Source organism: Chiloscyllium punctatum, chromosome 29 (genome assembly GCF_047496795.1).
Source record: "Chiloscyllium punctatum isolate Juve2018m chromosome 29, sChiPun1.3, whole genome shotgun sequence".
NCBI lineage: Eukaryota > Metazoa > Chordata > Chondrichthyes > Orectolobiformes > Hemiscylliidae > Chiloscyllium > Chiloscyllium punctatum.
In genome coordinates, this window is record NC_092767.1 from 77,359,881 (window position 1) to 77,431,969 (window position 72,089).

General features: G+C 46.0%; 2 protein-coding genes across 2 annotated transcripts in view; both read right to left on the reverse strand.

Moving 5' to 3' along the window:
- The window catches only part of sae1 (SUMO1 activating enzyme subunit 1), a 118,869-nt gene extending 109,165 nt beyond the window's left edge, over positions 1 to 9,704 (reverse strand). Inside the window, exons 1-3 of the mRNA XM_072549536.1 lie at positions 9,538 to 9,704; positions 3,961 to 4,072; positions 2,369 to 2,542 (exon numbers count right to left, since the gene is read on the reverse strand). Coding sequence (XP_072405637.1) covers positions 2,369 to 2,542; positions 3,961 to 4,072; positions 9,538 to 9,629 — 378 coding nt within the window. The 5' untranslated portion in view covers positions 9,630 to 9,704. The remainder of the gene's footprint in view (positions 1 to 2,368; positions 2,543 to 3,960; positions 4,073 to 9,537) is intronic.
- Positions 9,705 to 34,574: 24,870 nt separating this feature from the next.
- LOC140454631 (interleukin-15-like) lies at positions 34,575 to 59,848 on the reverse strand. The gene is made up of 7 exons (XM_072549537.1): positions 59,585 to 59,848; positions 54,979 to 55,207; positions 53,742 to 53,792; positions 50,993 to 51,133; positions 48,406 to 48,719; positions 39,090 to 39,158; positions 34,575 to 38,174 (listed from the first exon to the last, which is right to left on the reverse strand). The coding sequence occupies exons 2-5, from the start codon at positions 55,096 to 55,098 to the stop codon at positions 48,597 to 48,599; spliced, it is 435 nt and encodes a 144-aa protein (XP_072405638.1). The 5' UTR covers positions 55,099 to 55,207; positions 59,585 to 59,848; the 3' UTR covers positions 34,575 to 38,174; positions 39,090 to 39,158; positions 48,406 to 48,596.
- Positions 59,849 to 72,089: the final 12,241 nt, after the last annotated feature.

The following is a 72,089-nucleotide window of genomic DNA, read 5'->3' on the forward strand; positions in this document are numbered from 1 at the left end:
ACAAATACTTGTGCAAATCACAAAATACCGCAAAACACAAGTTAACAAATGGTAAACTCATTTTCATCAGAACTAAGGTGAATTCTGCATGAAAGTTTCACAAAAATGGCCAGGGCAACATTTAACATTCATCAAGAATCACTTCATACAAGAGAAAGTAAAAATAAAACAAATTTATACATGATCATGCACATAAGACTGCCACTGGAACCAGCTACAAGAGTATGCCCTTCAAACATGCTCCATCATTCAATATGATCACAGCCTCTGTCTATCTTTATGCCATATTGTCACTTTAGCCCATACCTCTCAATGGTCTTTAAAATCTAAAAAAAATGTATCCCTCTCTCACAGCCACACAGTATGGAAACAGACTCTTTGGTCCAACCAGTCCATGCTAACCTCAATCCCAAACTAAATTACTCCCACCTGCCTGCCCCTGGTCCATATCCCTCCAAACTTTTCCTGTTCGTGTACTTATAGAAATAATTTTTAAATGTTGAAATTATGTCCACATCCACCACTTCCTCAGGAAGGTCACTCCTCTGTGTAAAAAGATTCCCCCAATGTCTTTTTAAAATTTCTTTCCTCTCACCTTAAAAAGTGTGCCCCCTAGTCTTGAAATCCCTCATCCTAGAGAAAAGACAACCACCATTAACTCTATCTATAATCCCTCATTATTTTATAAACTTCTATGAGGTCACCTCTCAACCTTCTACGCTCCAGTGACAACAAGTCCCAGCCTTTCCTTATAATTCGAACTTTCCATACCAGGCAACATCCTGGCAAATCTCTTCTGAACCCTCTCCTGCTAGATAATATCCTTCCTATAACTGGGCAACCAGAATTGGACACATCTTGAGTATATTAATTTCCTAATTTTTTGGGCAACAGCTCCAAGTCCTACTAATTTATCGACATCTACCTTGTAAATTCTCATCTTGCAAATTTTGATCCAAACAACTTTTAACTCTTGATTTTGTAGACTATTCAACTCATGATCTCAATGAAGGACAGAATAGAGTTGGTTTGAGGGGCTGAATGACTGGCATGGCCAGCAAACGCATGAAGCAGGTGGTTAGAAAGATGTTGAATTCATAGATTCTTGGTGGGACAGCACTACAGTGTCATTTTGCTCTCAGTTACTAAACCATCTGACAGTACGACAAGTACCTCAAGCACTCTGGGTGCGTGATACCACTGGGACCCTCAGGCTGCCCATAAGCTCCAACCACTGGGATCAAACATTTAATATTTTGCATTCACAGCACTTAAGCAACATTGCTTGCTTTATGAAAAAAAAAACAAAGGGCAACTAAAGAGAAACAGGTTCATATTGTTCTTCTCACATTCAATCCAAATAATTATTTTGTTTTACACAAACTGATTACTGAGCTGACTGATAAGTTTGAATATTTTTGAATCCAAAGCCTATCATCCTCAAATACGCTGGTTTAACACACCAGTAGTAAAGCTTTACAATGGGTCTCAGATTTCCCCAGTACAGCCCAAAAAGAAACCATTTGCCCTATAGCGCCTGTACCGGTGCTTTGAAAGGGTAAACTATTTAGTCCAACACCCTCTCTGCCAAGTCTCAATTTTTATACAATGATCCTCAGGGGGGAACACAGTTTGTTGTGAGGGTTGGGTCAGATGTAGGTGCAACGCTTCTGTAGATGAATTAGACAGCACCGGTCATGAGGAGGTTTGTGAATTAAGAAATGGTCGCTTGTGGTAAGACACAAGGGCGGGATTTGCAGCTCTGTTCAAACAAGATTTTAATGAGGTCAGGGAAAGAGTGGCAAAGAATAAGATCAATAAAAGATAAGGTGGGGGGAGAAAATTATATGTCTTGACGGCTAAGAAATACAATGCCAAAATGGCAACCAAATGTGGGATACCTGCTAGATTCTCATCACGGATCTAAATAGGCACAGTAGCTCAGTGGTTAGCACTGTTGCCTCATAGTGCCAGGGACCCAGGTTTGATTCTACCCTCGGGTGCTTGGAGTTTGCACATTCTCCCAGTATCTGCGTGGGTTTCTTCCAGGTGCTCCAGTTTCCTCCCACAGTCGAAATATATTCAGGTTAGGGTGCACTGGCCATGCTAAATTGCCCATTGTGTCCAGGAGTGTGCAGGTCTAGGTGGATCATACATGGGAAATGCAGGGTTACGGGGAGAGGGTAAGGGTGTGGGTCTGGCTGGGAAGTTCTTCAGAAATTCAGTATGGACTCAATGGATCGAACGATTGCTTCCTCACTGTAGGGATTGTATTCTATTCTTAAATAAAATGAAGAGTTAAAAAATTCTGCAAGAGCGTTGGCTGAAGAATAATGCTGCTACACACAAAGGGGTGTGGAATACTCACTGCATCAAATTGGGCGAGGAACTCCTGTGACTTGTTTGAAATGTTCTCAGTATCGACTTTCACTTCCACCATGGGGTTCAGGTTCTGTGCACGCTCCAGAGATGCCTCTGCTCGATTTTTTCCCAAAGAGCTGGTAGGAATGAGGAACTGAGATCTCGAATCCTCTGGTGTTGCCTAACATTGCATCCAGGAGTAGTAGAGAAAGAGAGAAATTTAAAAAAAGATCACAGCTAAAATTGCAGAAATTCATTAAAACTTGTTCAAATCCTATGAAACGATGTTTGCCAAAATAAAAACAGAAAATGCTGGAAATACTGATTTTGTGTTTGAATGTTTGGGATACCATGAGTACAGTACTGTTTCAGAGTCCAAACAAAACTATTGGGAAACTTGTACTTAATGTAGGGAAGAGGATACAAGATTGGACACTTAAAATCTAAAATGAAAACAGAAAAATACCAGAAATACTCAGCAGGTCTGACTGCATCTGTGGAGAGAGAGAGAGCAGTGTTAATGATCATTCATGAGATGAAGACCATCAATATGAAACATCAACTGTTTCGCTTTCCACAAGATGCTGCCAGCTCAACTTTCTGATTATTTTTTTTTATCTAGGAGCAGGAATAGATTGCTCAACTCAAGCCTGTTCTGCCATTCAACATGATCGAGGTTATACTAACCTTGTATGGGTAGCACGGATCAGCAGTTAGCACTGCTGCCTCACAGCACCAGGGAACACAGGTTCAATTCCACCCTTGGGTTTGCACATTCTTTCCGTGTCTGCATGGGTTTCCTCCCACAATCCAAAGATGTGCAGATCAGGTGAACTGGCCATGCTAAATTGCCCATAATGTTAGGTGCATTAGGAATCACCAGCAATGCTTTGCCTGAGGCCCACTGAAGATGTTACCTTGTAGGGCAACGAAACATCTGGAAATGAACCTGCTAGCTCAGCGAGCAAACCTACATCAAAAACCTCAAGCTGAGCTACAAATCTTCTCAAAACTTGCTAAAATCTAATCAATAAATCCGGCTTTGCCCATTATTCCTTAACTTTAACTTTGGTCAACATAAAAGAAAAGGATTAAAATTAACAATTGACTGAGCATCAACTGCCCTTTGATCTGCAGCAAAATACCCTCTTCTTACTCTCAATTATAAAGGCTGTCAGCCCATTAACACTTTTGTACACAGCACAGATGTCACATTCTGACTGCTGAAATTTAATATAGTGGGTCACAAAGCAAGCTTCGCTATATTAAAAGAGGCTGCATAAATGCCATTTGCTGTTGTTACTATGACTGTACTGCCCAAACAAACACTGGAACCAAAGCTACATGTTATAATACATATTAAATCAAATGGTTGCAAGAGACTTGCGCATTTATGGTAGATTTCCACAAAGGAAAAGTCCAAGACAGCCAGAATTATTAAATTAATTGTTGAATACTTCTCAGAATTAATTTGAGAATTTTGGAAAATCAACAGGTACAGTCAAAAACTAAAAATGTTTTGAGATCAGCATCCACTATACAGAAAATCTAAAACCAAAAGCACCACCGTTATTGTGCTTCAGAAGGTCACTGGAATACCTGCTGATGGTCCAGTAGAGTCAGTGCCTTGACACCAGCCAGAATAAGGTTTTTCGCCACTTCAGCTCCCAGTCCCTTCATTCCCACTAACAGCACTCGGGAGCCACGTAACCTGCAAACATCAGTAATTCATTCACTACTTGTAGCAGCAACAGCAGTCAAACAAGAGCATCTCAACATAGCAACACCTAAATGAAGCCAATTGCTTTTTTTCAGACCTCTGACCTAGTTTAAACAATTCCATCAAAATGCTTAGACCATGCCATGAAAACTGCATACAGCAAGTGTTCATTTAACGTCACCCCACTTGATATTTCTATTTAGTGTTGTGGGGTTAATTGAGGCTGGAATCTCATTTGGGTGCAGTGAGAATCACGAAAGCCATTTCCCCATCATCTCCTCTGCTCTCTAACTCTACCAAACACAGCCCTTCTGTGCACCTGCCCTGCAAGTTAAGCCTCTCCCAACCTTTGCCAGGAAGTTGGATGTGAGCGGCGCTGGTAAGAGACAGAAGCAGATTCAGAATGGTACTGGGGAAAAAAGGGGTCATGGCAAAGTCTGTGCAAACAGAAAGTTAGATTTTTGTTTTACACGTTAAAAGTTATTTTGTTAATTTTTAAAATTACAATGTAGTGTTTCAATTTACAAGGTATTATACTTTAATGTTTTCTTTACAAGAAGTAGGGTCTTACACATAGGAATCAATGTTAAAACCAGAGTTACAATCAGATTTGCTACCGTACATCACCCTCCGCAGGTTATGCTCCCAGACACAGACATTGTGTACTTTTTCATTTGAAGAATACACAAGGACAGGTAGAGTTTCAACGCTACTGAAGTGGATAAGTGGGACTGAACACTGGTGTACCCCAGCCTGGGTTTGAATGTTAGCTCATAGCTTGATGTGAATGTCACAGTCAACCTCCTAGTTATTTATGTTTTGCAGGTAAATCTTTCTCTCGCTCAGTGCTGAAAACCAGCTAAAAAAAAGGAAAGAAAACAACAAATTCTCACCCCAAATGCTGGATTTCAGTCATGGTCGAAAGGAATCAAAACTACTGAATCTCAGCCAATCTGAAAAACTAAGGATTGTGAAAATGACAGTTCAACTACCAATATCAATGCTATCAACAACCTCCACTCCAACAACCACAGGAATTCAGAGACTGAGCCACAGTTTTTAAAAACGTTCTCTTTGGACTCACCTCTCATTTCATGTATTGCGTTACTAATTCATCTTGCATTTAGCAATTTAAAAACTTACTCTTAATTATTTCTACAAACCCAACTTACCTGGACTACTCTTAAAAGTTAATTTGGATATGGGACAAAGGCAGCTGCAAGGAAGGGATCATTTTTAATTCACATTGTTGCAACCAAGAGGGTAGGTGAAGGAGAGCTTAGATTATTCATTCCTCGCTCAGGAGCTGAATGCTAACAACTATAAACAAATTGGGGAACCTTACCAGCATCGGGGCACAACAATGTTGAGAAGATGTTGCCAATTTCAGACCAAATGAAAACTAGGGACGATAAAAAAAATTCACTCACTAACAAGACTAGCATGGAATTCAGGAAAAACATTTCTACCCAAAACATGGTGACAAAGTGGAACTTGCTACTACAGGAACTGAAGGGATTAATATTGATGCATTTAAGGGGAAGATGAATAATGAGTGAAAGGAATAAAAAGCTCAGTGTATAGGAGATATGGGAGGAAATTTATGTGGAGCCTAAGTAACATCTAGATGAAATAGATTGAAGTGGCTAAGGGGCAATCTTTTCATGCAGTGCATGCATTTGGAAAGAGCTGCCGGAGGTAGTGGGGGTGGGTACAATTACAACATTTAAGAAGGTAAATGAATAGAGTCATACAGATGTACAGCATGGGAACAGACCCTTCAGTCCTACCCAATCTAGTCCCACCTGCCAGCACCCAGCCCATATCCCTCCAAACCCTTCCTATGCATATACCCATCCAGATGCCATTATGAATATTGCAATTATACCAGCCTCCACCACTTCCTCTGGCAGCTCATTCCATACACGTACCACCCTGTGTGAAAAAGTTGCCCCGCAGGTCTCTTTTATGTATTTCCCCTCTTACTCTAAACCTATACGCTCCAGTCCTGGATTCCCCAACCCCAGGGAAAAGATTTTGTCTATTTATCCTATCCACACGCCTCATAATTTTGTAAACCTCTATAAGATATGGGCCAAGTGCTGGCAAATGGGAATAGATTAATTTAGGATATCTGGCTGACATGGATGAGTTGGACTAAAGGGTCAGCTTCTGTGCTGTACATCTCTATGACTATGACTGAGGGGCCAATTTCCATGTTCTAAATACTGCATGAAAAGCAATGTGAAAACATTTTCCCTCGCCTTAGGGATCTGCTGGTCTCCATTACCTACTTGGTGCATACTTTAAAAACTAGCTATCCCTGTAGTTCTCCCTATACTCCATGCAATCTAACATTGCTACCCACTCCACCATGAGGAACCTCATTGAACACCTAACTGAATCCATATAGATCACATCCACTGCTCTGCCCTCATCAATCCTCTTTGTTACTTCTTCAAAACTCTCAATCAAGTTAGTGAAACTCAATTTCCCACGCACACAGCCATGTTGACTATCCCTAATCAGTCCTTGCCTTTCCAATAAAATTTTCTCCTCCTAAATTTAATTTCTCAATCTTAAGCAATACACAAAAAGACTACTGTAGATCCTGTAAAAATCAAGAAGATTGATCTGCACAAATATTTAAAACCAAAAGAAAGAACAAATCATAGAATTAACTTCACTGGACTAAGTATGCTCGAAAATAATTAACCTGGATGAAAGTTGCAATTTTACACAACAACACATCAGACTATTCAGCCCATTATGCATGTGCCAGCTCAATCAAAAACCATTTATCAAGTCCCACTCTACCCCCAGCCTTTCATGCAAACATTCTGCTTTCAACACATTTAAAATTTTGGCTGAAGGTTTTCTGCTTCCATCACCCTTTCAAGAAATACATTCTTTATCTCAACTTTTGATTTAAAAAAATTTCCATCTTGTTTATATTTTGCAATAGACTGACCTAAATTAACAGACCCACCATTTTAAATCACACTCAAAGAAACCAGAACAAAAGATCAAGCATGGCTGCACTATTAGAGGAGACTTCTTTCACACAACAAAGTCAAGGCCTTATCCTCCTCTGCTGGCTCATGAAAAGATCCCACACCAATACTTCAAAGATGACGAGTTAGGTTTATAAACTGGAATATTTATAATGGGACAAGGTTAATGGGCAGTCTATATGTGCACGTGCAAATGCTTCAAGATCAACAAAGACTTGCATCTCAAAGTACATTTGAAGTGGAAGGAATCAAGAGTCATTTTGTGATCAGCAATATCCCAAAATATGGGATAAAACAAAACCCCAATAAATTCTAATGGACAGATGCATGGCAGATGCAATTTAACGTGGATAAATGTATGGTCATCCACTTTGGTGGCAAGAACAGGAAGGCAGATTACTACCTAAATGGAGTCAAGTTAGGTAAAGGGGCAGTACAGAGAGATCTGGGTGTTCTTGTACACCAGTCAATGAAGGCAAGCATGCAGGTACAGCAGGTAGTGAAGGCGGCTAATAGCATGCTGGCCTTCATAAGAGGGATTGAGTATAGAAGCAAAGAGGTTCTTCTGCAGCTGTTTAGAGCCCTGGTGAGACTGCGCCTGGAATATTCTGTGCGGTTCTGGTCTCCAAATTTGAGGAAAGACATTCTGGCTATTGAGGGAGTGCAGTGTAGATTCACGTGGTCAATTCCTGGAATGGTGGGACTATCTTATGTTGAAAGATCGAAGTGACTGGGCTTATGTACCCTTGAGTTTAGAAGACTGAGAGGGGAACTGATTGAGAGGTATAAGATTATTAAAGGATTGGACACTCTGGAGGCAGGAAACATGTTTCCGCTGATGGGCGAGTGCCGAACCAGAGGACACAGCTTCAAAATAAGGGGTAGGCCATTTAGGAGAGAGATGAGGAGAAACTTCTTCACCCAGAGAGTGGTGGCTGTGTGGAATGCTCTGCCCCAGAGGGCAGTGGAGGCCCAGTCTCTGGAGTCGTTTAAGAAAGAGTTGGATAGAGCTCTCAAGGATAGTGGAATCAAGGATTATGGAGATAAGGCAGCAACAGGATACTGATTAAGGATGATCAGCCATGATCATATTGAATGGTGGTGCAGGCTCGAAGGGCAGAGTGGCCTACTCCTGCACCTATTGTCTAATGTCCTTAAAACAAAACTTTCTTGATCATAAAGCAGAAAGGACAACTATCAAGGCATATATCAGCAACTTGAGAGGCCCCTGCAATGGCCTCTAATTTCAAAATATAAATGTTCAGACAAGGTTCCTTTGCCTGTCCCTTAATTCCCTATAAACCAAAGTGTCCTGCAATGGTCAATAAATAAAATAATAAAAAGAGGAAGGGTCCCAGTGCCTGTCCCTTTAATTTCCAATATAAAGTCTAACAACAGAGATTGCTGGAAAAACTCAGCAGGTCAGGGAGCATTTGTGAAGAGAAAGCAGATTTAACCATAGAATCCCTACAGTGTGGCCATTTGACCCAACAAGCCCACACTGACCCTGCATACAGCATTCCACCCAGACCCATTAATCCTATCCTATCGCTGTAACCCTGCATTTCCCATGGTAATGCACCTAACCTACACGTCCCTGGACAGAATGGACAACTTAGTCTGGCCAATCTACCTAACTCGCACATCCCGGAGGAAACCACAGACACGGGGAGAATGTGCAAACTCCACACAGACAGTCACCCAAGTGTGGGATCGAACCAGGTCCCTGGCACTTGGAAGCAGCAGTGCTAACCACTGACCCACTAATGGTTCAAGTCCAGTGACCCTTCTGAAAAGTTTGGCTGTGTTTCTGATATCCAGCAACCACAAGTTTTTTAAAAATAAAGTCAGGCACACTTCCCCCAAGGTCCTGCCCCTTTAATATCCAATATAAAGTCAGGCACACTTCCCCCAAGGTGCCTGCCCCTTTAATATCCAAATAAAGTCAGGCACACTTCCCCTTTAATTTCCAATATAAAGTCAGGCACACTTCCCCCAAGGTGCCTGCCCCTTTAATGTCCAATATAAAGTCAGGCACACTTCCCCTTTAATTTCCAATATGAAATCAGGCAAATCCCCAAGGTCCCTGCCCCTTTAATTTCCAATATAAAGTCAGGCACACTTCCCCTTTAATTTCCAATATAAAGTCAGGCACACTTCCCCTTTAATTTCCAATATAAAGTCAGGCACACTTCCCCCAAGGTGCCTGCCCCTTTAATTTCCAATATAAAGTCAGGCACACTTCCCCCAAGGTCCCTGCCCCTTTAATATCCAATATAAAGTCAGGCACACTTCCCCTTTAATTTCCAATATAAATCTGGCAAATCCCCAAGGTGCCTGCCCCTTTAATTGCCCTGTCTGTTGATAGCTAATACCCGGGGACACTGATCCTCTGCCCGGCCTCCCTGCGGAGTGGAGGGTGGGGATGGCCTCAGCGGTTACCGTTTCTGGGCGTCGAGGCCCCAGAGGCGGATCTGGCGGTCATACTGAGCAGCCTCCTCCTCACTGATCACCGCTTCTTCCTTCTCCACCATGGCGCTCACTCCGGCTTTGAACGCGCGCACTCCACCGAACACGTCGCCGGAACCTGTGCACCTTGCGAGCTGACGTTTGGGAACATGCGCTCCCTGCGCGGTGACGTCATCACGACGCGCGCTCCCTGCGCGGTGAGGACCAAGCATCGAGATCACGTGCCTCTCCCTGGCAGGCAGGGCTCCCTGATGACTCACACACAGGCCACTCAGCCCATCTGAGTGGGCACACTCTTCATGGATGCTCACTGACCTGCTGCGATCTCCAGCATTTTTTGCTATCAGTTCGCATTCCAGCATCTGCAAAATTGCCCTAAGAACCTGTCAGATTCACAAAAATGTTTTAGAGGGAAGGAAATTCTTACCTGGTCCGACTTACATGTGACTCCAGACCCACAGCAATGTGATTGGCTCTTAACTGCCTCCTGGGTCATTAGGGATGAGCAATAAGTTTGAAGTAGCTAGCAATGCCCACATCTCATTGATTAATTTTAAAATTCTTATAAACCTTCTGCTGCGCTACCTCCAATAAGTTTGCTTTGTTCCTAAAATGTGGTGCCTACAACTATAAGCAGTATTCCAATTGAGGTCTATTTAAGTGTCTTAAATAAAAGAAAATTACTGCAGATGTTGCAGAGCTGAGATAAAAACAAAGTGCTAGAAAATCTCAGGAGATCTGGTAACATCTGTGACAAGAGAAACAGAGTTAACGCTTCAAGTCCACTAACCCTTATTGGTTAAAAATCACACAACACCAGGTTATAGTCCAAAAGGTTATTTGGAAGCACTAGCTTTCAGAGCGCTGCTGCTTCATCAGGTGGTTGTGGAGTATGAGATCGTAAGACACAGTTCATGGCAAAATATTACAGTGTGATGCAACTGAAATTATATATTGAAAAAGATCTGGATTATTTGTTAAGCCTCTCATCTTGTAGAATGACGATTTTGGTTTCAGTTCTTTCATATGTAAACTTCATATGTACCGCCTTCCAAAGATACACAAAACCAACACACCAGGGTTCTCACCTGTGTGAGAACCTTTCTGGCTATGTCAAGGGGATCTTGAAACCCACTGTACAAGGGACCCCCAGCTTCTGTCGTGACGCTACAGATTTCTTTCAGAAACTCAGCACCCACAGACCAGTTGAACCGGGAACATTCCTTGTCACAATGGACGTTTCAGTACTTTATGCCAGCATCCCCCACAATGGCAGTATTGTGGCAACAGCCTCAGTACTCAATACCAACTACTGCCAATTTCCGAGCACCATTGTACAATTCATCTGTTTCATCCTCGACCACAACATTTTCACCTTTGCCAACCAGTTCTTCATTCAGACACACGGAACAGCCATGGGGACAAAATCTGCACCACAATATGCCAACATTTTCATGCACAGGTTCGAATAAGACTTCTTCTCTACACAGGACCTCCAAACAACACTATAGACCAGGTATATTGACGAAATTTTCTTCGTCTGGACCCATGGCAAGGAGTCACTGAAAGACCTGCACAGTGATAGCAGCGAGTTTCATCCCACCATGGACTACTCTCTAGTATCATTCTTGGACACGTGCATCTCCATCAAGGAGGCACACCTCAGCACCTCACTGTTCAGATGAGGAGGAACACGACAGGCACTTGGGAATACTCAAGGATGTCCTCATAAGAACGGGGTACGATGCTTAACTCATCAACTGCCAGTTCCGATGTGCCACAGCGAGAAACCGTAATGACGTCCTGAAGGGACAGACAGGAGATGTAATCGACAGGGTACCCTTCATTGTCCAGTCCTTCCCAGGAGCTGAGAAACTACACTATGTTCTTCGTGACCTGTAACACATTATCGATAAGGATGAGCACCTCGCCAAGACCTTCCCCACACCTCCACTTCCCGCCTTTAAACAACCACCAAACCTCAAACAGGTCATTGTTCGCAGCAAACTGCCCAGCCTTCAGGACAACACCAACTGACCTGTCATGGTGGATGTTACAAGACCTGTCAGAGTGTCAACATAGATACCACCATTACACGTGGGGACACCACCCACCATGTATGCGGCAGGTATTCATGTGACTCAGCTAATGTTGTCTATCTCATACGCTGCAGGCAAGGATGCGCTGAGGCGAGACCAAGCAGAGGCTATGGCAACAGATGAATAGACACTGCACAACAATCACCAAACAGGAGTGTTCCCTCCCAGTCGGGGAACACTTCAGCGGTCCGGGACACTTGACCTCTGACCTTTGGTGTCCATCCTCTAAGGTGGACTGTGGGACAGGCAACAACCAAAGTGGCCAAGCAGAGGCTCATGAGGATGGCCTCATCTGGGACATTGAGTTCATGTCACACTACAGCTGACCCCACTGTGTGATACACTCTCTCTCACTCTCTCTCTCTCTTTCTCACACACACACAAATGCACATGCGTGCACACAGACTCCTACAGACCTATACACTCATGCAGACCCTCTCTCATACACAAGCTCTCTCTCATACGCTCACACCTACACCCAACCCCACACTCATACCCACACATACACCCTCTCACAGACTTATATCCCTTGACACTCACACTCACATATAAACACATACACAAACTATCTCACAGATACTCATACCCCCCATCACCCCCACACACAAACAGACAAGTTTGTGGGGTGATTTTGAAGACCTCCATTTTTATTTTGCTCAAAAGCTGCTTAAATCCATGTAAGATTCTGTAAATCCCTATTTTAGAAATAGAATCACTCTGAACATTGGGGACAGACAGCCTCACACAGGACACCTCACACCTTCAATTTGGGCTGACATGGCACCTACTGTTAAAGTTCATTTGAGAATGTAACTTCTAAAAAAAGTTCTAGGGATTTACATATGAAAAAACTGAAACCAACATGGTCATTCTAAAAGATGAGAGACTTAACTATCAATCCAGGTCTTTTTCAGTATATAACTTCACACATAAGTTTCGGGCATAAGCCCTTCGTCAGGAATGAGGAAAGTGTGTCCAGCAGGCTAAGATAAAAGGTAGGGAGGAGGGACTTGCGGGAGGGGCGTTGGAAATGCGATAAGTGGAAGGAGGTTAAGATGAGGGTGATAGATCGGAGTGGGGTGGGGGTGGAGAGGTCAGGAAGAAGATTGCAGGTTAGGAAGGCGGTGCTGAGTTCGAGGGATTTGACTGAGACAAGGTGGGGGGAGGGGAAATGAGGAAACTGGAGGAATCTGAGTTCATCCCTTGTGGTTGGAGGGTTCCTAGGCGGAAGATGAGGCGCTCTTCCTCCAACCGTTGTGTTGCTATGGTCTGGCGATGGAGGAGTCCAAGGACCTGCATGTCCTTGGTGGAGTGGGAGGGGGAGTTGAAGTGTTGAGCCATGGGGTGGTTGGGTTGGTTGGTCTGGGTGTCCCAGAGGTGTTCTCTGAAACGTTCCGCAAGTAGGTGGCCTGTCTCCCCAATATAGAGGAGGCCACATCGGGTGCAGCAGATGCAATAAATGATGTGTGTGGAGGTGCAGGTGAATTTGTGGTGGATATGGAAGGATCCCTTGGGGCCTTGGAGGGAAGTAAGTGGGGAGGTGTGGGCGCAAGTTTTGCATTTCTTGCGGAAGCAGGGGAAGGTGCCAGGAGTGGAGGTTGGGTTGGTGGGGGGTGTGGACCTGACGAGGGAGTCACGGAGGGAGTGGTCTTTTCGGAACGCTGATAGGGGAGGGGAGTGAAATATATCCCTGTTGGTGGGGTCCGTTTGGAGGTGGCGGAAATGACGGCAGATGATACGCTGTATATGGAGGTTGATGGGGTGGTAGGTGAGGACCAGTGGAGTTCTGTCCTGGTGGTGATTGGAGGGGCTTGGCTCAAGGGCGGAGGAGCGGGAGGTGGAGGAGATGCGGTGGAGAGCATCATCGACCACATCTGGGGGGAAATTGCGGTCTTTGAAGAAGGAGGCCATCTGGGTTGTACAGTATTGGAACTGGTCCTCCTGGGAGCAGATGCGGTGGAGACGAAGGAATTGGGAATTTGGGATGGCGTTTTTACAGGGGGCAGGGTGGGAGGAGGTGTAGTCTAGGTAGCTGTGGGAGTCGGTCGGTTTGTAGTAAATGTCCCTGTTGATTAACCTCTCACCCTCGGACACCCACTCCAACCTCTCACCCTCGGAGCCGCGACATTAACCGCCTCAACTTCTCTACCCCTCTCACCCACTCCAACCTCTCACCCTATCTCTGGGTCAGGAGGCCCGGGTTCAAGTCCCATCTGCTCCAGAGGTGTGTCATAACATCTTGGAACAGGTTGACTAGAAAACATCAGGGAGGGATAGAGTCATAGAGATGTACAGCATGGAAACAGACCCTTCAGTCCAACCCATCCATGCTGACCAGGTATTACAACCCAATCTCGTCCCACCTGCCAGCACCCGGCCCATATCCCTCCAAACCCTTCCTATTCATATACCCATCCAAATGCCTCTTAAATTTTACAATTGTACCAGCTTCCACCACTTCCTCTGGCAGCTCATTCCATACACATACCACCCTGTGTGTGAAAAAATTGCCCAGTAGATCTCTTTTTATATCTTTCCCCTCTCACCCTAAACCTATGTCCTCTAGTTCTGGACTCCCCAACCCCAGGGAAAAGACTTTGCCTATTTACCCTATCCATGCCCCTCATAATTTTGTAACCTCTATAAGGACACCCCTCAGCCTCCGATGCTCCAGGGAAAACAGCCCCAGCCTGTTCAGCCTCTCTCTATAGCTCAAATCCTCCAACCCTGGCAACATCCTTGTAAATCTTTTCTGAACCCTTTCAAGTTTCACAACATCTTTCCAATAGGAAGGAGACTAGAATACTCCAACAGTGGCCTAACCAATGCCCTGTACAGCCGCAACATGACCTCCCAACTCCTGTACTCAATACTCTGACCAATAAAGGAAAGCATACCAAACACCTCCACTATCCTATCTACCTGCGACTGTACTTTCAAGGAGCTATGAACCTGCACTCCAAGGTCTCTTTGTTCATCCACACTCCCTAGGACCTTACCATTAAATGTAGAAGTCCTGCTAAGATTTGCTTTCCCAAAATGCAGCACCTCACATTTATCTGAATTAAACTCCATCTGCCACTTCTCAGCCCATTGGCCCATCTGGTCCAGATCCTGTTGTAATCTGAGGCCCAGTTGAAGGAGGCCCAGGACCTCCATGTCCTCGGCAGAGTGGGAAGACCACCAACATTTTCAAACAAGTGATTCATACAAAGACAGGAGATTCAGCAGGATATTGGCAGCACTGTCAAAGTGGAGCTATGAGGAAAGGTTAGAGAAGCTGGCGTTGTTGTCTTTGGAGCAGAGAGGGCTGAGGGGGGACTTTACGAAAGTAGACTAGATCACAAGATGCCTGGAATAGAATGGATGAGTGTAACTTGGTCAGCCGGCTGGACCTTATATGAGCTCCCCGACTGGGGCCATTAAACTGGTCCAAGCAGGGAGCCCTGGCTGACAGATAAAAAGGAGAAAGTCCTGGCCAAACTGGCCATAAACAGGCAGCGGGCCGTGGAGGGGGTCGTTAGGGCCGACTGCCTGCCCCTCTTCCGCGGTTATGTTAGGGCCCGGGTGTCCTTGGAGAAGGAGCACGCGGTGTCCACCAGTTGTTCAGGGAGAGGTGGGCACCGCAGGGAGTGGAGTGTACTATTTCCCCCTCCAACTCTATTTTGATTTCCCCTTCACTGTTTGATCACAAAGCATTGCCCTTTTTTGTGAAGGGCAGTGCTTGTCACTGGCCACTCGGGTGTTTCCTATCTTCCTGGTGGTGGAAATTTGAATAAAGCTTCGTGCACCTTGTGTCTCTCACTGTGTCTCACACCTGCACACACACAAACAGGTGCTGGGGAAAAATAAGCATTACCGCAGTTAGGCGGTAGTGTGTGGGGGGAGGGGAAGATAAACAGGAGGGTCAGAGGTTCTGAAAAAAAGGAGAAAGTGAGGACTGCAGATGCTGGAGAGTCAGAGTCAAAAGGGCAGTGACGGAAAAGCACAGCAGGTCAGGCAGCATCTGAGGGGCAAGAGAGTCGACGTTTCGGGCAAAAGCCCTTCATCAGGAATGTTGGGACGGGGCGGGGAGATAAATAAGGGTTGCATGTCAGAGACACTGACCATCTGGTATGTTCTACAGTCAGGCACAGTTCATGTGTCAGTAAAGGGTGACTTAGTGATGGTACACTGGCATCTGGGGAGTTATCCCAATGAGAGGGACTTATTTACCTAACTAGAGATTTAGATTAGATCCCCTACAGTGTGGAAATAGACCCTTTGGCCCAACAAGTCCACACCTACCCTCTGAAGAGTAACCCACTTCCCTCTGACTAATGCACCTAACATTATGGGCAATTTAGCATGGCCAATTCACCTGCACATCTTTGGACTGTGGGAGGAAACCCACACAGACACAGGGAGAATATGCAAACCCAAGGCTGGAATTGAACCTGGATCCCTGGTGCTGTGAGGCAGCAGTGCTAACCACTGAGCCACCGTGCCACCCATTTAGGGCTGATTGTCATGTGGACTCAAGTACAGGAGTACAGTGAAAAGTGTACAATGTCGTTCACCACACGCAGTGCCATCTTAGGTACAGAGGTAGAAAAACAAAGTAAAAAGGTAAAAAATCCATCACTACAGTTCTTAGTATAAAGCAGAAAAATAAAGTTAGATGTTGAACATTGTGGCCACTTTGTTAAGTCGATCTGGGCTGGGCTTTCATTATGGGGACCACGCTTTCACCTGCCCTGGACAAAGTCCCACTCGGAATCACCAGTCTTCATGAGATAGCCGTGGAGAAAAGGTAATGTGTTGGCTCTTTAACCCCGTCTCATCCATTTTGTCCCCATTTCCTTCTTTTTTTTCAGCTTTTGTGTTTTGTTTTTACTTACCTTGCAGAGATAGCTCAGTCGCGGAGGCACTGGCAGGGGCTGGGGCAGTCAGTGGAGGTCCGTGACTCTCAGGGGCACAAATGTAAAGCCATTGGTGAAGGGTTCGAGAGGAGGTGAGGGAAACCTTTTCACTACCTGAGGGGGTAGGAGAGGTAGAGACCCTCAACTCATGAAAAAAGGGGTGTCTGGACCTGCATCTGAATTCCCATAGCCTGCAGGAAAATGGGATCAAGTGTTGGAAAAAGGGATAGGATGGTTGGCCTGTTTCTCAGCTAACGCAGGCAGGACGGACCAAGTGGCCTCAGACTATGTTGTGAATTTATTGACGTTTTTGAAACAGTCTAAATGTCTGAGGAGAAATGTGAGGGATGTGGGCAGGGAAGAGGGTGAGGGGCAGGATGTGGAATGCTGCAGAGGTGGTCCACCACAGACTTGATGGGCTGAATGTCCATGCCTGTGCTGGAATGACTCTGTAAATGCAGGTGATTGAACTAAATCTGCAGTCCACCAGAGGGCCCCACACACCATCAGAAAAAAATATTAACTCGATTGTAATTTTTAAGACGAACCCAGCACAGCTTCCGCAGTTGAAGTTTCCCTGCATTCCGATTCCTGTCAGACACCTAGAAGCATGTCACAGCAGAAGGCCATTCGGCCCATTGTGATAGTGCCTGCTCTCTCTGTGAGTAATTCACTTAGCATCATTCTCTGCTGCCCTCACATGGAATCCTAGGAGCAGGCCATGTGTCCCATTGACCCTGCTCTGTCAGTCAAAATAAGAATGGGTCATCATCTGGACCCTGGTCCCACTTTCTCTCCATACTCTTTGACCCTTTTTAGCTCAAGGATCATCTTTTTTCCCTCCTGTGGCTCAAAGGTGTTGCTCATTGGTCCCAGCATTTATTGTCCCGTCCCTAGTTGCCCCCTTGAGAAGGTGGGGGTGAGCTGCCTTCTTGAACCCGCTGCAGTCCGTGTGCTGTGGGTTGACCCACAATGCCCTTAGGGAGGGAATTCCAGGATTCTGACCCAGAGGCACTGTAGGAACGGCGATATATTTCCAAGTCAGGACGGCTTGGAGGGGAACCTAATATCATACAGCATGGAAATAGACCCTTTGGTTCAACCAGTCCACACCAACCATGTTCCGAAACTAAACTAGTCCCACCTGCCTACCTCTAGCCCATACCCACCCAAACTTTTCCTATTCATGTACTCATCTAAATGTCTTTTAAACATTGCAACTGTACCTGCATCCACCACATCCTCTAGAAGTTAATTCCACACACAAACTCTGTGTAAAAATAGTTGCCCCTCGTGTCCATTTTAATTCTTTTCCCTGTCACCTTAAAATTTTGCCCGCTAGTCTTGAACTCCCATCCCCTGAGGGTAAGACCTTTGCTATTCACCTTATCTGTGCCCCTCATGATTTTATAAACCTCTGTAAGGTCACCTCCTATGATCCAGTGGAAAAAATCCCAGCCTATCCAGGTGTTCTTTGTAACTCAAACCCTCCACTTCTGGCAACATCCTGGTAAATCTCTTCTGAGCCCCCTCCAGTTAACTTGCAGACAGACTGCATCTAACTCCTCCCTGAAAACATTCAATGTTTTGGCCTTAATCGCTTTCAGGGAAAGAGAATTCCCCAGGCTCCCCACTCTCTGGGTGAAGACAATTCTCCTCAGCTCAGTCCCAAGTGGCTGATCCTGTATCCTTAGACTGTGACCACTCTGCTCTTTGGGAATATCCTTCCTGTATTTATCTGTCTAGTCCTGTTAGACTTTTATTGGTTTCTATGAGATCCTCCAATCATTCTTCTAAACTTCAGGAAACATCATAGAATCTCTACAGTGTGGAAGCAGGCTATTTGGCCCATACGGACCCTCCAAACACCCAGACCCTGGCATTTTCAATTGCTAATCCAGATTCTGGATTAGTGGTGCTGGAAGAGCACAGCAGTTCAGGCAGCATCCAAGGAGCAGTAAAATCGACGTTTCGGGCAAAAGCCCTTCATCAGGAATAAAGGCAGTGAGCCTGAAGCGTGGAGAGATAAACTAGAGGAGGGTGGGGGTGGGGAGAAAGTAGCATAGAGTACAATGGGTGAGTGGGGGAGGGGATGAAGGTGATAGGTCAAGAAGGAGAGGGTGGAGTGGATAGGTGGAAAAGAAGGTAGGCAGGTAGGACAAGTCCAGACAAGTCATGGGGACAGTTACTGAGCTGGAAGTTTAGAACGAGGGTGAGGTGGGGGAAGGGGAAATGAGGAAGCTGTTGAAGTCCACATTGATGCCCTGGGGTTGAAGTGTTCCGAGGCGGAAGATGAGGCGTTCTTCCTCCAGGCGTCTGGTGGTGAGGGAGCGGCAGTGAAGGAGGCCCAGGACCTCCATGTCCTCAGCAGAGTGGGAGGGGGAGTTGAAATGTTGGGCAACGGGGCGGTGTGGTTGATTGGTGCGGGTGTCCCGGAGATGTTCCCTAAAGCGCTCTGCTAGGAGGCGCCCAGTCTCCCCAATGTAGAGGAGACTGCATCGGGAGCAACGGATACAATAAATGATATAAGTGGATGTGCAGGTGAAACTTTGATGGATGTGGAAGGCTCCTTTAGGGCCTTGGATAGAGGTGAGGGAGGAGGTGTGAGCGCAGGTTTTACAGTTCCTGCGGTGGCAGGGGAAAGTGCCAGGATGGGAGGGTGGGTTGTTTGGGGGAGTGGACCTGACCAGGTAGTCACAGAGGGAACGGTCTTTGCGGAAGTCGGAAAGGGGTGGGGAGGGAAATATATCCCTGGTGGTGGGGTCTGTTTGGAGGTGGCGGAAATGTCGGTGGATGATTTGGTTTATGCGAAGGTTGGTAGGGTGGAAGGTGAACACCAGGGGCATACTGTCCTTGTTACAGTTGGAGGGGTGGGGTCTGAGGGCGGAGGTGCGGGATGTGGATGAGATGCGTTGGAGGGCACCTTTAACCACGTGGGAAGGGAAATTGCGGTCTCTAAAGAAAGAGGCCATCTGGTGTGTTCTGCGGTGGAACTGGTCATCCTGGGAGCAGATCCGGCGGAGGTGGAGGATTTGGGAATACGGGATGACATTTTTGCAAGTGCTAGGGTGAGAAGAGGTGTAATCCAGGTAGCTGTGGGAGTTGGTGGGTTTGTAAAATATGTCAGTGTCAAGTTGGTCGGCATTAATGGAGATGGAGAGGTCCAGGAAGGGGAGCGAGGTGTCAGAGATGGTCCAGGTAAATTTAAGGTCAGGGTGGAATGTGTTGGTGAAGTTGATGAATAGCTCAACCTCCTCGTGGGAGCACGAGGTGGCGCCAATGCAGTCATCAATGTAGTGGAGGAAGAGGTGGGGAGTGGTGCTGGTGTAATTATGGAAGATCAACTGCTCTACGTCGCCAACAAAGAGACAGGCATAGCTGGGGCCCATACGTGTGCCCATGGCTACCCCTTTGGCCTGGAGGGAATGGGAGGATTCAAAGGAGAAATTGTTAAGGGTGAGGACCAGTTCGGCCAAACAAATGAGAGTGTCCAGCCAGCCTGCATATCACAGGCAATTTCCAATAGCCTACAAATCTTTTGGACTCTGGGAGGAAACCAGAACAAACCCACACAGACACAAGGAGAATGTGCAAATTCCACACAGATTGTCGCCTGAGGCTGGAATCTAACCACACTGCTCCACTCCACATAGCCCTAACTGATCCAGTCTCTCTTCACCTGTCAGCACTGTGATCCCAGGAGGTAAAAGTGAGGGCTGCAGATGCTGGAAACCAGAGTTTAGATCAGAGTGATGCTGGAAAAGCACAGCAGGTCAGGCAGCATCCGAGGAGCAGGAGAATCAATGGTTTGGGCAAGAGCCTTTCATCAGGGAAAGGGCTGATGAAGGGCTTTTGCCTGAAACATCGATTTTCCCGCTCCTTGGGTGGTGCCTGACCTGCTGTCCTTTTCTAGCACCACTCTGATCTAAACTGTGATCCCAGGAGTGAGGCTGGTGAACTTCTGTTTGACTCCTTCTGTAGCTAGCACTCCCTGGAATCCTGGGAAAACACAGTGAGACAGAGGGTCAGTGAGTGACCAGTTAACTCTAGGATCCGTCACAAGGGTGAGTTCACTCCAGAATCCTCATTCCTTGCAACATCTCGCACAGTTAGGGACTGTCACTCAGCCCTGCTGTCTTTACCAGAGTCTGCAGTTTATTGTTTGACCTCCATTTATTGCATCCACAGAATATGCAGACCACTGGCAAATCATTTGCAGGCACGGTAAACGTAACCAGATGTTGACTGAAACCGAAACTGCTGGAGAAACTCAGCAGGCTGACCGCAGAGAAAGCAGAACTAATGCCTCAAATCCAGTGACCCTTCCTCTGAACGTTATGCAGAAATAGGACATTAAAAATAAGACCAAAGCTTTAACTTTCAACCCTTCTGTCTCTGAGACAGCTTCCCAGGGGATAGTATGTGTGTGTAACTGCATTTACTGCATTTCTTTAGCAAACACAACACAATCGTTGAAGGTAAAGTTACCATTGCCTTACCAGACCATGTGACTGCTCTCTCATTAGCGAGAGAGAGAGACAGACAGACAGAGAGAGAGAGACAGAGAGGCAGAGACAGAGAGAGAGAGGCAGAGAACAAAGAGAGAGAGAGAGACAGAGAGAGAGAGGCAGAGACAGAGAGAGAGACAGAGAGAGAGTGAGAGGCAGAGACAGAGAGAGGCAGAGACACAGAGAGAGAGACAGAGAGAGACAGAGAGACAGACAGAGCGAGAGAGACAGAGAGAGAGGCACAGAGAGAGAGAGAGAGAGACAGAGAGAGAGAGAAAGAGAGACAGACAGAGACAGAGAGACAGACAGAGAGAGAGACAGACAGACAGAGAGAGACAGAGAGAGAGGCAGAGACAGAGAGAGAGACAGAGAGAGGGACAGAGACAGACAGATAGAGAGACAGATAGAGAGACAGAGAGAGAGAGACAGAGAGAGAGAGGCAGAGACAGAGAGAGAGACAGAGAGAGACAGAGAGTGAGAGATAGAGAGAGACAGAGAGACAGACAGAGAGAGACAGACAGAGACAGAGAGACAGACAGAGACAGAGAGAGACAGAGAGAGAGAGGCAGAGACAGAGAGAAAGAGAGACAGAGAGAGAGAGAGGCAGAGACAGAGACAGAGAGAGAGACAGAGAGACAGAGAGAGGGCTGGTAATTGTTTAACCTGCGAGATGCTACCCTCAGGCGAGGGGAGAGGTTGAGTTTGTTCAGGTATTGGACCCTCCTACTGCCTCAGATATGTATAAATATGTCAGAGAGGTCTTTGATTGTTTTGGATAGAGTCAAAGTCCAATGTTTTGTTTACTTACTGAATCTCTGGAATTCACCGCCAGCTGTGGAGGCTGGGTCATTGAGTATATTTAAGATTGAGATAGATAGGTTCTTAATTGTCAAAGGGATCAAGGGTTATGGAGAGAAAGTGGGAGGATGGGATTGAGAAACTTAACAGCCAGGATTGAATGGTGGAGCAGACTCAATGGGCTGGATGGCTTAGTTTCGATTCCTATGTCTTATAGTCTTATGATATACAACTGTACCAACTGAATTGCTTTTGTGACAATGTATATATTCAAAGACTTTTTTATGATTAACTAGACTTTTGAAATAAAAGAAGAGAGGTTGAGAAGTCCAACCCTTCATCGTGACCTCAGCTGGGAGGGAATTGAATCCAGCTGTTGGTATCACAAACCGGTTGTCCAGCCAACTGAGCTAACCAGCCCCCACGGTCATCATGTCCCATTGATTTGCACTTGCTAAATCGGCTACTGTTTGGTTTTTTATAAGATTTGCAAACCGTTAAAATCAGGCGCCCGGAATGTTCTGGAAAAGGTTTGCATTTCTGTAGCACCCATTGTGACCTTGAATTGCTTCGCAGCCGGTCCTTCTGAAGTGTTGCAAAGAGTATGAAGGTGGCAACAAGAAGGTAAACTGTTCCTAACCGGTCACAGAGTGGCTCAGAATGTGAGCATTGCTGAAACCAAAACATATCCAGTATCCTCTGGATGGATGGGTGACTCTCCCACATCTATCCCCACTCAAATGCTCACTTTCCACTTTGCACAATCTCTGATTCGCTCTCTCCTTTCTTTTAGATTGGATTCCCTCTAGGATCTCTAGGATTGACCTAGTGTCCAGCCCTATAAATATAGAGTCATATATTTGACTTGACTTGATATATTGTGGCCGTGTACCTAACTACAGTGAAAAGCTTTGTTTTCAAGCAGTACAGACAGAAGATTGCAAGAACATACAGAGAACAGGGTGCTGAGACAGAGTAAGGCATATAGATTACACTGCACAAGGGGTGCACAAAGCAAGATCAAATTTATCTGAAGTTAGAGAGGTCCGTTCATTAGTCTAATAATAGCAGGGAAAAAGCTGTTCTCAAACCTGTCGGTGCATATTCAAGGTTCTGCATTTTCTGCTTGACAGAAGAGATCATAGGACACCATTACTAGGGAGGGAGTGGATCTTTGATAATGTTGGCAGCCTTTCCACTGTAAGGCAAAATGTAAACAGAGTCCATGGTTGGAAGATTGGCTTCCGTGATGGTCTAGGCTGTGCACACAACCTTCTGTGGTTTCTTATGGTCCTGGACAGGGCAAATGTCGTAGCACACTGTTATGCATCCAGATAGAATGTACAGCACAGAAACAGACCCATCGGTCCAACCCGTCCATGCCGACCAAGTATCCTAAATTAATCTAGTCCCATTTGCCAGCACCCGGCCCATATCCCTCCAAACCCTTCCTATTCTTATACCCATCCAGGTGCCTCTTAATTATTGCAACTGTACCAGCCTCCACCACTTCCTCTGGCAGCTCATTCCATACATGTACCACCCTCTGTGTGAAAAAGTTGTCCCTTAGGTCTCTTTTAAATCTTTTCCCTCTCACCTTAAACCTATGCCCTCTAGTTCTGGACCTCCCCACCCAGGGAAAATACCTTGTCTATTTATCCTATTCATGCCCCTCATGATTTTATAAACCTCTATAAGGTCACCCCTCAGCCTCCGACACTCCAGGGAAAACAGCCCCAGCCTCTCCCTACAGCTCAAATATGTTTATCACTCAATCTACACTACTGGGCCACTTCCTTTTCCAGGATGTGGTTAGCGGGATCTTACTGTGTCCAAAATGGCTGCCACTTCCCCCACATTACAGCAGTAACCAGGCTTCAGAAGCACTTCATTGGCTGTAAAGTGCTTTGGAACATCCTGAAGCTGAAAAAGGTGCCATATAAATGCAGGAAATCCCTGCGATAAAAAGCTTCCTCAAACATGGGTTATCTTAAAACAGTTGGTGAAGTCTACAGAACAGGGTTAAGTCGTCTTGAACGATGAGACTAGCCTGCCCCTGATTGATTAAACTGGTTCTGGGAAATCGGGTTTCTGGTGTTAAATTGCTCTCCATCTGCTGGATAACCAGATAGCTGCTTTAACAGAATCACAAGGAAGGCTGTGGCTGGTGTGGGGGAGGCTAGAACACTGATGAAATCAGGAGATGACTGAATGACCCAAAAGCTTCATTTAATCCCACACTGGACCATTGATTAGGGATGAATTCTCACATTTCCTGAACATACAAAATGATTTCTTAGAACAGCATATTTGTTTGCCTCATTGATGACGCATACAAACCCTTTGATAAATCCTTCTCCAGAAATTCAGACATAAAGCATTAAAAATTACTGTAGTCCCACTCTCTCGTCAGAGAGAGAGAGATGGCTGGTGACGATTTAACCTGAGGGTCACCATTCTTCTGGTGAGATTGAGAAGGTGGGATCTTCACAATAACCTCAGCTGGTGCAGGAATTGAACCCATGTTATTGGTGTTATAGGGTCATACAGCATCGAAACAGACCTTTCAGCCTGAACCCATTTACCCACCCTTGGTCCATAGTGTACATAGTGCCTGAAGAAGGGCTCATGCCCGAAACGTCGATTCTCCTGCTCCTTGGATGCTGCCTGACCTGCTGCGCTTTTCCAGCAACACATTTTCAGCTCTGATCTCCAGCATCTGCAGTCCTCACTTTCTCCATCGTGTACAATACCCTGGCATTTTAATTGCTCACTCAGATGTGCCTTAACAGATGTCACAGTGGTCCAGTGGTTAGCACTGCTGCCTCACAGCACCAGGGACCTGGGTTCGATTCCAGCCTCAGGCGACTGTCTGTATGGGGTTTGCACGTTCTCCCTGTGTCTGTGTGGGTTTCATCCCACAGTCTAAAGAGGCACAGGTTAGGGTACAGTTGAGGTGGGTTAGCCATGGGAAATGTAGAGTTTCAGGGATGGGGTGGGGTGCTGTTTGGAGAGATTTATGGACTCGATGGGCCAAATGGCCTGCTTTCACAGTGTAATGATTCTGAATGTTTATTTGCCACGACAAAGCAGCCATCCAGCTGACTGACTCCCAACACAGCTATACACTGTCATTATCAATTAACATCCTGGTGTTTACTATTGGCCAGAAACTGAACTGGACTCACCATATAAACACAGTGGCTGCTGTGAATCCCTGAAGGGAGTAACTCACCTCCTGAATCCCTCATTTTGAACCAAGCCCCATGCCACTCACCAACCCTGTGCTCGCTGACCTACACTGGCTCCTGGTTAGACAATGCCTCAATTTTAACACTTGCTACCATTCTTTTCGGATATCTCACTGTAAGAGGGTCTTACCCTCCTTCTCCAACCCCTCCACCCTCCAGGATATGTAGAAGACTCCAATTCTCGTCTTATGCATGTGCGGAATTTTATCTACACCATTGGTGAGTGTGCCGTCAGCTGTGAGAGCTGCAAACACAGGGACTCCCTGTGGAAACAGACCCTTCGGTCCAACCCGTCCATACAGACCTGATATCCCAACCCAATCTAGTCCCACCTGCCAGCACCCGGCCCATGTCCCTCCAAACGCTTCCTATTCATATACCCATCCAAATGCCTTTTAAATGTTGCAATTGAACTAGCCTCCACTGCTTCCTCTGGCAGCTCATTCCATACACGTACCACCCTCTGAGTGAAAAAGGTGCCCCTTAGGTCTCTTTTATATCTTTCCCCTCTCACCCTAAACCTATGCCCTCTAGTTCTGGACTTGGCCCATATCCCTCTAAACCTTTCCTATTCATGTCCCCATCCAGACGCTCTTTCATTGTTGTTATTGTACCAGCCTCCACCATTTCCTCTGGCAGCTTGTTCCATATATACCCTACCCTCTGTGTGAAAATGTTGCTCCTTGGGTCCCCTTTAAATCTTTCTCCTCTCACCTTAAGCCTATGCCCTCTAGTTCTGAACTCCTCCACCCCAGGGAAAAGACCTTGGCCATTCATTCTATCCATGCCTCTCATGATTTTATAAACCTCACCCTTCAACCCCCTATGTTCCAGTCTTTCCAGTCCCTCCCTTTAACCCAACCCCTCCAGTCCCGGCAACATCCTTGTAAATCTTTTCCAGACCCTTTTTAGTTTGACAAAATCCTATCGCAGGACAATCAGAATTTAAGCAGTACTCCTGAAGTGACCTCACCAATGTCCCACTACATCACGTCCCAGCTTCTGTATTCACTGCTCTGACCAATGAAGGTAAGTGTGCCAAACACCTTCTTAGGGCGGCACGGTGGCACAGTGGTTAGCACTGCTGCCTCACAGCGCCGGAGACCTGGGTTCAATTCCCGCCTCAGGCGACTGACTGTGTGGAGTTTGCACATTCTCCCTGTGTCTGCGTGGGTTTCCTCCGGGTGCTCCGGTTTCCTCCCACAGTCCAAAGATGTGCAGGTCAGGTGAATTGGCCATGCTAAATTGTCCGTAGTGTTAGGTAAGGGGTAGATATAGATGTAGATGTAGATGTAGATGTAGGGGTATGGGTGGGTTACGCTTCGGCGGGGCGGTGTGGACTTGTTGGGCCGAAGGGCCTGTTTCCACACTGTAAGTAATCTAATCTAATCTAAGTAATCTAATCTAATCTAATCTTCCTCATCCTGTCTACCTGGGACGCCACTTTCAAGGAACTAAACACCTGGACCGCTCGGTCTCTCAGTTCAACAACACTCCCCATGGCCCCACCATTAACTGTATAAGTCCTGCTCTGCTTTGCCTTATCAAAGTGCAACACCTCACATTTATTTGCATTAAACTTCATCTGCCCATGGGCCAATCAGATCAAGGTCCCACTCTGTATTTAGATAAACTTGTTCGCTGTCCACTATACCACAAAATCATCCACAAACTTATTAACCATACCTCTTATATTCTCATCCAAATCATTTATATAAATGTCAAACAACAATAGATTCAGAACTGGTCAGGGGCCTCCAGTCCAAATAACAATCCTCTTTGTTCACCCATCAAGCGGCTGCCCTTGCAGTAGTGGCAATGGTGAGAGCAAGGACCAGGGGGACTTTCCTGTTAAAGTGTGATTAAAGGCAGTCAGCACGGCTTTGTGAGGGGCAGGTCATGCCTCACAAATCTTACTGAGCTCTTTGAAGAGGTGACGAGACAGGTTTAAAAGGGTCAATCAGTTGGTGCGGTGTACATGGATTTCAGCAAGGCATTTGATAAGGTTCCCCATGGTAGGCTCATTCATAAAGTCAGGAGGTTTGGGATACAGGGAGATTTGGCTATCTGGATTCAGAATTGATTGGCTGACAGAAGGCAGAGAGTGGTTGTAGATGGAAAGCATTCTGCCTGGAGGTCAGTGGTGAGTGTGTCCCGCAGGGGTCTGCTCTTTGTGGGTTTTTATAAATGACTTGGATGAGGTGGATGAGGAGCAGGTTAGTAAGTTTGCCAATGATACAAAGGTGCCGTTGATAGTATCGAGGGCTATTGCAGGCTGCAGTGCGACAATAGACAGGATGCAGAGCTGGGCTGAGAAATGGCAGATGGAGTTCAACCTGGATAAATGCAAAGTGATGCATTTTGGAAGGTCGAACTCGAATGCTGAATGTAGGATTAAAGATAGGATTCTTGGCAGTGTGGAGGAACAGAGGGATCTTGGTGTATAAGTGCACAGATCCCTCAAAGTTGTCACCCACATGGATAGGGTTGTTAAGTAGGCATATAGTGTTTTGGCTTTCATTTACAGAGGGTCGAGTTTAAGAGCCGCAAGGTTTTGCTGCAGCTCTACAAAATCCTGGTGAGACCACACTTGGAATATTGTGTCCAGTTCTGATTTGGAGAGGGTACAAAGAAGGTTTACCAGGATGCTGCCTGGACCGGAGGGCTTATCTTACAAAGAGAGGTTGACTGAGCTTGGACTTTTCTCTGTGGAGAGAAGGAGGAAGAGAGGTGACCTGATGGAGGTGTACAAAGTAATGAGGCTTGGAGAGAGTCAATAGCCAGAGACTTTTCCCCAGGGCAGGATTGACTGGCACAAGGGATCATAGTTTTAAGGTATTAGGAGGAAGGTATAGAGGAGCCATCAGAGGAAGGTTCTTCATGCATAGGAATGTGTTGCCAGCGGTGGTGGTGGAAACAGAGTCATTAGGGACATTTATGCGACTGCTGGACATGCACTTGGACAGCAGTGAATTGAGGGGAGCCTAGGTTAGGTTATTTTATTTTATGTTCGGATTAGTCCTCAGCACAACATTGTGGGCCGAAGGGCCTGTTCTGTGCTGTACTTTTCTATGTTCTATAGTGAATAGGTGGAGCAAAGGTTCAGCAGGAATGGACATGGACACGGGGATTGCTGGGCACGTGCAATGATATATTCAGGCTGTGGCTGAAACTGAGACACTACACCCGTCATCCTCCTCTCACCAAAACAAAGGCCTTGTGTGGAGGGTTAGTAAAGTCAGGCTTTTAAAAACATTTATCATAGAGTCGTAGAGTCATAGAGATGTACAGCGTGGAAACAGACCCTTCGGTCCAACCCGTCCATGCCGACCTGATATCCCAACCCAATCTAGTCCCACCTCCCAGCACCCGGCCAATATCCCTCCAAACCCTTCCTATTCATATATCTAGCCAAATGTCTCTTAAATGTTGCAATTTTACCAGCCTCCACCACTTCCTCTGGCAGCTCATTCCATACACGTACCACCCTCTGCGTGAAAAAGTTGCCCCTTCGGTCTCTTTTATATCTTTCCCCTCTCACCCTAAACCTATGCCCTCTAGTTCTGGAATCCCCACTCCAGGGAAAAGACTTTGTCTATTTATCCTATCCATGCTCCTCATGATTTTATAAACTTCTATAAGGTCACCCCTCAGCCTCCGATGCTCCAGGGAAAACAGCCCCAGCCTGTTCAGCCTCTCCCTGTAGCTCAGATCCTCCAACCCTGGCAACATCCTTGTAAATCTTTTCTAAACCCTTTCAAGTTTCACAACATCTTTCCCATAGGAAGGAGACCAGAATTGCATGGAATATTCCAACAGTGGCCTAATCAATGTCCTGTACAGCCACAACATGACCTCCCAACTCCTGTACTCAATACTCTGACCAATAAAGGAAAGCATACCAAATGCCTTCTTCACTATCCTATCTACCTGCAACTCCACTTTCAAGGAGCTATGAACCTGCACTCCAAGGTCTCTTTGTTCAGCAACATTCCCTAGGACCTTACCATTATGTGTATAAGTCCTGCTAAGATTTGCTTTCCCAAAATGCAGCACCTCGCATTTATCTGAATTAAACTCCATCTGCCACTTCTCAGCCCATTGGCTAATCTGGTCCAGATCCTGTTGTAATCTGAGGTAACCCTCTTCGCTGTCCACGACACCTCTAATGTTGGTGTCATCAGCAAACTTACTAACTGTACCTCTTTTGCTCGCATCCAAATCATTTATATAAATGACAAAAAGTAGAGGGCCCAGCACCGATCCTTGTGGTATTCCCCTGGTCACAGGCCTCCAGTCTGAAAAACAACCCTCCACCACCACCCTCTGTCTTCTACCTTTGAGCCAGTTCTGTATCCAAATGGTTAGTTCTCCCTGTAATCCATGAGATCTAACCTTGCTAGTCAGTCTCCCATGGGGAATCTTGTCGAGCGCCTTACTGAAGTCCCATATTCCTCCACATCTACTGCTCTGCCCTCATCAATCTTCTTTGTTACTTCTTCAAAAAACTCAATCAAGTTTGTGAGACATGATTTCTCACACACAAAGCCGTGTTGATGGAGAGGTGCATGCTCCTCTTGCAGGATGTGGGAGGTAAGGGTCATCACTGATGTCCCTGCTGACCTCCCCTGTGAGACATGCACCCAACCCCAGCTCCTCACAGACCGCGTTAGGGAGCTGGAGCTGAATGAACTTCAGATCATTCAGGAGGATGGGGAGGTGACAGAGAGGAGTTGTCGGGAGGTGGTTACACTTAAGTTACAGGGTAAAGGTAGCTGGGTAACCGTCAGGAGAGGGAAAGGGAATAGGCAGACAGTACAGGTATCCCCTGTTGCTGTTCCCCTCAATAATCAATATACCACTTTGAATACTGTTGGGGGGATGACCTATTGCAAAAGACACAGTGGTCAGATTTCTTGTACTGAGCCTGGCTCTGTGACTCAGAAGGTAAAGGGGAACAAGAGGAGAGTGACAGCGATAGGAGATTCAATGGGGAGAGGAACAGACAGCAGATTCTGTGGTTGTGAACAAGACTTCTGGATGGTATGTTGCCTCCCGGGTACCAGGGTCAAGGATGTCTCAGATTGAATTGGAAATATTCCTAATGGGAAGGGTGAGCAGCCAGAAGTCGTGGTACACTTTGGTACCAATGACATAGCTAGGAAAAGGGATGAGTGCCTGAAAAGTGAATATAGGGAGTTAGGTTGGAAGTTCAAAGGCAGAACGAGCAAAGCAGGATTGCTTCCGGTGCCACGGGATAGTGAGACTAGGAACAGAGACCGAGTGCTGGTGAACATGTGGCTACAGAGCTGGTGTAGGAGGGAGAGATTCGGGTTTGGAACATAGTACATAGAACATTACAATGCAGTACAGACCCTCGATGTTGCACCGACCTGTGGAACCGACCTGACACCCATCTACTCAAAACTATTCCATTCTTGTCCATATGCCTATCCAATGACCTTCAATGTTGGCAAGTCTACAACTATTGCACCATGTGGATCATTGGGGTACCTTCTGGGGAAAGTGGGACTGTACAAGGAGATGGGTTGCATCTGAACTGGAGGGGCACCAATACCCTGGGTAGGAGGTTTGCTAGAGCGATATGGGAGGGTTTAAACTAGATTGGCAGGAGCTATGAATCAGATGATGGAGTAGGTAGTGAACAGCCAAATACAGTGTGCAGAGAGTCTGTGAAGGAGGGGTAGACGGTTGATTGGGCAAAGTTGCAGTCAGCGTAATGGGTTGAAGTATGACTATTTTAACGCATGAAGTTTCAGGAATAAGGCTGGTGAACTTGCTGGTGAACTTAGAGCATGGATCAGTACTTGGAACTGTGAGATTGTGGCCATTGTGGGGACTTGGATATTACAGGGGCAGGAATGGCTGTTGGATTTTCCAGGGTTTAGATGTTTCCAAAGGGATGGGGGTGGTAAAAGAGATGGAGGAGTAGCACTGCGAGACAGGGATAGTATCACAGCTGCAGAAAGGGAGGTTGTCGAGGAAGGTTTGTTGACTGAGTCAGTATGGGGGCAAGTCAGAAACAGGAAAGGAGCAGTCACTTTCTTGGGAGTCCCCAATAGCAACATAGACACAGAGGGGCAGATTAGGAGGCAGGTTTTGGAAAGGTGCAGAAACAACAGGGTTGTTGACATGGGAGACTTTAACTTCCCTAATATTAGTTCAAATAGTTTGGATGGAGCAGTTTTTGTTAGGTGTGTCCAGGGAGGGTTCCTGACTCAATATGTAGATAGGTCAACTAGAGGGGAGGCCATATTGGATTTAGTGCTGGACCATGAACCAGGCCAGGTGTCAGATCTCTCGGTGGGAGAGCATTTTGGTGATAGTGCTCACAACTACATGACCTTTACCACACGCATGGAGAAGGATAGGAGCAGATGGTATGGGAAAGTATTTAATTAGGGGAAGGGGAATTACAATGCTATTCAGCAGGAACTGGGATGCCTAAATTCGGAACAGAAGTTCTCAGGGGAATGTACGTCAGGAATGTGGAGGTTGTTTAGGGAGCACTTGATGATACTGCTGGACAGGTTTGTCCCACTGAGGCAAGGAAGGGATGGTAGGTTGAAAGCATCTTGGGTGACAAGGGCTGTGGAACATCTAGTCAAGAGGAAGAAGGAAGCTTACTTAAGGTTGAGGCAGTAAGGATCAGACAGGTCTTTAAAGGGTTATAAGGTATCCAGGAAGGAACTGAAGAATGGACGTAGGAGAACTAGAAGGGGCATGAAAAAGCTTTTAGGGAGTAAGATTAAGGAAAACCTTAAGGCGTTCTACACTTATGTGAGGAACAAGAGGATGACCATAGTGAGGGTAGGGTCAATCACAGACAGTGGTGGGAATTTGTGCCTGGAATCAGAGGAGGTAGGGGAGGTCCTTAATGAGTACTTTGTTTCAGTCTTCATTACTGAGAGGGACTTTGACATTTCTGAGGACAGTATGAAACAGACTGATATGCTAAAACAGATTGATGTTAGGAAGGAGGATATGCTGAAGATTTTGAAAAGCATAACAATAGATAAATCCCTTGGGTCCGACGGGATATACCCTAGGTTATTACAGGAAGTGAGGGAAGAGATTGCTGCACCATTACCGATGATCTTTACATCCTCACTGTCCACCAGAATAGTGCCAGATGATTGTAGGGTGGCAAATGTTATTTCCTTGTTCAAGAAAGGGAATAGGGATAATCCTGGGAATTACAGACCAGTCAGTTGGCTTCATAGTCAGTTGGTCCATCTTCCGTAATTACACCAGCACCACTCCCCACCTCTTCCTCCACTACATTGATAACTGCATTGGCGCCACCTCATGCTCCCGCGAGGAGGTTGAGCAATTCATCAACTTCACCAACACATTCCACCCTGACCTTAAATTTACCTGGACCATCTCTGACACCTCGCTCCTCTTCCTGGACCTCTCCATCTCCATTAATGACGACCGACTTGACACTGACATTTTTTACAAACCCACCGACTCCCACAGCTACCTGGATTACACCTCTTCTCACCCTACCTCCTGCAAAAATGCCATCCCGTATTCCCAATTCCTCCGCAGTATCTGCTCCCAGGAGGACCAGTTCCACCGCAGAACACACCAGATGGCCTCCTACTTTAGAGACTGCAATTTCCCTTCCCATGTGGTTAAAGGTGCCCTCCAAACCATCTGTTCACATCCCGCACCTCCTCCCTCAGACCCCACCCCTCCAACCGTAACAAGGACAGAACGCCCCTGGTGCTCACCTTCCACCCTACTAACCTTCGCATAAACCAAATCATCCGCCGACATTTCCGCCACCTCCAAACGGACCCCACCACCAGGGATATATTTCCCTCCCCACCCCTTTCCGCCTTCCGCAAAGACTGTTCCCTCCGTGACTACCTGGTCAGGTCCAGGCGCACCTACAACCCACCCTCTCATCCTGGCACTTTCCCCTGCCACTGCAGGAACTGCAAAACCTGCGCCCACACCTCCTCCCTCACCTCTACCCAAGGCCCTAAGGGAGCCTTCCATATCCATCAAAGTTTTACCTGCACATCCACCAATATCATTTATTGTATCCATTGCTTCCGATGTGGTCTCCTCAAAATTGGGGAGACTGGACGCCTCCTAACAGAGCACTACCAGCCGCCTGGAGGAAGAACACCTCATCTTCCACCTCGGAACACTTCAACCCCAGGGAATCAATGTGGACTTCAACAGTTTCCTCATTTCCCCTTCCCCCACCTCACCCTAGTTCCAAACTTCCAGCTCAGCACTGTCCCCATGACTTGTCCTACCTGCCTATCTTCTTTTCCACCTATCCACTCCATCCTCCTCCCTGACCTATCACCTTCATCCACTCCCCCACTCACCTATTGTACTCTATGCTACTCTCTCCCCACCCCCACCCTCCTCTAGCTTATCTCTCCACCCTTCAGGCTCACTGCCTTTATTCCTGATGAAGGGCTTTTGCCCGAAACGTCGATCTTACTGCTCCTCGGATGCTGCCTGAACTGCTGTATTTTTCCAGCACCACTCTAATCTAGAGTCTTATGTCAGCTGTTGGCAAAGTATTGGAGAGGATTCTGAGAGACAGGATTTATGTGAGTGCGTGTGTAAGTGTATGAGAGAGTGAGTGAGTGTGTGTGTGTGAGAGAGTGTGTGTGTGTAAGTGTGTGAGAGAGTGAGTGAGTGTGTGTGTGAGAGAGTGTGTGTGTGTGTAAGTGTGTGAGAACATGTGTATGTGTGAGCATGTGTGTGTGAGAGCATGAGTGTACGCAAGTGTGTGTGTGAGAGTGTATGTGTACGCAAAGTGTGTGTGAGAGTGCATGTGTGTATGTGCAAGAGTGCATGTGTGTGCAAGAGTGTGTACATGCGAGAGTGTGAGTCTGTGTGTGTCTGAGTGGGTGCATATGAGAATGTGAATGTATAAGTATGTGAGTGTGAATCTATGTAAATGAGTGAGTGTGCATGAACATCAGTGTGAGCGAGTGAGAGTTTGTGTTAGACTAACAGCTGCATGAAAGGTTGTTGGAGCTTCCTCCTGCTCCGGTGCACTGTCACCCACAGCCAACTCATTCAGCCACATTTTCACCAAGTGAGAAGAACTGGCTTAGTCATTTGGAACAGGAGTGGCCAGATCTCCCCCAGAACTGGAGTGAGGGCAGGTAACCATGTCGTCTTCATTCTAATTGCTCCAGTCAACCATCAAATCCTGCCCCTTCCATGGCCTCAATATTTCTTTCAGGGGAGAATTCACGTCAGCTGTTGGAGCTGATCGCTGCCGTGATGTTTTCTGTCAGTCCAGCGCACTCTTGCCTTAGAAAAACCACCATAAAAACAACAGAAACTCGCCTCAAAGTGTACCAACACAATGAATTACTTTTGTAGGCTGATGGAGACAAAAATAAAAGCATGCCTTTGATTTTGAAATGTCTTTATTGGGACCACAGAACTATTTTAAATTGTTCAAATTAAACAGATTCCTGAATATCAAATATCTGCAAAATTGTTCACGTGAATGAATGATCTCAGGATCAAAGGGTTATCAAATGGGTAGGAATGTCTTCACCCAGAGACTGGTGAATCTCAGTAATTCTCTATCCTGGAGAGCTCCATCAATGGGACAAATCAATTGATCCCTAGATCCTAACGATATCGAGGGATGCGGAGATGAGATTGAAAAGTGATCTTCAGAAAGATCAACCGTGATCTTATTGAGGAGGTTCGAAGGGCTGAATGGCCTTCCCCACTACAGATGTCCAAATCCCGATTTCCTACGTCCTAACTTGCACCAATTCACCCCATATCCTTGTGTTTGTCAATCCATACTAGGTCCATGTTAGGTACTGCCTCAATCTTTAAAATATTTATCCTCGTTTTCAATTATCTGGACGACCTCAATGCTTTTCTGGTGTTTTTTTTAATATATAAACAGCTCAACATTGAATCTGCTCTCGTGTGACAGGATGCCCGGGGATGTGGTTCATGCAATGACCTTCGAAAGTGGGCTTTGGTGCGTTCGGCAGCAACTGGTACACGCCATAAGAGTTTCCTGTATCATGGAGACTGATAAATTGACTTTGGCCAATCACAGATTCAACCAATTATCCTGAGCCACATCAGAAAAACATAACAATTCAGCGTTACAACTCTCAATCGGCTGTGAAATAACAGTACCCTGTGTTCACAAGTGTGGCTTCGAAAACAGATACACGATCAACGGTTTTCATCAAGACATGCAGCAAGAATTCCAAATCCCAAAATGGAACAACAATTTACACTGCATGAGAAACTGGGTACTCATTGGTTGGCAAGTGGTTTCCGATTGGCTGAGACTTTGTTTTCAAAAATACACCAGGGAAAGGTCCCCCAACCCTTTTGTGTAAAAGAGGCAGGTCAACCCTGGTGGCTCAGTGGTTAGCACCGTTACCTCACCATCGGGGGGACTGTCTGGGTGGAGTTTGCACATTCTCCCTGTGTGTTCCAGTTTCCTGCCACAGTTCAAAGATGGGCAGATTTGGGGACTGACTATGCTAAATTGCCCATAGTGTCCAGGATGTGTAGGCTATGTGGGTTAGCCATGGGAAATGTAAGGTTACAGGGATGGGAAGGATCTGAGTGGGATAGTCTTCAAAGGGTTGGTGTGCAAACAGCCTGTTGGTGCATTCATTGGTGCAAACAGCCTGTTCCCACATTGTAGGGATTCTGTGATTGGTTGAGACATGTCATAGAGGAATATGCTAGGGAAGAGTGTCCACCAAGCTTTTGTTGAAGTGGAAAGACACTTCCTGGACAAATTCCTTTTGTCTGGAGAGGACTGCGCCCTGACTATGTATCTGTGTGGCCTCCAGCAAACGTTAAATGAGCCACGTTACAAGATCCACTCAATCATAAATGAGTTGTTAACATAGCTCTTGGTAGAGTCAGGCTTGTTCACAGAAACCACATAATGTTGGACACAGCAAGCTGAGTACAGTCAGCGCTTGGCCTCTTGTGAGCAGCTGAAGGGAACCTGCTGTTTGACTTTCTATTCTCACCTCGAGAGGGAAACTGTTTCAAGGCAGATTTATTAACTGTGAGTTGAGGAGATATAAGAACTAGGATGGGAGTAGGCCATCTGTCCCCTCCAGCCTGCTCCCCCCATTCAATATAAAAACATTCAGTGAGGAAACCTCAGCTGCTTCGCTGGGCGGGGAATTCCACACATTCACAACCCTTTGGGTGAGGACATTCCTCCTCAGCTCAGTCCGAAACCCGCTCCCCCTTATTTTGAGGCAATAGCCCCTGGTTCTAGTTTTCACCTCCCAGTGGAAACACCCTGCATAATTTTATGTTTCTACAAAGATTACCCTCGTTCTTCTAAATCCCAACAACTATAATCCCAGTCTACTCAGTCTCTCCTCATAGGCCAACCCCCTCAACTCCAGGATTAACCTGGTGAACCTCTTCTGCACCCCCTCAGTGCCAGTACATCCTTTCTCAAGTAAGGAGACCAAAACTGCACAGTACTCTAGGTGTGGCCTCACCACCACCTTGTACAGCTGGAGTCGAGTGTGGTAAGGAGCAGGTCAGGCAGCATCCAAGGAGCAGGAAGCTGATGAAAGGCTTTTGCCTGAAATGTCGATTTTCCTGCTTCTCGGATAGTACCTGACCTGCTGTGCTTTTCCAGCACCACACTCTTCGACTCTAACGCCCAGTGTCTGGAGTCCTCACTTTCGCCTATACAGCTGCAGCATAACCTCCCCACGTTTAATCCTTCATTGCTAGAGGGATGGAGTTTAATGTTCCATTTGCCTTCTTAACTGTCTGCTGCACCTGCAAGCCAACCTTGTGTAATTCATGCCCAAGGACCCCCAGGTCCCTCTGCCCAGCAGCATGCTGCAATCTTGCCCCATTTAAATAAATCAGCCATTTTGCTGTTATTCCAACCAAGAGGGTGACCTCACATTTACCCACATTGTATGTCATCTGCCAGACCCCTGCCCACTCACTGAACCAATCTCTATCCCTCTGCAGACTTCATGTCTTCTCCACACTGTGCTCTACCACTCACTTTAGTGCCATCTGTGACCTTTGACACACTACACGGGTCTCCATATTGAAGAGTTTAGGCAGCATTCAGGAGAGAGGGTGAGTTCTCACACAGATTAAATGTATGATTCTGCCTGACAGTGCAGGACAGAGTCCATTCACCCATTGAACCTGTGCTATTCCTCCAGCAAGTCCCACTCCCAGTTTCTTCCCCATGGCTCTCAGAATTTCCCACCTGCAAGAGTTTATGCTTTTAGAAGGTTTTGGGTTAAATTCAAATGGGGGTAAAGGCTAGCCTTGCCTATTGGCTCCAGAACCAATGGCAGCCCCATATTATGTCTTCCAGGGATAGACCAGCCAATCAAGTGCCAGTCAGATGTCTAACTGGACAGAGATGGGCACAGAGGGCAGAATACCCACCTGCCGAAAACTATCATCCAATCAGAGATCTAGCTGAATACTACCCACCAAATGCTATCAGCCAGAGATCTATCCACCCACCTAAAACTGTTGGCCAAAGATCTACCTGATGAAAATTGTCATCCAATCAGATCCACCTGCTAAACACTGTCAGCAAATCAGAAAGCTACCCATTGAACACTGAACCAATCAATCTAGCTGCCATAAACCGGCAGCCAGAGGCCCAGCTGCTGAAAACTGTTATCCAATCAGAACAGGATTCTCACTAAACAGGTACAACAATGGCTAAGAGGCTTCCTGCCGACCCTCTAGGGTTGGCAGGAAGATTCCAGCTGATCCCAGATGTGGTTTGGTCTGACCCGCGATGGAGACATGGGCTGGAGCATCCTCCTGATTTTCCATTGGCTGAACTCATCTCGCTTCCCATCGCCTTGGATCATGGTGGGAAGGGTAATGGGACACCATTCCCGATCTCTGGAAAGCTGCAGCAGGAACTCCACCTTGACACTGTGGCAGGATGTCAACTGCTAGTTTTCTGGAGGCCTGATGTTTCTCGCAAAAAAAACAGCACTCGCTGATTTCTCCATGAGAAGGGACAAGCTGCAGGAATGAACAACAAGAGACAAATTTACTTTTTTTTTTAAGAAAAGGCGTTTCAGCTTCTGAAAGGTTTGAGCTGACCTCAGACTGGCCTTGTGATTCTAGAGTATCTGCCCGCCAGTCAGAGACCAGAATGTCACTGTCTGCTCTCGAGGGGATTGAGGGGATCCTGGGTTGAGGTGCCAGCCTCTTGAAGTTTAACTGTACACTAAATTCTTCACTCTCAGTCCAGCCCTGGTACCCAAGCATACACTTAACGAATGAGCAGAGGGCTGATGCTCAAGCTGAGATTTTTACCAATGTCCACCCCAGTCCAACACCGCCTCCCCCACATCAAGCCGAGACAGGTCTCTTTGTCCTTCCAGGGTTAGAGGTCAGGGGTTTGGAAGGTCCTGTTGAAGGACTGAATAGCTGCAATGGAGATTAGTGTACGTTGCTGCTCCCCATAGGTCAGTTGGAAGGGGTGAATGATTCAAGGTGGCAGATAGCCAACCAGGAGCAGAGGGCACGGCCTCACAGTGAAGGGACACCGAGATGGGAAAGCAACCTCTTCAGCCAGAGGGTGGTGAATCTCTGGGACCCATTACGACAGAGAGCTGTGGACACCTCACCCATTGAGGGGATTAAAGGCAGTCTTGATTAGTGAGGGGCTTAAAGACTCCAGGGAAAAGGCAGCAGAATGAGGTTCAGAAACATATCAGCCATGATTGAATGGTGAAGCAGACTTGATGGGCTGAATGGTTATCTGCTCTTTATCCTGGATGACACTGAGCTTCCGGAAGGCTAGAGAAGTGCTCCTTCTCACTGGGAGGAACTACAGAGATCAGACCGGACAGTCTGGAGAAACAGGCTGGGAAAGGAGGAACGTGACTGCAAATACATGGTCTTAATTGTTTGAAGGAATTGGCTGCTCACCTCATTCCTCGGTCAGGTTGGTGATAATCTGCGCGGGTCCCTGTCACTAATTGCTGTCCAGACGAAAGGCTGCAATGAGAGAGGAGGGAAATCACACGAGATGAACTGTTTTGGGAGTGACAAAGCTGTGCAAGTGTCGAAGCTTGGGATTTGTCCACCTTCGGCTCCATTATTTTCTCCAGTACAATTTTCTTCAATTCCTCATCCCCCACCCCCACCCCACCCCCCAGATCCACTTTGATCTCCAGTTCTGGAGCATTGCTGGGGTCTCTTTAGGGGAAACCAACACAAATTAATCATTTGGTTTCTCCAGCACTTCTTGATTTACCCATTATACATTCGTGTGACTCTGCCTGTAGTGGACCCATACTCATTTTAGCCAAATGTTGCCTTTTTACATACCTCTAGAAGCTTTTACAGCCCTATCTTGCTTCTTATTTTTGCAAGATTGCATCCTTTCCTTTCCAATATCTTGCTCCTAGTGTTGTATTCTTTAAATCTCCCAATCTTCAGAATCACTGCTATTTCTCTCAATTTTGTCAGTTGTTTACAATAGAATGGAATCCCTATAATGTGGAATTTGAGTTTGTTTCAATGGTTGAGAAACTTCAGTGACGAGGATGGGACTAGAGAGCGTTCCCTTGGGGGATAAAGGAAACTGAGGCGTTTTCAAAATGCAGGAGGAGTCTGGGCAGAGCAGACAAAGAGAATCAATTCTGAGGAAGGGTCAGTGGACCAAAAACATTGACTGATTTCTCTTGACAGATGCTGCCAGACCTGCTGAGCTTTTGCAGCAAATTTGTGTTTTTGTCAGGGAGAAATGGTGTTCTCTCGTTACTGGACTGAGAACCGCAGGGCACAGGTTCCAAGTGTTTTACAAACGAAACTATTGCAAGGCAAGAAAAACAAGTCCGCAGAGAGTGTGGTTAGGTGCACAGCCTGGGAATGTGGTGGCGGAAGTTTCAGTTAAGGTATTCCAGAGGGGCATTGGACAGTTGGTTAAGTAGACATAATGGGAGTGTGTTGCTGGAAAAGCACAGCAGCATCCGATCTGCTGCGCTCTTCCAGCATCACACTCTCGACTCTGATCTCCAGCATCTGCAGACCTCGCTGTTTCCCAAGTCGAAATAATGTCCAAGGTTTTTGGGGGAAAAAGGCAGGAGATTAGTGCTGAGCCAAAATTCTTGATGTGGGAGGTGCTTGTGTTGGACTGGGGTGGACAAAGTCAGAAGTCACACGACACCAGGTCACAGTCCAACAGGTTTCTCGGAAGCCACAAGCTTTCGGAGCACTGCCCCTTCATTGGGTTAATTCCGTTCCACTGCTCTGAGGTAATCCCACTCCGTCCCCATGTTTAAAGTGTACCTTGCCTTTAAAAAGGGTTCGCCTTTAAGGACTCCATGTGCAGTATGTATACAACGCTGGCCTGCAGCTTTGTGTTTTCATGCTGCATGCACAAAATTCAATGGTTTGGCTGCACAGACCGATTCATAACTTACCATACGTTTAACTGTTTGAAATAAACCAAGCCACAGAGTTGATCCAACCCTGATGAGCAATCAAACACAAGATCATTATAACAAACTCAACACCCTGCATGTCTCGAAATAAACAGCTGTCAAGTATTTATCCCCTTTCCATTTGAAAGTCGAAACAGTGTCTGTTTCTAGCTCCCTTTCAGGGTGTGTGCTGGAGAGATCAACAACTGTCCAAAGTTCATTTTCCTAGTTTGCAAAATCATAACTGTTTACAATGGTCAGATCTCCTTTCCGCAGTGTTTTCTTTGGGTTATAAAACACATGTTGGGAAAATACCCATCTCTTGGTCTCTTTGCACAAAGCGTTGGGACATGTATATACACAATGATGTTTGTAAATGAATTTTCTGCATTAATCCTTTCCAGAAACATCTGCAGATTACAAACATAATTGCACTCTGGAGTTTTGCTTAATTATGTTTCTTGGCCACAACGAGTACAAAACAAAACAAAACAAAACATGATTGTCATTGTACATTCAAAACATCTGATCTTAGCCAAGCGTAATTGAGTTGATTCATTTCTATGTAATTTTTAAAAAAAGTTTATAAACAGGCATATATCACAAAGGGGTGTTTGACCATATACCAACCAGGTGGAGGTTAATCCCAAATTCAGCAGAAAGAAAGAGACATCAAAAGACAGTAAGGGGAAATCATTGGATCACTGTTTGCAGCATTAATCCTTGGTGGTAGGTGGGAGGGGGAAGGACCTTAAAGTTAAAAAGGATTAAGAGGAAACTCAGCCAAGATTCTGGTAAATTTCTTTGTGACCAGTGGCATTCTGGAAGTTCTGCTGGGACCGCTGTTGCTTGTAACGTAGATAAATTATTTGGATGAAAAATGTCGGTGTTCTGATTCATAAGCTTGGAGACAACAGGAAAATTGGTGGAATTGTGGTTAGTGAGGCAGGGAAATGGCAGATGGAGTTTTAGCTGGAAAAAGGGCGAGGTGATGCATTGTGGGAGGTCAAATGCAAGAGGAAGGTGTATAGTAAATGGCAGGACCCTAAGGAGCATTGATATTCAGAGGGATCTTGGGGTGCAAGTCCGCAGCTTCCTGAAAGTGGCCACACAAGTGGATAAAGTAGTAGAGAATGCATATAGCGTGAGGCATCGAGTCGGAAAGTTGGCAAGTCATGCTGCAGCTGTATAAAACTTTGCTCAGGCCACTGAGAAAATGAGGACTGCAGATGCTGGAGATCAGAGTGTGGTGCTGGAAAAGCGCAGCAGGTCAGGCAACGTTTCAGGCATAAGCCCTTCATCAGGCAATTTAGTCAGGCCCCATTTGGAGTATTGTGCACAGCTCTGGTCTCCACACTATAGGGGGATGTGGAGGCTTTGGGGAGGGTGCAGAAGAGGTTTCCCAGGATGTTGCCTGGAATAGAGAGTGTATTAGCTATTAGGGGAAGTTGATCAAACTTGGATTGTTTTCCTTAGAGTATAAGAATGAGGGCAGGGGGTGACCCAATAAAAAAGTATACAAAATTGAGTGGCATTGATAGGATAGATAATCAGACTGCCTTTCCCAGGTGGAAATATCAAATGCTAGGGAGCATAGGTTTAAGGGGAGGGGGAATATTTAAAGGAGATGAGTGAGGCAGGATTTTTTTTTAAAAAAAAGAGAAGGGGTAGGTGTGTAGAAGGCACAGCCAGGTGGTAGAGGCTGAGTTTTTTAAATTCATCTGTGGGAGGTGGGCATCACTGGCTGGGCCCAGTATGTATTGCCCGTCCCTAGTTGCTCCCTTGAGAAGGTGGGGGTGAGCTGCCTTCCTGAATCACTGCTGTCCATGTGCTGTGGGTTAACCCACAATGCCCTTAGGGAGGGAATTCCAGGATTCTCACCCAGCAATCAGTCAAACGCTCACTAGCGCCTTCTCAAGGCAATTAGGAATAAGTAACAGACATTGGCTTTGCAATCGTTACCCACATCCCACAAACAAATTGATAAAATACTCGTCAAGGGCTAGTTGTGAAGTGGTCTTGGAGGACACTGAACCCTGGATTGGTAGGCCTCAATTGGAAGCAAATAAACTGTGCATCAGCTTACTGGTTGTCTGAATCTAAGACCATAAGCAGAATTAGGCCATTCAGCCCATCCACTCTGCTCCACCATTCGATCACAGCAGTAATGTTTCTCAACCCCATTCTCCCTGTAACCCTTTAATCCCCTTAACAATCAGGAACCAATCTATCTCAGTCTTAAATACACTCAATGACTTGGCCCCCACAACCCTCTGTGGCAATGAGTTCCTCAGACTCCCCACCCTCTGGCTGAAGAAATTCCTCCTCATTGTCCCTTCACACTGAGGCTGTACCCGTTTCATAGAATCCCTACAGTGTGGAAACAGGCCCTTTGGTCTAAAGTCCACACTGACCCTCCAAAGCAAAACCCACCCAGACCCATTCTGTTACCATTATCCTATATTTACCGCTGACTAATGCGCCTAACCTGTACACCCCTGAACACTATGGGAGAATTTAGCATGGCCAATTCAATTAACCCACACAAGAGGGTGGCACGGTGGCTCAGTGGTAGCACCGCTGCCTCAGCACCAGGGACCCAGGTTGGATTCCAGCCTCGGGCGACTGTTTGTGTGGAGTTTGCACATTCTCCCAGTGTCTGGGTGGGTTTCCCCCCACCCCCACCCCCACCCCCGGTGCTCCAGTTTGCTCCCACAGTCCAAAGATGTGCCGGTCAGGTGAATTGGCCATGCTAAATTGTCCATAGAGTTAGGTGCGTTAGTCAGGGTGGGTTACTCTTCAGAGGGTTGGTATGGACTTGTTGGGCTGAAAGGCCTGTTTCCACACTGTAGGGATTCTAATCAATCTGTGGATTGTGGGAGGAAACCAGAGCATCCAGAGGAAACCCATGCAGACATGGGGAGAATGTGCAAACTCCACATACGCAGTCGCCAGAGGCTGGAATCGAACTTGGGTCCCTAGCGCTGTGAGGCAGCAGTGTGAAACGTTGAGCTATCCAGAATTCTGATCACCAAGATTCTATTGCACAAATAATGTACAGAGAAAATAAAATCATTAGCCAGCTAGCAAGACTGGGATAAAACCAGGCAGTATTCAGAGGTACTGGCATGTTCCCACTGAACACACACTGACTTTATTACTCACTCAAAGTCTTCAGGAGGGAATATCAAAAGACAATTTCTTCTCTGTGAAAGTAAGAGCAGGCTGATTTATAATTGCTCCTCTATTCAGAGGGCAACTTTGGTGAAGAAAATTCAGCTTGGGGGCAAATAAAAAAATCAAAGCCAAGGCAAAAAAACTTTACTTGTCACATTCTCTGTCACCAAATCCTCTCTCCCCTCCGCCCTCAAGCGGGACTGACTATTCTTTCCACTCGGGCAGTTAGACACACTATTGTTGAAGGGCTTTTGCCCGAAATGTCAATTTTCCTGCTCCTTGGATACTGCCTGACCTGCTGTGCTTTTCCAGCACCACTCCAATCTAAACTCTGGTCTCCAACATCTGCAGGCCTCACTTTTGCCATTGTTCTGCCATTCTCACATTCCATCAGTTAGTCTGAACTAACACCCTTTCTCAACTGACCAGTATGGGATTAATCCAACCCCCTCCACACTTCTCTTCAGCTCTGAAGAAGAGTTATCTAGACTCCAAGTGTTAGTTTGCTCTCTCTCCACGGATGCTGACTGACCTGCTGTGATCTCCAGCATTTACTGCTCTCAGTACAGATTCTAGCAGCTGCAGCTATTTGTTCCCAGAAAGGGAGGAAAAACATCTTCGCACAAGAAGTTGGAAACATGGAACACTCACAGAAAAAACAAACATTCGTTGGACCCAGCAAGGGGGATAGATATTTGCCAGTCGTGGGGGAAAAAAAAAGAATTTTGGAGCTGGGATAAGTGATTTAATAAAGAATACAAATTGATTGGTGCTCAATAGTCCTCCCTTACTCCTTTGACTCATCTATAGAACCCCTACAGTGTGGGGATAGGCCATTCATCCCAACAAAAAAAAGGGGAGAAAGTGTGTACTGCAGACGCTGGAGATCAGAGTCAATATTAGAGTGGTGCTGGGAAAGCACAGCTGGTCAGGCAGCATCCGAGTGGGAGAGTCAATGTTTCAGGCATAAGTACTATTCCTGATGAAGAGCTTATGTTCAAACCCTCAAATCTCCTGCCCTTCGGATGCTGCCTGACCAGTTGCACTTTTCCAGCACCACACTTTTTGACTCATTCAGCCCACACCGACCCTCTGAGGAGCATCCTACTCAGAGACATGCCCCCACACTAGCCCTGCAACCCAGCATTTCCCATGGCCAATCTGCCCTAAGCTGCAAATCTTTGGACTGTTGGAGGAAATTGGAGCACCCTGAAGACACAGGGACAATGTACAAACTCCACGCAGACAGACAGTCACCCGAAGGTGTGAGGCAGCAGTGCTAACCGCTGAGCCACCGTTCCAGAGGCTACGAATTTTAATTGTGTTTTTTTATCTCAACTCTTCCCAGTTGTGATGCTGACATTCCCTACTGTTGGAATGCACACAGCTCACACCCTCAGAGGGCTTTCCCCCAACTCCATTGTCACCTTGTTTAAGACGACGACCTTTATATTAACTTTGCAGGAGCTCTGTACCAAAAACCAAACTGCAGCCACGTCAGATCTATCAAAAATATTTCACCACCCGACTTCAGCTTTACAATAAGCGCAGGAAGAATGTTGGATGACAGGAGGTGTTCACTGATGCAGAAGGCAATTATCTTCCCCCATCACCTTCTGCCAATTGTTAAAGGGTTTGATTTTGACTCCTAGAGCATGTTAGCATTCTGTTTGCAGTGAGGTTCGATAGTTAACAACATTCAGGGCAGCTCTTCAGGGAATCAAAGGCTGAAGGTGGAATGGAGTGCTCAGGGAGACAATCTACCATGATCTCATTGGATCTGCCTGCACAGCACACTCCTGCCTCTTCCTCCTATTTGTTCACGCACTTTGAGCTTCTCTGGCAAGACCACCATTTATTGACCGTGCTGAACCTGATGACGACTTGGAGATGATGGCGCCATATTAGTGACCCCCACAAAATGGGGGACAGCCACTGTGGGTCACCAACTCAACCTCTAAATGGCAACACCACTCAATGTCTCCCCACCCAACTTCCTCAAGATGGTGACCCCACCATGTTGCTCCCCACCCGACCTACTCAAGATGGCAACCCACCCAGTCTCTCCCTGCCCAACTGGCTCAAGATGGCGACCCCCACCCAGTCTCTCCCCACTACATCTTCTCAAGATGATGACCCGACTTGTGCTGTATCTCCCTGTCGCCCCCGACATTCAAGAGGTCCCGGGTTTTGGTGAGCCCAGCACCAACAAAACAAGCCCTACTACTCATGGGGCGGCACGGTGGCTCATTGGTTAGCACTGCTGCCTCATAGTGCTAGGGCCCAGGTTTGATTCCAGCCTCAGGTTACTGTGTGTGGAGTTTGCACATTCCCCTGTGAATGTGTGGGTTTCCTCCGGGTGCTCCAGTTTCCATCCCTCAATCCAAAAGATGTGCAGGTTAGGGTGGATTGGCCATGGGAAATGTAGGGTTCTCTGGATAGGGTAGGGGATGGGTGTAGGTGAGATGCACTTTGGATGGTCTGCGTGCACCTGATGGGCTGAATGGCCTGCTTCCACACTGTCGGGATTCTATTCTAACCTGCTGCTGCTGTCTCACCTTTGCAAATACAACTGGGAAGGTGTTCTCATTGAATTTGGAGTACAGCTCAGAGTCAACAGGGTTTAGAGTCACATGTAGGGTCAAAGTGGAGAGACTTCCCTCCTTAAAGTGAACCTTAAAAGGGGTCTTAAGTCAGTGTACAGTATTTTTGTGGCCAATTGTTGCTAACCTGAGTTTATTTTGTTTCACATGTGGATTTAATTAAAATGAATTTAAATGTCCTCAGCTGCTAAGGTGGGTTTTGAACTTGGGATCATTAGTCCAGTTATACAATTATCATGCCACCGTGCAGAGCTTGGGTTCTTAATAAGATTTGTACTGGAGGTGTTAGTAATGGTTACATCTAAAGTATGAAATGCAATTCACAGGATGTGGGGCATAGATCTACAAGAAAGAGTAACTCCAATTTAAATTAGAACCAACTTTTACATATGCACCAAAGAAAGTATTCCATCCAGGTTCATCATAGTGTGCTTTGGCAACTGCTCTGCCCAGGACCATAAGAAACTACACAGAGTGAACACAGCCAGCCATACAGTCAGAGATGTATAACATGGAAACAGACCCTTCAGTTCAACCCGTCCAGATATCCTAACCTAATCTACCCATCACACAAATCAACCTCCCATGGAGTCTCACAAACTGGCTCCATCTACACTTCCCAGTGCCTCTCGGGAAGGCAGCCAGCACTAAAGACTCTCTCCCATCTGGCAGAAGATGCAGAAGTTTAAACACATACACACAGATTCAAGAACAGCTTCTCCCCCGCTGTATTAGACTGCTGAGTGGAGCTCTCAAATTTCAAATCTGATGTTCATCTTATTTTTGTGCACCTCCTGTGTAACCCTGTACACCTCGCTCTGTCTAAACATCCTGTGATCTGTATGTCCTTGCATGGTTTGATCTGCCTGGACTACAGAACTGGCTCAAAAGGTAGAAGACAGAGGGTGGTGGTGGAGGGTTGTTTTTCAGACTGGAGGCCTGTGACCAGTGGAGTGCCACAAGGATCAGTACTGGATCCACTACTTCTTGTTATTTACATAAATGATTTGGACGTGAGCATAAGAGGTACCGTTAGTAAGTTTGCTGATGACACCTAAATTGGAGAGGAAGTGGACAACGAAGAAGGTTACCTCAAATTACAATTGGATCATGATCAGATGGGCCAATGGGCTGAGAAGTGGCAGATGGAGTTTAAATTTAGATAAATGAGAGGTGCTGCATTTTGGGAAATTAGGACTTATACACTTAATGGTAAGGTCCGAGGGAGTGTTGTTGAACAAAGAGACCTTGGAGTGCAGGTTCATAGCTCCTTGAAAGTGGAGTCGCAGGTAGATAGGATAGTGAAGGAGGCGTTTGGTATGCTTTCCTTTATTGGTCAGAGTATTGAGTGCAGGAGTTGGGAGGTCATGTTGCAGCTGTACAGGACATTGATTAAGCCACTTTTGGAATATTGCATGCAATTCTGGTCTCCTTCCTATCAGAAGGATGTTGTGAAATTTGAAACAGTTCAGAAAAGATTTAAAGGATGTTGCCAGGGTTGGAGGATTTGTGCTATAGGGAGAGGCTGAACAGGCTGGGGCTGTTTTCCCTGGAGCATCGAAGGCTGAGGGGTGACCTTATAGAGGTTTATAAAATCATGAGGGACATGGATAGGATAAATAGACAAATTCTTTTCCCTGGGGTTGGGGAGTCCAGAACTAGAGGGCATAGATTTAGGGTGAGAGGGGAAAGATATAAAAGAGACCTAAGGGGCAACATTTTCACACAGAGGGTGGTACGTGTATGGAATGAGCTACCAGAGGAAGTGCTGGAGGCTGGTACAATTACAGCATTTAAAAGTCATCTGGATGGGTATATGAATAGGAAGGGTTTGGAAGGATATGGGCCAGGTGTTGGCAGGTGGGACTAGATTGGGTTGGGATAGCAGGTCAGCATGGACAGGTTGGACTGAAGGGACTGTTTCAGTGTTGTACATCTCTATGACTGCTCACTCAACAAAACTTCTCACTGTACTCAGATACACATAACAACAATAGATCAAAAATCAAAGAAAGTTCAAACTTACTCAATACTCACATGCCAGACCTGCTGTCAGCAACAACAGCATCTCCTTTCCAGAATGTTCTTTCCCTCCATTGTCTACAGGAAGCCCATCATCCATAAATCCATTCAGAGATAATGTGGGCAAAAAGGAGTTCCATTTCCACAATGCCTTTCACCATGTCCCACAGTCCTTTCCAGCTGGTGAGGTATCTTTGGAATGTCATTCACTGTGGTGATGTTAATAATCTTTTGTTGTGAAACTGCATAAGGGTCTTCAAACCGTTTAGAAAGTCTGTCACAGGTTTCTCTTCAAAATGTTCACAGCGTTGGCAGCTTTTGGAAACGTTCTGAGAGAGAGGACAGTCCAACTCTGATTATGCTGAGTATTCACTCATTCAGACATGTCGGAGGTTACATCAAGTGTTTAGGGTTGTCAGACACCAACCCCAATGAATGTAAATACTCCATCCCCATCTTTTCATCACCAGACACCATCCGACCTTCCCCCTCGACCACTTACCTTAACCAATCGGAGTTCCTCATTCTCAGTACACCCTGTGTTTTTCCATGGGACATGGGGTATTACTGGGCAAGGTCAGCATTTATTGCCCATCCCTAACTACCCTGGAACAGAGTGTGGGTCTGAATCAGGCAAGGACATCAAATTTCCCTCTCCAAAGGATGTAACTAAACTTGAAATATTTCAGAAGAGGTTTACCATGATGTTGTCAGGGTTGGAGGATTTGAGCTACAGGGAGAGGCTGAACAGGCTGGGGCTGTTTTCCCTAGAGCGTTGGAGGCTGAGGGGTGACCTCAAAATCATGAGGGGCTTAGATAGGATGAACAGACAAGGGATTCCTGAAGGGCTCATGCCCAAAATGTGGATTCTCCTGCTCCTTGGATGCTGCCTGACCTGCTGCGCTTTTCCAGCAACACATTTTCAGGTCTGATCTCCAGCATCTGCAGTCCTCACTTTCTCCTAGAGGAAGTGGTGGAGGCTGGTACAATTACAACATTTAAAATGCATCTGGCTGGGTATATGAATAGGAAGGGTTTGGACTTTAGAGGGATACGGGCCGGGTGTTGACAAACGGAACTAGATTAGTTTAGGATATCTGGTTAGCATGGACGAGTTGGACCGAAGGGTCTGTTTCCATGCTATACACCTCTATGACTCTATGTAGTCAGAAGCCACACACCAAAAGCTTGGGATTTCAAATAAATCTGTTGAACCATAACTTGGTATGGTGTGACTTCTGACTTTGTTCCACCAAGTCCAACACCAGCACCTCCATATCACTTTGTGCCTCTGAGGTGGGATTTGCCAAGAGATCTCTTTAAGTCGTGCTTATGGATTCTGATCAGATCTGTACTGGGATCACGAGGAGGGGACTCAGGGCTGTCAAACAGACATGGAACATTTGTAAATGGGATAACACCTTGGAAAAATTGCTTGTAGGTTTTACAGTGTGAAGGGGGCCATAGAGAAGGCCAAACAAAGCTGTGCTCTGTTGATTTATTGACATCAAGCGTCACAGAGAAAGGACGTGGCACGCTGACTCAGCGGTTAGCACTGCTGCCTCACAGCACCAGGGACTTGGGTTCAATTCCAGCCTCGGGTGACTGTCTGTGTGGAGTTTGCACATTCTCCCAGTGTCTGTGTGGGTTTCCTCTGGGTGCTCCAGTTTCCTCTCAAAGATGTGCAGGCCAGGTGAATTGGCTATGCTAAATTGCCCATAGAGTTAGGTGCATTAGTCAGGGGTAAAATATGGGGAATAGATCTGGGCAAATTACTCTTCAGAGGGTTGATGTGGACTTAGTTGGGCCGAACAGCCTGTTTCTACACTGCAGGGAATCTAATCTAAACAAAAAGAAAGAAAGAGTTAAAAATCACACAACACCAGGTTATAGTCCAACAGGTTTAATTGAAAGCACTAGCTTGTGGAGCACTGCTCCTTCATCAGGTGATAGTGGAGGACACTGTTCTAAGGCACAGAATTTATAACAAAAGTTTACAGTGTGATGTAACTGAAATTATACATTGAAAAATACCTTGACTGTTTGTCGAGTCTCTCATCTGTTAGAATGACCATGAGTTTCACTTCTTTCATGTATAAATCACAAAACGTTTTTTAAAAGTTGCATTCTCAGATTAGCGGTAACAATTGGTATTAGCGAGACAATATGTGAAACTATCATGGTATCTGAACAGATGAGAGACTCAACAGACAATCAAGGTATTTTTCAATGTATAATTTCAGTTACATCTCACTGTAAACTTTTGCTATAAAGTGTGTCTTACAATTGTGTCCTCCACAACCACCTGACAAAGGAGCAGTGCTCCGAAAGCTAGTCCTTCCAATTAAACCTGTTGGACTATAACCTGGTGTTGTGTGATTTTTAAACTTTGTATACACCCCAGTCCGACACCGGCATCTCCAAATCATAATCTAATCTAAGCCTTTGATAGTAACACTAGATTGCTAGTGGGGGTCAGGACACCTTAACTCTACTCATTTTTACCATGGTCCACAGACATCACTTATAAACACGCAGTTGGCTGCGGGGTTCAGCATCTGAATGATTGTGTAGCAAGGACGGACTTCACGGTCAAACTTACCAGATGAGAAAGATGGAAATCAAAGGCTCGTTTTAACCTGACTATGATGTCAGAGACGTTCTGCTTCAAAGTTCCGTCATATTCAAAATCCAAGACGTTTAGTTCCTCTCTGAAACACTCCATTGCCTCTCTCTGGCAAGTCTGCAGCGAAAATGAACATCACACCGTTTTTATGTGGCTGCACGAATAAAGTCAGAGATCAGCTGACAGACAACATGAAGGGCAGCAGCAGTACACACAGCTGGTGACACTGTCAGCAGAGGGCCTTCCCTCTGTGAGCATGATGTTAATTTTGCCCATCTCCAATTCAAAAAGCAGTTAAGAGTCAGCCACTTTGCTGTAGGTCTGGAATCACATGTAGGCCAGACAGGGCAAGGATGGGCAGATTTCTCTCCCTAAAGGATAGAGTCATAGAATCATGCAGTGCGGTAACAGGCCATTCAACCAATCAAATCCACACTGACCCTCTGAAGAGCATCCCACTCACCCTATCCCTCTAACCCCACATTTCCCCATAGCTCATCCACCAACCTACACATCTCCGAACACTATGGGACAACTTCCCAGGGCCATTCTACCCAAACCAGCACATCTTTGGACTGTGGGAGGAAACCCACACAGACGTGGGGAGAACGTGCAAACTCCACACACACACAGAGGTTGGAATCGAACCTGGGTCCCTGGCACTATGAAACAGCAGTGCTCACCACTGAGCCACCATGCTGCCCTCAGAGTCATCCAGCACGGAAACAGACCTTTTGGTCCAACCAGTCCATAATCCGGAACTAAACTAGTCCCACTTTCCTGCACTTGGCCCATATCCCTCCAAACCTTTCCTACTCACGGTCTAACCTAAATCAGCACGAGCCAATGCCCCACTTTTCATTGTGCAAGTCCTGCTCTTATTTGTGAGATCAACTTTTAATCCCAGATTCTCTCATTGAACTTAGATGGGGTGTTTTGTCTCTACACTCTCAGGGCATTAGTTTGGGAAGCTGGAATATTACTAGCACAGCAACATTCCCACCACATCCCATGTGGCAGAGAGGAAGCTCTCAGTTTTGCAGAGGATTTAGGAAAATTCCGTGTTTTGTTAAAACAAGGAGGCAGAGACGTGAAACAACAGAAAATGACGGAAATGAACAAGTTGATCTGACTCCTTGGTCTAGACACGTTGCTGCACATTTTTCAAATATTAACACAATCCGGTTTTTAAAACAAAAACCAGAACATGATGAATATCAGATTGACTAGATAGAACATGACGCATAATAATGGGAGGGAAAGATACGTATTCAAGCAAAAATGAAGTTGTTAGGAGAAAAAATCAAGAGGTACAAATGTATAGAAAAATGTGTAGCCCTTCAGTGGTACAGATCTTGAGTATTATTGAGAATAAGACATGTTGAAGCTTTTCATCTTTCATCTATCAGGACCATTCACAAGAATAGCAATTCAAAGGGGAAAAGCAAGATTTAGATGGTATGAAAGGAGAGTGCTGATTGGTTGGCAACTGGATCCTGGTCGCCCAGGGTATTACCATAGAGAATGCACCAATCAATGAAGACGGACATCGTTCTCAGCAAAATCCAGGGGTTTTTTTGACTGGCTGTTGTTGGTGATCCAACCCGCAGCAGGTGGACTGTAGCAGTTCAAGATGGCAGCTCACCCTCACCTTCTCCAGGGTCAACTAGAGACGGGGCAATACATGCTGAGCCCAGCCAGAGACACCCACATTCCCTGAATGAGTTTTAAAAACTGTGCTGAGTAAATCAGGAAAATAGGATAAATTCATCAAGCTGTCTCCCTCTCAGAACCTGTTGGAAAGTGTCTCTTGGGCTCTGTAGTTACAGCGCTGTGCCCAGTTTCACCCAGAGCAGGCTCAAGGGGTCAAACTGCCTCCTCCTGTTACTATTTATTATGATCTGTGCTCTGCACTTAGTGAAAAACTCTGAATTTTGTCCAACTATCCTCATCCCTGTCTGTGTTGCATTTGGGAGGAATTGGTCTAGAATGGGATAGGGGGCAGAGGGTTTGCAGAAGACAGTGGTTCAGATTCGGATGTGTAGATACAAGGCAGCTTTTGTAACCTTCATAGGACTTTGGTTAGACCACCCTTGGCATTCAATTCTGGTCGCCCACGTTACAGGAAGTGGGTGGAGACTTGACAGGGTGCAGTAGAAGTTTACCAGGATTAGAGGGTCTGAGCTACAAAGATGGGCTAGACAAACTCGGATTGATTTCTCAGGAGTGGCAGAGACTGAGGGGAGACTAGACAGAAGTCCATATATAAATATTATGAGATGCAAAGAGAGGGTTGATGGTCAGAAACATTTTGCCCAGAGTTGAAATGTCTAATACTAGGGCGTGTGCATTTAAGGTGAGAGGGGGCAAGTTCAAAGACGACGTGAGGGGCAAGTGTTTTACTCAGAGTGGTAGGAGCTTGGAACACGCTGCCTAGGGTGGTGGAGGCAGGTATGATAGGGGCATTTCAGGGGCTTTAGGATAAGCACATGGATATGCAAGGAATGAAGGGATATGGACCAGGGGCAGGCAGAAGGGGTTAGTTTAACTTGGTGTCACACTCGGCACAACGTGGTGGGCCGAAGGGTCTGTTCACATACTGTACTGTTCTATATTCTAAAGGTGACCTCCACTTCACTTTCATAACGTAGAGAAGTTAACAAACATAACATGCAAGATAAGGAGGAGGAATAAGATAAATAAAAGCTGATCATCAAATACTTACTTTGACATAGTAGGAATCAGGACAATACAATTTCAGGTCACCTTCATTTTCCTGGAGGATAGAATGTTGAATGTTTGTTTTTATTTAGCAGCTAATATTTGATATGTTATTATCCAACCTTTTAAATATCTTATTAAGAGAAAGAAATTCTCTCTTTAATTCCTGTAGGAGATGTCCGTCCCATCATTGCCACAGCAGAGAGTCAGGGATAGCCTTTCATTCTTGCCATTGAGCTGGGTGTGAATGCAGATGCTGTGTAAGGAAGGCCAATCACACAGAAAAAGATCCATCAGCCCATCGAGACTGCCCCAGTCAAAAACAATCACATCACTGTTGTAATTCCAGAAGGAGCTCATCTCAACTCCCCGTCAGGAATTCTGAAACTGTTCCTGTATATCATTCCTGTTCATTTTGAACAGAGGAAAACAAAAGGCAACTCATTGGGGCATTTGGAATCCAAAGATTTTTGATTTGTATCAAACTTCTGCCTCAGCTCGACGTATATAACATTTAAATGCTGTTGGTCCGACATTATTGGGTGTAGGGGGCCAGAGGAGGTGACAGAGATAGGGAGGGGGTATGGGGGTTGGGGGAGATGACAGAGATAGGGAAGGATGAGGTGATGCAAGGCTTTGACCTGAGGAATGGTAGGGAATTGGTGAATCAGGAGCCAATGTGGCTGGGGGGGTGGGGGAGTGGGGGAGGGGGTGAAGCTGGGAGAATGATGGGTAAGTGGGAGCTGGAGCGCGGTCAGAAACGAGGCTTCAGATATTCAAGTGAGTTTATGGAGTCAGTTATAGGCCAGACTGGGTGATAATGGCAGATTCCCTCCCCTGAGGGACAGGAGTGACCTAACTGGGTTTTTACATCAATCATACCATTACCATCCCTCACAGCCTGGTTTATTATTCCAGGCACTTAAACAACTACATTTCAATTTCCAGCAGATGCCAGGGTGGGCTTTGAACCCTCAGTTTACTCATCCAGTGGTATTACCGCCCTGTCCCCTTACATATTGGGAAGCCAAGACTGCTCATGGTGCTCTGGATGCGATCTCACCGGCACCTTGTACAGTTTCAGTAAGACTTCCCCACTCTTATACTCCAACCCCCTTCAAATCAGGGCCAGTTGATGTCAACTTTGCAATTTCCAGGGGGGAATGATTGTGTCAACGATGAATGAAATCACTCAATGTTGTCTCAAAACGCAGGCCATCAGCGATTCCACCAGTTCTTACCATTGCCTGCTGCAAAGCGGAAAGATCCACATCGAACTCCATGAAAAAGAGATTGCTACCGCTCCCAATGGTCACCCCCATCATGACACACAATGCAAGGCAGCAGTAAAACACACTCATGTCAGGGCTCTCTTTAGAGATATTGGTCAGTGAGCGCGGACGACACAACCGTTGGCTCCGAACGTTCCTCACTGCGTGTCTGTCTGATACGGTCAATGGTCAACATCTTCTGAAAGACAGAGCACAGGAAACCTAAAGTCCCACCTCTTAATTTTAACATTCCATACTGAGAATTGGCTGGGCATTTAATTCATCAATAAGCAGATGTCACTGACAAGGTCAGCATTTATTACCCATCCTGCAAGTGCAGAAACAGGCCATTCAGCCCATCAAGGCTGTTCTGACTCTCCACAGAGCATCCCACACCAACCCCTGCATTCACCAGGGCTAACGCACCTAGCCTGCACATCATGGGGTAATTTAGCATAGCCAATCCACCCTGACCTGCACATCTTTGGACTGTAGGAGGAAACCCACGCAGATACGGGGAGAATGTGCAAACTCCACACAGACAGTCACCCAAAGTTGGAATCAAATCCAGGTCCCTGGTCCGTGAGGCAGCAGTGTTAACCACTGTGCTGTTGTCCTGGAACTGGAAGGTGTGATGAATAGGACGAATTTAGAGGGATATGGGCTGAATGCTGGCAAATGGGGTGAGGGGAGATTGGGATCTCTGGATGGTACAGACGAGTTGGATGAAGGGTCTAATTCTGTGCTGTGTGACACAATTAACCAACTTGAAATTGAAATGTTAATCTCCAACATGGTAACCAAGTTGCTGGAATGTTTACTAATGTCTAGTTCAGGGGGCAGTTGAGAGTTAGCCACATCACTGTGGGTCTGGAGACACATGTAGGCCAGACTGGGTAAGGATGGCAGATTTCCTTCCCTAAAAGGACATTAGTAAACATTCCAACAATTTGGTGGTTACCATTATGGAGAGGAACTCTTCGATTTCAGATTGATTAATTATACTCCTGCTTCACCAGCTGCAGTGATGGGATTTGACCCGGTATCACCACTGTCCAGTGACAGCCCTATGACTAGATTTTCACAAACGTACCCAGTGGTTACATTCTTATTAAACTGCTCTTCTCTTGCACAGGAAGTAGTTTCATGTGTATCAGCAGTATCTTCAGAATCCATTGTAGCCCTTATGTTGGTACAAGTTTAGTTGGTACAGTCTAAGGGGCTTCCCACTGTATGGAGAGACTGATGGCCTCATGCTAATGACACTGGACTGTTAATCCAGAGATCCAGGTCATGTCCCATGGAATATGGAATCCCACCACAGCAAAGGCTAGATTTTGAAATCAACAGAAATAAGGAATTAAAAGGTCTAATGATGACCATGAATCGGTTGTTGAAAAATCCCATCTGGGTCATAATCTCCTTCAGGGAAGGAAACTGCCTTCCTTACCTGGTCTGACCCACATATGACTCCAGACCCATAGCAATGTGGTCAACTCTTACCTGCCCCCTGGACAATTAGGGATGGGGTAATAAATCCTGGGCCTAACCAGAGACACCCTCATCTCATGAATAAATAAAACTTTGCAGTAACCCCCCCCATGAATAAATAAAACTTTGCAGTAACCCCCTCCCACTAATTTGCTTGACATGCCTGGTAAGAGCCAACTCTATCAGGTGCCCAAGTTGAAATCAGCCAGCACAACACAGACCATTCTAGACTCAAGGTTTGACAATTTCAAGGCCTCCATCTTGCATCCTTCATTGACCTCAGCTCATCGGAAGCTCTGCTCTTTTTAACTGAACTAGTAGTTAAACTGCACTCGCCCATCACCCCACTGCACACACGGATTGGAGTCACTTCCTGGTTTGAGAATTCCTCAAATTCACAAGTGTCATCCCTCCTCATCTCTAACCTCCTCCAGGTCCATAAGTGTCCAATTCTGACCTCAAGAGCATTCCCAGATCCACCACTGGCAGCCATGCCTTCAGCTGCCTGGATCCCAAGTTCTGGAATTCCCTCCAGAAACCCCTCTGACCATCTCTCCTTCTTTAATATCCTCCTTAATTCCGAACTTCTAAACTGAGCTAATATCATCTTTCCAAATACCTCCCTATAGCTCTTGATGTTAAGTGAAATTTCTATTACATATGACCTTGAAACATTGCCTTACCATGAAGGTGCTGTGTTAACAGGATTTGTTTTTCTAAGTAAATTTAAATAATTCCTCCCAGTGTCGGAAGTTTGTCAAAGTTAAATAAACATTTTGCCTAAAAACAATTGTGAAAGATAATTTCCACTGCACAGAAATTTAGGAGTGGTTCCCATGAAGTGAAGCCAATTGTCAAAACATTGAAGAGAGAGGAAGCAAAAAAGTTACTCCTTTTTAGGCATAATTTGAATTTTGTTTTGGATGCAGAATGTCAGACTGGGATCAGAATCCCAAATAGCTTGAAAAGGAAAGAGCTGAATTATTAGTGGGCGGCACGATAGCAGAGTGGTTAGCAGCGCCAGAGACCTGGGTTCAATTCCCACCTCCGGCAACTGTGTGTGGAGTGTGCACATTCTCCCAGTGTCTGTGTGGGTTTCCTCCGGGTGCTCCAGTTTCCTCCCACAGTCCAAAGATGTGCGGGTTAGGTGAATTGGCGATGCTAAATTACCCGTTGGGATGTGTAGGTTAGGTGCATTAGTCAGGGGTAAATATAGGGTAGGGGAATGGATCTGGGTGGGTTAATGTTTGGAGGGTTGGTGTGGACTTGATGGGCCGAAGGGCCTGATTCCACACTCTAGGGATTCTAATCTAATTGGAGCATCTGAAAATTGAAATGGGACGATCACGCAACTCGTACATGGGTGAAGTTAAAAATCACAACACCAGGTTATAGTCCAACATTCCTGAAGAAGGGCTCATACCCAAAACGTCAATTCTCCTGCTCCTCGGATGCTGCCTGGTCTGCTGAGCTTTTCCAGCGCCACACTTTTCAACTCTGGTCTCCAGCATCTGCAGTCCTCACTTTCTCCTACCAGGTTGTAGTCCGAGAGGTTTATTAGTCCACCCATCCACCTGATGAACGAGCAGCACTCCGAAAGCTAGCGCTTGCCAATAAACCTGTTGGACTATAACCTGGTGTTGAGAGATTTTTAAATTTGTACACCCCAGTCCAACACCAGCATCTCCAAATCATTATGTGGGCTAGTACACCAGAGTTGGGCTGATTGGCCTTTGTCAGCATTGCGAATTCCACTAAAACAAACATCCACCCTGTCAAATTAGTCCCTTTTGTCAATTTCTGTACAAGTGACCTCAGCGTGGAGCCCCGACCCAATTAACAATGAGCTTGTGGATAGAGTGCTGCAGAACTCCTGTTCTCAACAGCACCAATCTCCCAAAAAGGTTAACAGACATGTGCATTTAAATAGTGCCTTCACAACCTCAGGACACCCCAGTGATGTACATCTAAAGTGCCATCCCTTTTGCTATGTGGGAAACTCAGTGGCCAACTTGTGCACAGCAGGATCCCACAAGCAGCAATGTGGTAGCCAGTGGGGAATCTGTTTGATTGTTCATTTTCTGAGGGGTTAATGCCCACCAGTGTACCAAGGAAACATTTCTCTCTCCTTCTTTAAACAGGCACTGTGTGATCAGGTAGCACGGTGGCACAGTGGTTAGCACTGCTGCCTCACAGCACCAGGGACCCGGGTAACTGTCTGTGCACATTCTCCCACAGTCCAAAGGTATGCAGGTTAGGATGGATTGGCCATGGGAAATGCAGGGTTAAAGGGTCACGGTGGGGAGGTACTTCAGAATGACTGAATGGCCAGCTTCCACATTGTACGGAGCCTATGATTCTATGGCTTCGGTTGAGCCGAGTGGTGGAATATGGCACAGTGTAAACACCCAGTGTACAATATAGCAATTCCAGTCTCAGGGCAGAGAAATCCAACTCGGAAATTCTGAATCAAACGTGACAGCATTAGCCCCTGGGAAAAGGCGGACACTGCCTTTGGTTTATCAATTTGCCAACTCACGTTCGCCTAACAGCTCCCTGGTTACCACTTCATTGGGAAGCAAAAGCCTGCAATAGTCCCACTCAGTCATCAGAGACAGTGAGGCAGCTGGTGGGGAGTTTAACCTGAGGGTCAGTGTGCCCTGGGAAGAGTTTGAAGGGGGAGTTCTTCAGCAGAACCTCAGCTGATGTGGGATTCGAACCCACGCTGCTGGCATCACGAAGCGACCCCCCCAGGAGGGTGTGGCTGGGTTAAGCTCCTTGCATAGTACATCAAATATTACACTGCAAAGAGACTGCTGGCAGATCCCCATTTCAAAAGCTCTGTTGTGGATCACCCCCTCCCCGTGATTAATGAAGAGCTCTGACACTTGAAGTACTGTTCTGGTAAAAATCCACTAGCAGCAAAGGCTGCTTCATGTGGTGCAGAGACAGTGCTCCTACCTCAGAGCCTGGGAGACCAGGTTCAAGTCCCACCTGGTCCAGGAGGTGGGTGATAATATCCCTGAGCCGATTGCTAAAGGACAATCCCTCAGCGTGAGTAACCAAGTCCCAGGTTGAGAGTTACCTTGTACGGTCTCCTCTCAGGCTCAGGAGTGCTTCCTGCATTTGCTGAACGTGTCTTCTTTCTTGATGCCTCTGGGTGGTGTCAATAGCCAGGACAGCTCCTGGGATGTTGGGGATCCCCTGTATTCTTTGGGCAAAAGCGTTCCGTTGCTTCCACAGGAATGCCGACTGGCTTTGCAGCATGTCAAGGATTTTTATTAACACCAAAGGCAGGTGGAATAGAGCCAAATGTAACTAGCTTCCTTTTCTAAGAAATCTGGCCGACGTCATAAAACTTCCCTCTGAAAGTTTGGCACTGCTGTAGATCCGGTGTGAAGACTTCTTGAAGCAATCTTTGGTTTCTGTCCAAGGTAAAAAAAAGGGAGGATTACATGATCAGATCTGGTAACAGAGCGTTTTAATGGTGTGAGCCAGGACTGTTTCTCATTCATCTTCTGTCTATAGTTGTCTGACCTCTTTAAATCCTACCACACCCATTGACCAATAGGTTAGAAGTGAATTCATGCAGATATCCCACAATACCGAAATGGTCAATTCACTAGGGAAACAGCTTGGCCTCACAACTTTATTAAGAAACAAATGACAGAAATACTTTAACACTAACAGTACTGTTCCTAAACCTGCCCCATTCCCATCATACTTCAAGTCTCAGTAGTTTTAGGCAAAAGTGAGGATTGCAGATGCTGGAGATTAGACTCGAGAGAGTGGTGCTGGAAAAGCGCAGCAGGTCAGGCAGCATCCGAGGAGCAGGAGAATTGACATTTCGGGCAAAAGCCCTTCATCAGGAATGAGGTCAGGAGCCTTGAGGGTGGAGAGACTCTTTTAACTTTAGTCAGGTTGGTAAAGTCACTGTTCCTCTGATGGTCTCTGGCTTTGCCACATCAATCACTGATCTGTACAGCATAGAAACAGACCCTTCGGTCCAACGTGTCCGTGCTAACCAGATATCCTAAATTAATTTTTCTTTATTCATCCATTGGAGGAGGACATTGCTGGCTAGGCCAACATTTATCACCCATCCCTAACTGCCCAGAGGGCAATTAAGTGTCAACCACATTATTGTGGGTCTGGAGTTACATGGAGGCCGGAACAGGTGTGACAACGCTGCCCCTTTAACAAGGTTATGTTGTCCTTGTTTTTTTTCAAAGAGAGAAAGTGAGGACTGCAGATGCTGGAGATCAGAGCTGAAAAGGTGTTGCTGGAAAAGCACAGCAGGTCAGGCAGCATCCAAGGAGCAGGAGAATCGACCTTTCGGGCATGAGCCCTTCTTCAGGAGTTCCTGAAGAAAAGCTCATGCCCGAAACGTCGATTCTCCTGCTCCTTGGATGCTGCCTGACCTGCTGCACTTTTCCAGCAACACATTTTCAGCTTTTTTTCAAGGGAGGTCATAAAGACAGAGGTGCTGATTTGTCTGGAAATGGTTTCTTTGAACAATGGGAGGGGAGCAGCCAGTTTTCCCAGCTCAGGTGGCTTGTTTTCTAGTTTGGTCTATTTTAGCAAGCAGTCAAGTAAAAACTTCTGGTGACCTAGAGGAGCAGCTATAGTAAAAAGAGCCTCTACACTTCAACAGAGCCCTTGCCTGGACTTTCTCTCTGAACCGTCCTGCATGGAAGAACTTGAGTTTGAATTTGCTTTTTGCCAAGGGGTGTTTATGGGATGTTGTCAGGATTGGAACAGTTCCTTCGCTAAGTTGAGAGAGAGTCGGTTGGGTTATCAAATAAGTTAAGTTATTCTAAATTCTGTTTTCTTTATGTTTCATCCATAGTGTTAAATAAATTCGATTTTGTTTAACACTGAGTGGTTTGACTAGCTGAATCACTGCTGCAATATCCACTGTACAACTGCCTAAGATAAAATTTAAAATGTTAGGGTCTGGGCGACCTACCTGAAATGTTATGGCCAAGGTCCAGAACATCAAATAAGGATTTGGAGGAGCCAGCATTGATCTGGGGTGTACAAAATTTAAAAAAAAAAAATCACAGAACACCAGGTTATAGTCAACTAGGCAAAAGGGAGGACTGCAGGTGCTGGACACCAGAATCAAGATTAGAGTGGTGCTGGAAAAGCACAGCAGGTCAGGCAGCATCTGAGCAGGAAAATCAACATTTTGGGTCCGAAATGGCGATTTTCCTGCTCCTCAGATGCTGCCTGACCTGCTGTGCTTTTCCAGCACCACTCTAATCTTGACCAGGTTATAGTCCAACAGGTTAATTTGGAAGCACTAGCTTTCGGAGTGCTGCTCCTCCACAACCACCTGATGAAGGAGCGATGCTCCGAAAGCTAGTGCTTCCAAATAAACCTGTTGGACTATAATCTGGTGTTGTGTGATTTTTAAACTTTGTCCACCAAGTAAGGATGACAGTTTCTCTAAAGGACATCAGTGACGCAGGTGGGATTTTCCTGACAAGGAACATTGAATTCATGGTCATCATGAGACTCATCTGTCCTGATATTCCTTGAATTCAAATTCCACCATCTGCCAAGGCAGGATTCAGACTTGGGTCTCTGCGATATTAGTCCTTCTACATCTCAATAAAGTCTTCTCTCATTCTTCTAAACTCTGATACAAACATAAGAATGCAGAACAGGAGTAGGTGATGCAGCCTATTGTACCTGGTCTAGGTGCAAGTCGAAGTATAGACCCATCCTACTCAACCTCTCCTAAGAAGACTATCTCTCTGTACCACGGGTCCACTGAGTGAACCTTCTCTGCACCGCCACCAATGACAGTTTGTCTTTCTTTAAATAGAGGTCCCCCAAAACTGATCGCTGTATTCTAGCTGTGGTCTGACTCGTACAGTTTTAGCAATAGCTCCCTCCCGTTGTACTCCATTCTGTTTGAAATAAAGACCAACATTCCATTTGCCTTCCCTATAACCCACTAAACTTGGATGCTAACTCTGTGATTCATGGATGAGGAATCCCAAATTCATCTGTTCTTTGGTCTTTTTCTTTGCAGTCTTTCCTTGGTTAAATAATATTCAGCTTCCCTGTTCTTCCGGCCAAACATCATAAACTCAGGATCATGGGGATTTCAGTCCCAATCTGTTCTAATTCATGGGGAGGAGCAATCAAGGTCAGAGCTGCAGAGTTCTCAAAACACACCATTTTAGTCTCATCTTGTGACTTTAGTTGCTGGAGTTTAGATTAATTTGGGGGGTGGGGTGGGGTGAAATGGTGAGTCTCATAGCAACCTGTAAAGTTCTAACAGGACTAGACAGGGTAAATACAGTAAGGACGTTCCTGATCACAGGAGAGGGCAGAACTAGGGGTGACAGTCGAAGGATACGGGGGTAGGCCGCCAGGGACTGAGCTGAGGAGAAATGTCTTCACCCAGAGAGTGGGACAGCCTGTGGAATTCTCTGCCAACGAAAGTGGTTGGGGCTGAAGTATTGAATGTTTTACAAGGGGTTAGACAGAGTATAGAATCCCCACGTGTGGGTACAGACCCTCCAAAGAGAATCTTACCCAGACTCACCCTCCTACATTCCCCATGGCCAATCCACCCTAACCTACACATCTTTGGACTGGGGGGGAACCAAAGCACCCAGAAGAAACCCACACAGACATGGGGAGAATGTCCAAGCTCAACACAGACAGTATTTTGAGGTATTTTCTCAATCATTGCACTCAAAAATATGATTACACGCCCCAGAGCAGGTGGGACTTGAACCTGGGTCACCTGGTTCAGGGGCACTACCACAAGAACCCCCAAAAGGCACAGCTGCCAGGATTTACTCCTTAGTCAGCATCACTAATTGAGAGATAATTATTGCTCATGGGATCTTACTGTGCCCAGCCTTATTGTTTCCTGACATGCGAGTGCCATCCCTAATTTCCCTTGAACTGGTGAGCTTTCTTGGCCTTTTCAGCTGTTGGTTAAGAATCAACTCATTGCTGGGGAAATGGAGTCAAGTGTCAACCAGACTAGGTAAGGAGAGCAGATTTTCTACCCCTTCAGTGTATTTTTAAAATATCATGACAGAGTCACCATCAAACTACCTGTTAATGGTGAGATTCAAACCCATGTCCCAATAAATAACTACACGATAGTTCTCAGGTTACCAGCCCAATGCTATTACAACCACACCAACGCTTTATGGCAGGGGCTTTTGTTCAAAGAGCACTTCATGAGCTTTAATAAGGCTCTGTACTGTCATAAATCACACAACTGACAAATAAACTCTTTGCCAGGAAGTGAAAAATAAACAGAGTTGATGAAGTGTTTGGAAAATTAGATTTCAGCTTATCCTCAATGGTTACATATTAAATTCTCCTGAAGAAATCGAGAAAGAAAACTACAATTGATTACCTTAGACTCCAATGCTTCTGCTAACACATTCAGTCAGGATCTAATTTCACCCTTCCTGATGGCATTATTCATTTCTGAAACACCTCCCTTTATTGAAAACTATCAGTTGTTTATGGGTGTGTCAATGTTGCCTTAATTGCACTGATTTCATTCAACCTTCCTGCCATTTGGCCCACATGCACCCCCTGCTGGTGTACCTGCTCCACACGTGCCTCCTGACACATGTCCCATCCTATCCTGCATCCTTCAATCCCATTCTCTCTTGTGTGTTTATCCAGTAAAGATAGAGTTAATGGCAGGTGTCTTTTCCCTAGGGTGGGGGATTTTCAAGACTGTGAGGCACATTTTTAAAGAGAAAGGAGAAAGATTTAAAAAAAAGGGGGGCATGAGGGGCAAATCCTTTGCACAGAAGGTGGTTCATGTCTGGAATGAACTTCCTGAGGAAGTGGTGGATGCAGGTACAGTTACAGCATTTAAAAGATATTTGGATAAATACATGAATAGGAAAGGTTTGGAGGGATATGGGCCAGGAGCAGGCAGGTGAGACTAGTTTAGTTTGGGATTATGTTTGGCATGGACTGGTTGGGCCAAAGGGTCTGTTTCTGTGCTGTATGATTCTGTGATGATATATCCACTATTTACCTGAACAACTCTCCATTGGGACAACATTCCCCACTACCAGGGAGGGGAGGAAATCCCTCCTGAATTTCGTACCTGGAGCATTGGGGCTTGAAAGGGTTGTGGAAGCATATTCAGTAGGAACTTACTACAAATATTTGAGTGGGGTTCATTTGGATAGCTTTACCAAAGGGTCAGCATCAACTCAAGGGGTCAAATGGTCTTATTCTATGCTGTATCATTTTATATATAAGTATGCATTACACTTATTGATGCCTATCCCTTATATCTTACCACAACTTTGGATTCTCCCACAATTTTCCTTTAATATTCTGCCTTGTATGTAAAGCACAGGGCACAATGTCTGAATCCCTGGCAGAAGATAGGGTACAGTCTCAGATTAAGGGGTTACCCATTTAAGACATAGATGTGGATTTCTTCTCTTACAGGATAGTGAGTCTGTGGAATTCTTTACAGCAGAGGGCTGTTGAGGTTGGATCATTAAGTGCATTCAAGGCTGACAGAGACAGATGTTTAATCAGTAAAGGGAATTAAGTGTTACAGGGAAAAGACAAGAAAATGGAGTTGAGGATTATCAGATCAGCCACAATCGTATTGAATAGCAGAACAGACTTGATGGGCTGAATGGCCTACATGTGTTCCTGGGTCTTATTCTAGGGTCTACTCCTGGACTGGTTCAGTCTATTGCTTATTTCAGGTGCAGCTGCACGGTGGTACAGTGGTTAGCACTGCTGCCTTATAGCGCCAGAGACCTGAGTTCAAATCCTGCCTCAGGCAACTGTCTGTGTGAAGTTTGCACATTCTCCCTGTGTCTGCGTGGGTTTGCTCCGGTTTCCTCCCGCAGACTAAAGATGTGCAGGTTAGGTGAATTGGCCATGCTAAATTGTCCGTAGTGTTAGGTGAAGGGGAATGGGTCTGGGTGGGCTGCTCTTTGGAGGGTCGGTGTGGACGTGTTGGGCTGAAGGGCCTGTTTCCACACTATAAGCAACCTAATCAATGGGGGTTTGAGCCACTCATAGATTAGGAGTGTCATAATCAACTTCTAATCCAAATATTTGATCTTTGTTGAAAACTCTGAGCAGGAATCTCTCTCACTGTGGTAGATCCTGCTGAAAGTGCTGAGTCATGGCTTAGAGGGAGAGCACATGAAGACCCATGGTCAAATTCACCAGGAACTACTCCTGAAGTTCCATGATCCTTTAACTTAGAAGCAATCAGGCAAGGCAAATCTGTAACCGTTCAAGATGTCTGTTGGATCTATAACTTCTTTTAAGAATGTTTGGAAAGGGCATTTTCTCAAACCCCACAAACAGGACTGTCCTGACAGACCCAGCTTCCAGTCTTGGCTCTAGTTTAAACATCTTGACCAGTTCCAAAGAAAATTCATATTAGCTCAAACTTCACAGAGGCCAGTATCCCATCACCCACTCACCCATTATTATCATGGGCACAGTACACTGGCTATGACCAGCCAACTAGAAGTCAGGACACCCTGACTCTTCTGTTTAATTTTTTTTTTTGTGGAGGTAGGCCTCAGGCAACAGCAGCAGTGGTGGTGGTGGTGGTCCTGGGGAGGGGCCCCAAGGTGAGTCCCAGGCAGCGAAGGCAGAGGCAGGCCTCAGGCAGCAGCAGCAGAGGCAGGCCTCTCCAAAGTCCCAGGCAGCAGCAGGGAGGCAGGCCCCAAGCAGCAACAGGAACAGTCCTTGCACAGTCACAAAATGATCCAGTCTCCAAAGGGAAGGAAACACTCAAGTGGCCAGTCACAACTGCAGGGTGTCAGTGGACACCCGCGTGCTCCTTCTCCAAGGGCACCAGGGCCCACTCTTCTGTTTAATATCTGTCAGCCAGGGGTTCCTGACTGGGCTCGGCTAACAGCCCCAATTAGGGAGTCTCAGTCAATAAGATCCACCTGGTTCCAATCACCACACACTGTCATCTCTGTTTCTCTTTCCACAAACCCTGCCAATTCTGCTGATTTTTTTCCAGCACTCTTTTTTTGCTTATTATAGTCCTGTTCCTCTTTCTGTATACATCTGAACATTTCAACCCCAGGGCATCGATGTGAACTTCAACAGTTTCCTCATTTCCCCTTCCCCCACCTCACCCCAGTCACAGCACCATCCCCATGACTTGTCCTACCTGCCTATCTCCTTTTCCACCTATCCACTCCACCCTCCTCCCTGATCTATCACCTTCATCCCCTCCCCCACTCACCTATTGTACTCTATGCTACTTTCTCCCCACCCCCACCCTCCTCTCACTTATCTCTCCACCCTTCAGGCTCTCTGCCTGTATTCCTGATGAAGGGCTTTTGCCCAAAAAGTCAATTTTACTGCTCCTCGGATGCTGCCTGAACTGCTGTGCTCTTCCAGCACCACTAATCCAGAATCTGTTGAAGGTGTTAGCCCTCTGTGTTCTCTGTCTATGCCATGATGTTAAGATTGATTCTAATCTAAAAGGTGAGATAAGAGTTTTACATGAATTCATGCAGTTTTTGTGTAAAGTACAAGGTAACTCTGCAAGTACAAATTCATCCCACAAAATATATGTGTGCAGATGGGTCTTTGTGTCTGTGTGTGTCTGTCTGGGCTGGGGGTTGAGTGTGAGAAAGTGTATGTGTGTGTAGTGAATGTAGTGTCTTAAGTCTGTGAGGAGGTGCGTGTGGGAATGTGTGTGTCTGGGGTGGGGGGGTTGGGTGTCTGTGAGAGTGTGTGTATATGTGTGTGTGTGCATGAGTGTAGAGTGGTCTAAGTCTCTGAGAGGATGCCTGTGTGTGTATGTGTGTCGTGCAATGATGGTCACCTGTAGCGTGACATGAACCCAAGGTCCCAGCTGAGGCCCTCCCTATGGGTATGGGAAAGATTTAGTGATTTACACATGAAAGAAGTGAAACTACCACGGTATTCGAACAGATGAAAGACTCAATAGACAATCAAGGTATTTTTCATGTATAATTTCAGTTACATCACACTGAATTTGTGATATAAATTCTGTGCCTTACAATTGTGTCCTTCACAATCACCTGATGAAGGAGCGGTGCTCCGAAAGCTAGTGCTTCCAATTAAACCTGTTGGACTATAACCTGGTGTTGTGTGATTTTTAACTTTGTCCATCCCAGTCCAACACCGGCATCTCCACATCATGTTAATAAAGGGTGAGGGTGTGATGGGACATTGGCTGATATGCAGTTATTTCACTGTTCGAGCTAATATGAATTTTCTTTGGAACAGGACAAGATTAAGCAAAGCTAGATCCAAGACAGGAAGTTGAGTCTGCCAGGACAGTTCTGTTTGGAGGAGCAGAGGTGAATTAGACACTATCGTGGCTAAATCTCCCATTGATTAGTTAAACATTGACACAAGAAGAGGTTATAAAGGAGGAGGTGAGGTCAGTCACAGCCCTGAAAACAAAAACTTGGTGTTGCGTACTGGGGCTATGATCCAGGAGGGAGAATGGAGGAGAAACCTGATGAAAGAGAGAGATTGGTTACAACCGCAATACCTCAACCACTTCTTATTAGATTAGTTTTTTTTCAGATTAGATTCCCTGCAGTATGGAAACAGGCCCTTCAGCCCAACAAGTCTACACTGACCCTCTGAAGAGTAACCCACTCAGACCCAATCCCCTGACCTATATTTACCCCTGACAGATGCATCTAACAGTACGAGTAATTTAGCACAGCTAAATGGAGATGGAGGGAAATGGAGATACAGGTGAACTTGAACTCCTGAACAACTGAAAGGAAGAGAAAAGGTTTCTTGTTACAGCATCAAGTAGGAGGGAGAATGAAATGGAACTGAAGACCAGGGCGGGAAGAACAGGTCAAACTCTCTCGAGGTGAGGGCCTTGAAGGTAAGGGTCAGTTTTTCCGATTGGCAGAGGAAGAGGCGAACACATTCCGAGACACTATGTGAGCTGTCTCGAAAAGGCCCAAAAGCTGAAAAGCTAAATCAGTGGCTCACACTATTCTAAAGAACGGAGTATTTTCCCAGAAGTAGGCAAACTATGAATGGGGGTGTCAGTGGTTGGTTCGTTATAAAGGAACTCTGAAAAGCAATGTCAAGGGTGGTTCAAATAACTCCCCAGACACTGGTATCCCATCACCAAGTCCCCCTTTGCTTACATTTGGAGAGTCCCTAATCCTGACCCAGCGCCAGCAGAGCCAGTTCTCCATTTGAACAGATCCCCTGACCCTCCTGTTTATATATTTTTAAAAGTTTTATTAATCAGTACAGTAAACAATAAACAGAAAGCAGCAGTTCACAAAAAAAGTGCACTTTATACCGGGGAAGGGGCAGCAAGCTAAACCGCAAACCCTCCCCCCCACCCCCGGTTCAACCAGTTTTCAGAGAGACCAGGACAACCCTCAGATCCCCAATTTGGCAAAGTGGTGACCAGAACAGCATGCAGTATTCCAAATGTGGTTGAACCAAAGTCTTATACAACTGTAACATGACCTGCCAACTCTTGTACTCAGTACCCAGTCTGATGAAGGGAAGCATGCCATATGCCTTCTTGACCACTCACTGACCTGCGTTGCCACCTTCAGGGAACAATGGACCTGAACACCCAGATCTCTCTGTACATCAATTTTCCCTGGGACTTTTCCATTTACTATATAGTTCGCTCTGGAATTGCATCTTCCAAAATGCATCACCTTGCACTTGTCTGGATTGAACTCCATCTGCCATTTCTCTGCCCAACTCTCCAATCTATCCATATTCTGCTGCATTCTCTGACAGTCCCCTTCACTGTCTGCTACTCCACCAATCTTAGTGTCATCTGCAAAACATGTCAATCAGACAATCCATACCTTCCTCCAAATCATTTATGTATATCACAAACAGCAGTGGTCCCAGCACCGATCCCTCTGGAACACCACTGGTCACAGGTCTCCATTTTGAGAAACTCCCTTCCATTCCTACTCTCTGTCTCCTGTTGCCCAGCCAGTTCTCTATCCATCTGGCTAGAACAACCTGGACCTTCTCCATCAGCCTACCGTGGGGAACCTCATCAAACGCCTTCCTGAAATCCATGTATATGGCATCTACATCCCTTCCCTCATCAATCAACTTTATCACCTCTTCAAAGAATTCTATAAAGTTGGTAAGACATGACCTTCCCTGCACAAAACCATGCTGCCTATCACTGATCAGCCCATTTTCTTCCAAATGGATATATTTCCAGTTCCTTAGAATCTTCTCCAGTAGCTTCCCTCCCACTGTCAGGCTCACAGGTCTGTAATTATCCGGATTATCCCTGCTACCCTTCTTAAACAAGGGGATAACATTAGCAATTCTCCAATCCTCTGGGACCTCACCCGTGTTCAAGGATTCTGTAAAGATATCTGTTAAAGCCCCAGCTATTTTCTCTCCCGCTTCCCTCAGTAACCTGGGATGGATCCCATCTGGACCTGGGGACTTGTCCACCTTAATGCCTTTTAGAATACCCAACACTTCCTCCCTCCTTAGGCCAACTTGACCTCGAGTAATCAAACATCTATCCCTAACCTCAACATCCGCCATGTCCCTCTCCCTGGTGAATACTGATGCAAAGTACTCGATAAGAATCTCACCCATTTCCTCTGACTCCCTGCATAACTTTCCTCCTTTGTCCTTGAGTGGGCCAACTCTTTCCCAAGTTACCATCTTGCTCCTTATATATGAAGAAACGGCTTTGGGATGTTCCTTAACCCTGCTCACTAAGGATATCTCATGACCCCTTTTCGCCCTCTTAATTCCTCATTTCAGATTGGTCCTACATTCCTAATATTCTTCCAAAGCTTCATTTGACTTCAGTTGCTTAGACCTTATGTATGCTTCCTTTTTCCTCTTAGTTTCTCAATATCACCTGTCATCCACGGTTCCCTAATCTTGCCATTTTCATAGGAACGTATCTCTCCTGAACTCTAATCAACCTCTCTGTAAAAGCCTCCCACATATAAAATGTGGAATTCCCTTCAAACAGCTACTCCCAATCCACATTCCCCAGCTCCTGGTGAATTTTGCTATAGTTGGCCTTCCCCCAGTTTAGTGCTCTTCCTTTAGGACCACTCTGAAACTTCACCCACCTGGCCGGGCTCATTCCCCAACGCCAGGCCCAGTATGGCCCCTTCCCGGGTTGGACTATTTACATACTGCTCTAGAAAACCCCCCTGGATGCCTCTTATAAATTCTGCTCCATCTAAACCTCTAACATTAAGTGAATCCCAGTTAATGTTGAGAAAATTAAAATCTATCGCCACCATCCTGTTGTTCCTACGTCTTTCCAAACTCTGTTTACATATTTGTACCTCTATCTCACGCTCACTGTTAGGAGGCCTGTAGTACAGCCCTGACATAGCTACCGCACCCTTCCTATTTCTGAGCTCTGTCCATATTGCCTCGCTCCTAGAGTCCTCCATAGTGCCTTCCTTCAGCATAGTTATGATATCCTCTCTGACCAGTAATGCAACTCCTCCACCCCCGTTACCTCCCTCTCTCTCCCACCTGAAGCATCTACATCCTGGGATATTTAGTTGCTAATCATGTCGTTCCCTGAACCAAGTCTCAGTAATAGGAATACCATCATACTCCCAGGTAGTAATCCAAGCTGTAAATTTATCTGCCTTACCTACTACACTTCTCACATGAAACCAAATGCACCTCAGACCACCAGTCCCTCTGCATTCATCATCTGCTCCCTGCCTACTCTTCCCCTTAGTCACGCTGACTTCATTAGCTAGTTCCTTACAGGCTTTAGTTACTGCCTCCTTCCTGTCTATTAATCACCTCATTTGGTTCTCATCCCCCACAGCATTAATTTAAACCGTCCCCAACAGTATTAACAAAAGCACCCTCTAGAACATTGGTTCTAGTCCTGCCCAGGTGTAGACTGTCCAATTTGTAATCATCCCACCTCCATCAGAACTGGTCCTAATGTCCCAAAAATTTGAATCCCTCCCTCCTGCACCACATCTCAAGCCATCCTGAATATTTGTTCATTTCTACTCTGGCTAGCACGTGGCACTGGTAGCCATCCTTAGATGACTATTTCTGAGGTCCTACTTTTTAAGTTGGCTCCTAACTCCCTAAATTCTGCTTGTAGGAACTCCTCCCATTTTTTTACCGATATCGTTGGTGCCTGTATGCACCATGACAGCTAGCTGTTCACCTTCCCCCTTCAGAATGTTCTGCAGGCGATCTGAGGCATCCCTGACCCGTGCACCGGGGAAGCAACATACCAATCAGGAGTCTTGTTTTTGGCCACAGAATCGCCTATCTACTCCCCTTACAACAGAATCCCCCATGACTATAGCCATCCCACTCTTTTATCACACCCTTCTGAACAGCAGAGCCAACCTGACTGTTGGCTTCACTCAACAGTCTTTTACTTACACTCAGGAAAAGCCAAAGGGCTTGAGCTGATAACATTGAAAAGTTGACAAAACAGTTTGTGAAGCAGATGCCAAGTGACATGAGGACTTTTCTGAGAAATTTGGAATGTAACATGATATACTCCCTCAACACTGGCCCTCCAACGGTGCACTATTCCATCTGACAGTCATCACCCTTCT

Bases quoted from the DNA above. Each gene is read 5' to 3' on its own strand.
- LOC140454631 (XM_072549537.1), bottom strand. From the start codon at position 55,098: ATGAGTGTGTTTTACTGCTGCCTTGCATTGTGTGTCATGATGGGGGTG. The intron at 51,134-53,741 runs GTAAGTATTTGA...TTTTCGCTGCAG, and splicing joins CTGATTCCTACTATGTCAAA to ACTTGCCAGAGAGAGGCAAT. The intron at 48,720-50,992 runs GTAAGTTTGACC...CCTCTCTCTCAG, and splicing joins ATTTCCATCTTTCTCATCTG to AACGTTTCCAAAAGCTGCCA.